The sequence below is a fragment of the Crinia signifera genome, chromosome 9, assembly GCF_055691185.1.
Source record: "Crinia signifera chromosome 9, ASM5569118v1, whole genome shotgun sequence".
In the NCBI taxonomy this organism is placed as follows: domain Eukaryota; kingdom Metazoa; phylum Chordata; class Amphibia; order Anura; family Myobatrachidae; genus Crinia; species Crinia signifera.
In genome coordinates this window covers 166,245,272-166,317,360 of record NC_139225.1, presented here as the reverse complement: position 1 = coordinate 166,317,360, position 72,089 = coordinate 166,245,272, and the positions used below count along the sequence as shown (strand labels likewise).

Below are 72,089 nucleotides of genomic sequence, written 5' to 3'. Positions count from 1 at the left end.
AGCCCGCTCACCGACACCTACTCTGCTGAGAGCGGCTGTTACAGCCGCATCCCATCCTGTCGTCCCCCCCGCGCTTTCAGCAGCGTATTGGACTTACATGGCGGGGGGGCGGCCCGGGGGACGCACAGTGACTCTCAAATTGCAGGGCGCGCGGCTTTAGGGTGCGCAGCGGCAGCAACCTGTAAAATGTACAGTGATTGGCTGCCAGGCGGCCACTGTACAATGATTGGGTCCCGGCGGCCGCTGCAGTGATTGGCTCGCAGCGGCTAACACCGGCGTCTCAGTCACAGGTACAAAATCTGCACAGCGCGTCCTCGGGGACCCCTTTAGTTTTGACAGCTGAGTCCCCGGTGACTGTTTTGGGGTAAAATACGCGCTATAGCGCGTTTTTGCGAACCCTGGATACTTAATATTTGCGGCTAAACCCCGAAAACTGGTGTTTTCGGGGATTTAGCCGCAAATATGGTTTGATAAATGGGCCCCTCAGAGTGATAACCTCTCAGCCCCATTGGGTTACAGTAAGTCCACAGGGAGTTCACAAGAAATGACATATATAACACACACAATAGGAGACGGATCCGATCATGTGATGGATTGTGACAGCGGCGTCATTGTGTGCACCAACTGTGGCATGAGCAACAACCTCTGATTCTTAATGTTCCCTGTTCTACTGATGCTTCAAATAATCAGCACCTATGAAAGCGCTGATCGATACTTGCCTACCCTCCCGGAATGGCGGGGAGGCTCCCGCACCCCACGTCCCCGCAGCATTAAAGTCTGAATTTTACGGGTCTGTGGGGAGGGGTGGGGCTAAAGTGATACTTTTGCATCATTTTAGCCCCTTCCCCAAACTGCGGAGCCACGAATCGCTTCTCCCAGAGAGGAGTGACAAAATGTAGGCAAGTATGCGCTGGTCCCTGTCCCTGAACTCATCCCAGGTCAGCAACTGAGGGAGGAGAGCAGCAAAGGCATCTCTCCGGAGCATACACTGTTGTGCTGAGGAGAGTCCACCTGCAGCCCCCTCTCTCCCTGCATGCTGCTAAACAGATGCCAGCAGTAGCAGACAGGTGAGAACTGTCACTGGGCGATCGCACTCAATCTCTCCCCCCCCCCCCGGATCCGCCACTGCTGATGTTACTGTATCTGATCATTTTCTTCTTATACTGCACGGCGGCTGCTGTTATCCTGACGTCTCTTGTTCCCTCATAGTATGAAAGCTCTGCAGTACAGTCTGAGGAACAACCGCTTGGTGAAACACGGTTCCTGGGCAAATCCAATGGAAGCGGTCTCTCCACCCAAGCCCCTGTCTCTGCTGTTGGCGGAGAAGGCCGGACATTCCCTCACCAGCTAATCTCCTTGTTCTTCTGCTTTGTTATTTGCGTTACTCAATAAATGTTCCTGTCCGGTGTCCCGTTGTCTGTATGTTCATACTGCTCAGGTATACATACCATTACAGGCCATGAGGGCCCAGGCGTTGCAGGTTGTATCTCACACGGCCTGGGAGGTGGCTTGTGGGAAATCTCACTGATTATTTACAGTTTGTTATATAGCGCCGCAGATTCCGTGTCGCTTTACAATTGTACTCTAGCAGAACAGGAGGTTCACTGGCACCCAAACATTCCCTGCCTGGGGCTCCGATACAGGCCAGTCAAAGTGTGTGTGTGTGTGTGTGTGTGTGTGTGTGTGGGGGGGGTAGTTCTCCTAGATGGGGTCAAAGTCCAATGCTCCGGAGGGTATGCTCCACAGAGAGCAGCTTCTGTTAACTAATTAACTGGCTAATATTAATTAGAAGAAAAACAAAACTCTAAGGAATTTGACTTTTTTCATTTGGTCGTAAAAGAGCGCGAACATCGGCTAGATGCGAGCAACAATAAACTATTAGGATGTGGCCTCAGTGGAAAGGGGAGAGAGATAATATCACAGTTTCAGTATAATGGGAAGGAGGGATATTGGAGAGGGAGGAAGTAGAACGGAGAAGGTGAGGGCTGCCCCTCCCCAAGGCGGAACCCATTCTTAAGGAGAGAGCAGGCAGGGGGGGAAGGTCACACAGAAACAGTCAGCAGAACAAGGAGTTATCCCACCCGCCCATCACAATACGAAGAAAGAGTGAACACCAAGCAACATTCAGTATCAATAACATGTTGCAGACAGCAGAACTACTGCAGGCAAGGTAAGGCGCCAGGCCTGGCATCGGGGGCGGAAGTACTGCAGGCCAGCCAAGGTATGGCGCCAGGCCTCGCATCGGGGACGGAAGTACTGCGGGCCAGCCAAGGTATGGCGCCAGGCCTCGCATCGGGGGGCAAAAACGGGATCCCCGGGCATTTACAGGTTTTCAGTTGCGCGAAGGGCTGGTGGACCGCAGTGCTATCTTAGTATAATGGGCGTAAGTTATCCCACCCGCCCATCCCAATACGAATAAAGAGTGAACACCAAGCAGCATGCAGTATCAACAAAACATGTCGCAGAAGGCGTAAGTACTGCGGGCCAGCCAAAATGGCGCCAGGAAGCGGAGGCACCCCCCAGCAAAGGCGGTGAAGAGCTCCACGGTCTGGCGTTGGGGGGGGGGGCAAAAATGGGAACCCCCAGATGTTACAGGTTTTCAGTTGCGAGAAGGGCCCCCCGGCCCCCCAGGAGGTTTACATGATTCCGTTACGATAAGGGCTGGTGGACCGCAGTGCTATCTTAGCCACACAATTAAGTAACATTGAATTTTGTTATCTGATTAATAAATTGTGACCTTTAATTCGCCATAATACATGACTTGGTTACTTCAGGTACAAAGGACAGAGGGAAGAGGAGGAGTGGTGGGGGGGGGGGGGGGAGCAGGGTGTTTGGGTTTTATAGGGTTGTTGAATGGTGGGGGCAACAGACAATCAGAGGTCTAAGCCCCCATCCACTACGCAGACATATCTGAAGCTACAAATCTCTTTAGATCTCCCATAGGGGCGCATTTATCACTGCCATGTTTTATTTTTGCTTTTCCCAAGATACCATCTATCTCAGCCTCTTAGGAAAGCTATGTATTACTCTTTGTTTTACTGTTTCTTTACCATGATCATCATCATATACCTCTGCCCCCACTGTATGCAAAGCCTGTATGCTGTACATTCGCTGGTTGCACACCCCGCCAGCAACAAGCTGGCAGGGTGTGCCAGCTTTGGAAGAAAAGTGCTACATAAATACAAATATTTTTACTGCTGCCTCTGAGCAGCATGATCAAGATGGCGCCGCTGATGGCTGCCTAGGAGCTGTGCAGCTCAGCCAAATATGTTCCCTGTGTGATAACTGTACTGTCTCTGCTTGTATTGTTACCTACCTGGCTGTTTCGGCGACCAGTGGCGCCGCTGATGGCTGCCTAGGCGCTGTGCACCTCGGTGGGTATGTGTTCCCCACATGTAATGTTTTATTGTAATGTATGTAATGCCTTCTCCCCCTGCCCCCCCCCCTTCATCCCTGCTTGATGCTGCACTGTAAATCCACAAAAAATTCCTAGTGTGCGCAAGCATACATGGCCAATAAAGTTGATTCTATTCTATTCTATTATAAAGCGATGCCGGCGTGATGACATCGCCGGGCATCGCATTGCGGTATCATGTGATACCGCCAGGATTTATCAAATTGAGGGCCAGGGCTCCGAAAGGAGCCCGTCCCTGCGAAACCCTAACCCGGAAGCCGGGAGGTCTGCGTATGTGCGGTTATGCGCTGACCTCTCCGCGACCCCGCTGACTGCACTGCCGCTCGGGCAGTGCGATGTGTAGCCATAGGCTACAATGGGCTATCGCCATATCAGAATGGCGATAGTCCAGGGGTGCGAAGCCGGGCTGCCCGATGTTGATACATCGGCAGCTTTGCATCCCCCATAGAAACCTATGGGGGATGCGGCCGGCGGCGCTGCAGGGGGGATCGCGGCAGGTCCCCCTTTAATACATTTGGGGGATACTAAATATTTGCGGTTAACCCCCGAAAACTGATGTTTTCGGGGATTTAACCGCAAATATTGCTTGATAAATGCGGCCCATAAACTCTCCCAGATAGCTGATCTGACTCTGGGCTACTTTTTTACTCTATACACCTCAGATACATCTGATCAGATCCTATATATAGACCCCTGGTGGCTTCAGATCAGACGGATCTTTGGTGCAGCGTTTGGATCGGTCTGTGAGATCCATCTGAATCTGAAGATAACAGGCCAAATCTGACTATTGGATGGGGCCTTATGAGTCTTCCCAATCGTTTTTATTTAAAAAGGTGCCTGTTCCTATCTTCAGCCTCTAGGGGGGGTGCTTTGTTACAGTTCCCCAGAGGCTGCTAATGTCTCCAGCCGTCAGGTGGGGGTTCTGCCGGGGGTCACAAGTGAGGTTTCCTGGACCCTGGGGACTCCAGAGCCCGCTCCCTGCATAGGGGGGGATCATGGGTGACCGGCACCCCGCAATGGCAGCCGCCATCTTGGATGGGTTCTTGGATGAACTCTGAGGAGATTGCAGCCTGTAACAGGAGCTCAGTGCTGCTGTGCGATTCCATGTGGTCCATTGAAGGGGAGAAACAGGATATAGAAGAAACATTCAGTAGGAGCAGCTTACAGGGGGAAAAGGCACCAAAGAGCTTCCCACCCCGCTGTAGCAGGGACTTTGGTCTCTTCCTTCACTCTGCCCTGGCGCCCTTTCATCTCACACTGTGCGGAGCTGGAAGGTGATTTTCCCAGTGACAAGTTTCTTCTGAGGCGACGCCATCCCCGGTAACCACAGAGGGTCAGACAGCAGACAGATAAGTACACTGGTATTTATATTGCCTTAGTACAATCGCCTGACATAGTGCACTGTGATAAAATCATGACAGAAGGGTGTAATGCTGCTGTGTTGGGGGAAGGAGCGCCGGCCATGTTAATTAACTGCAAATTTTGCGGGCTAAAATTAACTCCTGAACAGATGTGTAATGGGGATATTTGCCCTACATGCGAATCTGTGCCCAGTGGGGCGCAAGCCCAGAGGGCTGAGCAACCGGAGCCTGCGTGGGCAGCTGCTCTGGGAAGGTCTGTGTCTGTCTTGGTACAGGCTTTAAATAGACAGATGATTTGGTGAGATCCCCCAGGCCATTGTCATCCCCACAACCTTCTGTTGGCTCCATTCCACCCTCTCAGGGGGACACTGCATTTATACAGGCCATGCAGGACACTGCTCAGAGTGTACACATGATTAATGCTTTTATGGAGCAGTTTACTAAGGAGTCTGAGGTTTCACGCAGACATCCTTTATCCACCCCACCTATCCCTAATATAGACTCCGAGGAGGACGGAGAGTGTGTGGAAGACATGTCATGGGATCAGAGGGATGAGATTGAATCCTCTGTCCCTGGTGTTGATGATTTAATTTTGGCTGTTAAAGCAGGCATTGAATTTATCTGAGGTGGATAAGGCTCCCCAACAGGGAGTGTTCCAGAGACAGCACAGGGACGCAGTCACTTTTCCTCAAGGTGAAGGCATGCAGGAATTGCTAGGAGGGGCGTGGAAAATGCCTGATAAGAGACTTTGTATGCCCAAGAGGTTTTAAGCCTGTACACCATGCCTGAAGAGCATATCAATTGTGGGAAAAAGTCCCACTGGTAGTTGCCCCAGTCGCTAGGCTGTCTAAAACGACAGCTTTGCCTGTGAAAGGGGGTGCTGCATTTAAGGACTCGGTAGATAAAAAGTTAGAGGGTTGTTTAAAAGTAGTGTTTGAAGGTGTTGGGTTTACTCTCAGACCTATTATTGCTTCTGCCTGGGTCTCTAAGGCCATGATGGCTTGAGCTGATACCCTGTGTGCATTGCTCCAGCCGGATTCAGAAGCTTTTGCCTTGGCTGAATACACCTGTGAGGCTGGATAAAAGGGAGTCAAAATGGCTTCTACGGTGTCAGCCATTTCTGTGACGGCCAGGAGGGCCTTATGGCTTAAGGCATGGGATCCAAGAAGTCTCTTGAGGCATGGGCTTTTAAAGGGGAGTTGCTTTTTGGTTCTGAAATGGAATCCCTCATTAAACAGGCAACTGGGGGGAAAGAGTACGTTTCTTCCCATGCCGGCAGCCAAACAGGGAACTTCCAGGTTTGCTGCTTTTCGCTCCTCCTTTCGTCCCTCCTTTAGAGGGGCTGCTTCCTCCAGAGGACAGTCAGGTAGAGGAAGATTTGTGGCTGAAAGGTGTAATGCTGCTGTGTTGGGGGAAGGAGCGTCGGCCATGTTAATTAACTGCAAATTTTTTGGGCTAAAATTAACTCCTGAACAGATGTGTAATGGGGATATTTGCCCTACATGCGAATCTGTGCCCAGTGGGGCGCAAGCCCAGAGGGCTGAGCAGCCGGAGCCTGCATGGGCAGCTGCTCTGGGAAGGTCTGTGTCTGCCTTAGTACAGGCTTTAAACAGGGATGAGTTGGTGAGATCTCCTAGGCCATTGTCATCCTCACAATCTTCAGTTGGTTCAGTTCCTCCTTCTCAGGGGGACCCTGCATTTATATCCTTTAGAGGGGGTGCTTCCTCCAGAGGACAGTCAGGTAGAGGAAGATTTGTGGCTGGAAAAGTTAAAGCTCCCAAGTCCCGTTTTGGTGCCTTCACAAAAAAAAGCAGGCTTCCAAGGGGGAGGAGAAGCCCTCCCCATGACAGGCCGGAGGCTCCCCGGTCTGGAATCAGAGTTGGGGGTCGCCTCTTACTGTACCAGGACGCTTGGGCTCTATCCGCCCAGAATCCTTGGGTTCTCAATGTGGTTTCCCAGGGATACTTGGTCAACCTGAGGGGCGTTCCCCCAAGGAGATTTCTGCCTACACCTTTACCCAGGGAGGCACGCTTAAGAAAGGCTCTTTTAGGGGCGGCAAGCTCTCTCCTGGAGAAGGGCGTTTTGGTTCCGGTACCGCAGGAGGAAAGGAAGAAGGGGTTTTACTCCATTCTTTTTTTGGTGCCCAAATCGGACAACTCATTCAGACCAATTCTGAACTTAAAGTCTCTGAATCTCCACTTGTGGGTGGATCACTACAGAATGGAATCTTTGAGAACAGTTCTCTGGAGCCAGGAGAACTCCTAGCTTCGGTAGATATTCAAGATGCCTATTTGCACATGCCTATATGCGAAGAACATCAGTCTTTGCTGCGTTTTGCGATAGGTGATTTACATCTGCAGTTTTGGGCTCTCATCTTTGGGCTGACGACAGCTCCAAGGGTGTTCACAAAAATTATGGCGGTCATGGCAACAGCACTCAGGCTCCAGGGAATTGTAATCATCCCATATTTGGATGACCTTTTGTTCAAAGCTGAGTCAGCAGAGAAGCGATATTTGTCAGTTAGTTTTGACCATTCTGCAGTCGCCTGGTCCGTCAGTATGGTATTGTCTGAAGCTACTGGGCAAAATGGTGGCGACCTTCGAGACCCTTCAGTACGCCAGATTTCACTCGAGGCCGTTCCAATGGAACATCCTTGCATGTTGGTCGGGGAACCCAAAGTTCATGAAAATGGAGAAAGTTCTCCTAACTCCAGAAACTAAGAATTCCTTACTGTAGTGGACAGATGTGGAATCCCTCCAGTTGGGGCGTTCCCTTCGGTCATGGGATTGGTTGGTGGTCACCACGACGCCAGCCTCAGCTGGGGAGCAGTTACCCTGAATTTGAGGTTGCAATGTCCTGGAGCTGTGGACAGTCTGGAAGATGCTTCTGCAGGCGCAAGAGGTTCTCAGAGAGATCTCCCATTCGAATCCAGTCAGACAATGCCACAGCTGTGGCTTATGTGAACCACCAAGGGGGCTCTCGCAGCAGGATGGCGAGGCAGGAAGTGTCTCGGATCTTCTATTGGGCAGAGGCCAATGTTCCGGCCTTATCTGCTGTTTTCATTCTGGGAATTCGGAATGTGGAAGCGGATTTTCTCAGCAGAGCAGATCTCCTGGAAGGAGAATGGCGTTACACCCAGAGGTGTTCCAGGAAATTGTGGCTCTTTGGGGACTCCTAGAAGTGGACTTAATGGTGTCCAGACACAATTGTCAGGTATCCAAGTTCTGTGCAAAGACCAGGGATCCGTTGGCGTGGGTGGTGGATGCCATGATGGAGTCCTGGAATTTAAACATGGCATATGTCTTCCCATCATTTCCCATGCTGGCCCGGGTCCTCAAGAGAGTGAGGACGCAAGGAGCAACCATCATCCTCATAGCTCCGGATTGGTCAAGGAGATCTTGGCATTCCAACATTCTGAGCTTGTCGACAAAATACAAAGATAAAAAAGTCCCAAGGCGCAAACAAGACCGATCTTCAGCCAAGTCCAAGAAAGCAGGGTCACCACTCAACCCTATGTAGATACGACTGGTTTGGAAGGATGGACCAGGGGCGATGATTGGCTGTCCACACAGTTTATCCAGTGACGTCAAATGGATATGAAATAAAGAAAATACATAAGCGTCAGCTTAGGGTCTGTATGTGGGTAAAAAGTGGGGGTGCACTTAAGGAGCGGGTGACTAAAAGCGTACCCTCACTCACGATTAAAAGAGCAGATATGTGCATATAAAGGTATCTTTACAGATTATTCGGTTTTCACCACTGGTGCAACTTCTAGGAGTGTATGATGCGTACCCCTCACTCACGATTAAATGGTGGGAATAAACATATAAAGGTATCTTTTACAACCGAAAGACAGATTCACCCCAGGTGCAACTTCTGTAGGTATACAATGCGTACCCTACTCACAAATAAATGTGTCGATATACACTTATCAAGGTATCTTTTTGGTGGTGCGGTGAGGAGTTGTCTATTCCTGATGATCAAATCCTCCCGTCCATATCATGGAAACCAAAAAAGGAATAGGCCTCTTTTAGTGTTGATACTTTTATTCAGAAAAATGTATACATGAACTGGGATGCACAAGATGGAATGGTACGGTACCTTGTGACTGGGGTATTGGCCTTATACCCCAATCAGTATCCGTGAACAAGTAGTGGATCCCAGTAATAAACAGCAGACTCCTCTCCTGCCAAGGCGTTTCGACAGGACAACCTGTCTTCCTCAAGGCTTGGAGAGGAGTGGTGAGAAGATCATATTTATACCCAGTCACATTGTCAGAGTGTGCTAACTTCCGCCGGATGTGCCCCGGCCGGAAGCGCAACAAAACATATAAAGATAGCTCTTAGTATGGGAGTAATGTACGCATTCTACTGTTTAAATATAAGTGCGTATGGTGGCCGAAGTTTAGAGGCCCATCTCGTGTTTAAAACGGGTCAGTAGTGACCAGCGCGTTGCCCACAATGTGTGTGGAACGCACCGGCATCGACTCCTGGAACGCATGACACCTTCCGGTGTACGCGTCACTTCCGGCGGTAGCTAGAATTATTAAGGAACGCACGGAAGTAACTACAAGCTGCTGGGGATTCAGTACGATGCGTTCCACGGTGCACAAGGAAGTGCTAGCCGTGGAGCGTATCCATGACAGCTACCAGGGTATAATAAAGTTCAGTGCGTGCCACGGTGCACACGGAAGTGTTAGCCGTGGAGCGCATCCATAGCAGCTTGATAAGCATGATAAACGGGGACTGACTATACATGGATAAAGTGACAATGTGCTGATAATAAATATATCTGTACAGCAGCATTATATAAAACGACAGTGTACCACAAATAGAAGTCTAAAACATTATAATTATAATTAACAGGATAAAAAGTTAGATAAAACACATTCATTTACACAATGTAAAAACGCTTAAAGGAACCATTTTAATTCAAAATCTGAATTTAAACCGTTGGGGGATAGGGAATTAAGGTCGTAGATCCACCGCATTTCTTTCTTAGCTAAAAGGTTTTCCTTATTTTTATGTCGCCAATTGTCCTTAATAAGCTTAATATCAATCCTTTGATCTGATTGGGGGAGCATTGATGGACATTCTTAAAATGTAGAGAGAAGGGATGGTCAGGATTGCCCTTTTTTATGTTTCTCACATGTTCTGACCATCGGATTTTTAAAGTCCGAGTGGTCTTACCTACATATAATTTATCGCAGGTGCACATAATGACATAGATAGCGAATTTGGAATTACATGTCATAAAATTATTCAATTTAAACACCTGTTTGTTAAGGGTTAATTCAACAGTTTTTTTGTCAGTAGTTGAGCAGGATTTACACATGGCGCAATCTCCGCACCTGTGGAAACCTTTGTTTCTAGTAATGCCTCCTAAAGGTTTTTCCATAAAAGCGCTAGACACTAATTTATCTTTAATATTTGGTGCTCTTTTATAAATGAATTTAGGTCTCTCAGGTAAAATCTCAGATAAAACTGGGTCACGTAAAAGTAAATTCCAGTTTTGTTTAAAAATACGTTCAATATGGCGGTGGTGGCTGCTAAAATTAGAGATAAAAGCGGTGTTTGCCCCTGATTCCTTTAAAACCATTGGTTTATCTACTAGTAGAGTTTCTCTAGGGATAACTTCTACCTCTTCGATAGCTCTGGTTAAAATCGAGGGTTTATACCCTTTATGGATGAATTTTGACGACAGGACTTTAACGCTTTTTTGGTATTCCTCGGGTTTAGAACAGTTTCTTTTCATCCTAATAAATTGTCCTTTAGGGACATTAGTTAACCAACGGTCAAGATGATTACTTTTGCTATCGATGTAGGTGTTTGAATATGAAGGTTTTGTGTAAACAGAAGTTTGAATGGTGTCGTTTTCGACATAGATGTTTAAATCTAAAAAATTCACGTTACATTTACTAATAACAAAAGTGAGCTTAATGTTGAGAGTATTGGTATTTAAAAAACTGCAAAAGTCGTTTAACATAGATTCTTCTCCACGCCATATGAATAAAACGTCATCTATGTACCGCCACCATTGGACCAGGTTCGACCCCCAGTCATGGCCAGACCATACCATGGTGTCCTCCCATCTGGCCATGAATAAATTAGCATAACTGGGGGCGAACCTGGTCCCCATGGCGGTACCTACTTGCTGAAGAAAAAACGTGCCATCGAAGTTAAAATAATTATTGGATAAAATAAAGTTAATACCTTCCAATATAAAAGACTTTAAATTGGTTTCCATTTCCGTTCCTTCTAACGTCTCCTTTATTGCACTTATCCCATCAGCATGACTAATAATAGTATATAAAGACGTGACGTCTGCAGTTACCAAGAAGAGGGAGTCATCCCATTTGACATCTTTAATCTTGTTTAAGACGTCTTTAGTGTCTTTGAGATGGGACCTGTTGCTAAAAACCAGTGGTTGAAGGTGGTGATCAATAAAAAAGGAAAGGTTCGAGGTAATGGAATTTGTACCTGCTATGATGGGTCGTCCAGGGGGATTGATTAAACTTTTATGAACTTTAGGTAAAAGATATATGACAGGTACCGAAAATTCATCTATTATCAGGAATTCCGAAATATCCTTATCAATGGTTTTGAGCTCGAAATATTTTTCAATAAGTGCTTTAAATTTTTTAAAAACAGAGATGGATGGGTCCGATCTAAGTTTTTTGTATGTAACCCCATCATATAACTGTCTATTGACCTCCTCAATGTACATTTGTTTATTTAAAATAACAACCCCCCCGCCTTTATCGGCGGGTTTAATTATGATTTCCTCATTGGATTTAAGTGATTTAAGGGCTTCCCTTTCACCTGAACTAAGGTTGTTGGTATAAATGGGCAGGTTATCTTTCAAATTATTGAGTTCTTCATTAACAACTTTGTGGAAACTCTCGATAAAACAGCCCTTTATATGTTTGGGATAAAAATTTGAACCTTTTTTAAAAGGGTTTACTGTGGTGGATGAGGTGACCTCATCACTGTCACTATGAAAAAATTTCTTTAAAGATAATCGTCTAATAAACTTCTGGACGTCAATATATAAATCAAAAAAATTGATTTGGTTGCTTGGACAAAATTTAAGTCCCTTTTGGAGCACCGAATGTTCTTCGGGGCTTAAAATGTGGTCACTTAAATTGAATATTTTAGTTTGACTGTCCTCCGGAATAGAGGTATTTTTAATTCTAATGGATTTTGGTTTCCGTTCTCTTTTTCTCAATCCGCCTCTTTTTCCTCGTTTGGTTTTAATTTTAGTTGAGGACAAATTAACTGTTTGTGGGGGTTCTATGTTGTCCTCCAGCGAGGCACTCTCCTGGATAAAAAATCAGTGCTAATAGTATTTTCAGTATGCTGAAGGGGTTCGAACCTGTTAAAAGTACGGGGTTGGTCTCTTTCAGACCTATATTTATCCGGTGTAGAATACACACGTAAGTTTTTTCTAGATTCCCAATTATAATTAGGCTTCTCATGACGATAATGGTGCTTTGAGGAGTCATTATAGCGGATTGATGTGTCCTGATTATTTAAATCATTATATCTCTGATTGGGTCTCTGGTTGGGTCTCTGGTAGCTCAGATTGGGTCTCTGATGTCGAGGACGGGTTACTGGTTTGTGTTTGGTCAAGGCCTCAGCATACGTTTTTGGAGTTTTTTTAGAAACTGGGACTATATTAAGGGATGGAGTCGCTGGTGGCCCTGGACCGGGTCTACCAGATATCTCCTCCCCCTTATCTTTAGAATCCCTCAGAAATTTCTTCTGTTTTTTTAACATAATCTCCATTTCGTTCTTTTTAATCCTCGATCTAACCCTTTCTTCTAGAGTTTTAAATTCCGGTTGATCTTTAAAGGGGTTTATTAGGGGTTCCATGGATTTGATTTCTTTGTCTAAGATGTCTAATTCCTTCTTTCTTTCAGAAATGATGGTCTCCATCAATGTAAAGGAGCATGCTTGTAAAGCTTGTTCCCATTTTTGCTGGAAAGCCTCGGAAGGGTTAACGTATGACATGGGTTTATGTATTTGTAATCCTTTTGGAATTAACCTAGAGGCTACATACTTTTCCAAAGTAACTACTTCCCACCACACACGATTTTCTTTCAAAAGTGTGTGTTCAAGTTTGTTCATAATTGATTCAAGGGTTTCATCTAGTAGTTCTACTGGATCTAGCCCCTCCGAAGAGAATATATTTGAAAGGAGGTTAATCCTATGGGTACGGTGTGTGAACATGATTGCAGCCTAGGACTAATTGGGTGAACAAAATACACAAAATACAAAGATAAAAAAGTGCCAAGGCGCAAACAAGACCGATCTTCAGCCAAGTCCAAGAAAGCAGGGTCACCATTCAACCCTATGTAGATACGACTGGTTTGGAAGGATGGACCAGGGGCGATGATTGGCTGTCCACACAGTTTATCCAGTGATGTCAAATGGATATGAAATAAAGAAAATACATAAGCGTCAGCTACCGCCGGAAGTGACGCGTACACCGGAAGGTGTCATGCGTTCCAGGAGTCGATGCCGGTGCGTTCCACACACATTGTGGGCAACGCGCTGGTCACTACTGACCCGTTTTAAACACGAGATGGGCCTCTAAACTTCGGCCACCATACGCACTTATATTTAAACAGTAGAATGCGTACATTACTCCCATACTAAGAGCTATCTTTATATGTTTTGTTGCGCTTCCGGCCGGGGCACATCCGGCGGAAGTTAGCACACTCTGACAATGTGACTGGGTATAAATATGATCTTCTCACCACTCCTCTCCAAGCCTTGAGGAAGACAGGTTGTCCTGTCGAAACGCCTTGGCAGGAGAGGAGTCTGCTGTTTATTACTGGGATCCACTACTTGTTCACGGATACTGATTGGGGTATAAGGCCAATACCCCAGTCACAAGGTACCGTACCATTCCATCTTGTGCATCCCAGTTCATGTTTACATTTTTCTGAATAAAAGTATCAACACTAAAAGAGGCCTATTCCTTTTTTGGTTTCCATGATATGGACGGGAGGATTTGATCATCAGGAATAGACAACTCCTCACCGCACCACCAAAAAGATACCTTGATAAGTGTATATCGACACATTTATTTGTGAGTAGGGTACGCATTGTATACCTACAGAAGTTGCACCTGGGGTGAATCTGTCTTTCGGTTGTAAAAGATACCTTTATATGTTTATTCCCACCATTTAATCGTGAGTGAGGGGTACGCATCATACACTCCTAGAAGTTGCACCAGTGGTGAAAACCGAATAATCTGTAAAGATACCTTTATATGCACATATCTGCTCTTTTAATCGTGAGTGAGGGTACGCTTTTAGTCACCCGCTCCTTAAGTGCACCCCCACTTTTTACCCACATACAGACCCTAAGCTGACGCTTATGTATTTTCTTTATTTCATATCCATTTGACATCACTGGATAAACTGTGTGGACAGCAAATCATCGCCCCTGGTCCATCCTTCCAAACCATTCTGAGCTTGTCGACAGCGTTGTGGCATCTTCCTCTTTAGCTGCACCTCCTCAGGCAAGGGCCTTTCCTTCATCAGGACCTAGCTTGGCTCAATTTAATGGCCTGGCTCTTGAAACCTCCATCTTTAAAAAGAAGGGTTTCTGTTTCCAACCTTTAAAAAATTTCCTTTTGCCTATATGCAGGCCAAACACTATGTGGCAACAGTCATCCGAGTTTTCTCGGAAGCTGACTGGAGTAACACGCTCAACACCATGCTCTCCGCAGGTATTGCAGAGAGCAAAGCCATATCTATTCATTATAATTACTTACGTCAAATTCTAGATTATGATCACATACGCTCTGGTATGAAAGCATGGACCTTAGCGATGCCCATATTAACATGCAATCAGCTGGTTAAGACTTTGCAAACATCTAGAAAATTTATACCAACCATGCAATACCAAGAGATGTTTCTGAATATCTTTCATAAAGCCTATTTTTCCCCTCACCGTCAATTCTTAGCTGGGATATCAGGGTCAGAGTCCTGCCCGCGTTGCCGTGACGAAGAAGCGGGCCTCTATCATTATTTTTGGAGCTGCCCTCTGTTAAAAAATTTCTGGCTTAAGGTCAGGAGATTTTCTTTTGACCACCTGGTAATCTACATTCCGTTCTCGGACCACTGGGCCATTTGCCGGAAGGCCAAAGAATAGCTAAGGCAGGGGTGGCCAACCAATCAGAGGCAAAGAGCCAAAAAATATGTTCTGGTAAGACAAAGAGCCGATACCATGCAAAAATGGGCGTAGTCTAGCTCCTTGGAGGCGACGCCCATTTTTAAATGGGATGTGGCCTATATACAGATCAAGCCAGTTTCATCTATCTGGCCGGAGCACCATATCTTTCTGTCTCGGTGCGCTGTTCACTGAGAATGGGATGCGTTTGAAACAATTGCGCATTTTCGTCTCTGCCACCGGCGCACTAAGACAGAAAGATGTGGCGCATCGGCCAGATAGATGAAACTGGCTCCATCTGTATATGTATGTGTAGATAGCTAGCGGGTGGTACCAGGGTACACAGGGCGACACTCAATGGACTTCAATCATCAGAAATCGCAGACCACACCAGCAAGGAGTTCTATTGTTATCAAAGACAATCACAAGCAAAATGACACTTACCTATATAGAAAGAGACCGTGCAGGACAACAGCGCCACCCGGCTCGCTCTACACAGAGTGACGTCATCAGACACTGTGCTCTGCACGTCACTCTCCGATGCCGCTGTGGTAATACCTATTACACGTCACACACACACACCCATTACATATATATAAAAGCACATGCCATAATTACATTACACGTTACGCCAAACACTGGAATGTCCATTACATATAATACCACACGCTGATGCCTATTACATATTTGCATATTATGCCACATAAATTCTGCTTACCTATATGCTCTGCCACACAGCGCCAGCCACAGGGGGGCATACACAGGGCTGACTAAACCCTGGAGCACTGCACAACACTTACTGTAATTACTAGGGGCAGCGGTAGTGGACTAGAACTGGCTGGACAAGTTAGACAGCCTGCAGCAGCCAGCCCCAACCTTATCATTAAAATGACACCAGGTCAGTTGCTACCCAGCCCCAGCATCATTAAAGAGCTTGTGGGCGTGCGCTGGACAGAGCCTGCCTGGGCCGCACCTGCTGTGGATCATGGGTACTGATTACCTTGTGGCACACTGTGTACAGCTACAGTGCACACCTGACCAGGTCTGGCTCCAGATGGCTACACACACACATAGTGCGCGGCGCGTCCTCGTCTTCATCGCTCGACTCCCAGACTGTCTAGTTCACTCAGAGTCAAATGAGACTAGACTAGTCAACAACGGAGTGAGCAGCCAACCAGCAACGCGAGCCCAAGCCCCAGCCGAGCCAGTCCGTCTCCTGCAGCAATGGTATTAATGAGTGTCATTGCCGCCGCCACACTGCACCCAGGGTGAACGGACACTGACACAGAGGTGGACAAACGGCTGCGGCCGCGCACATTTAACACCTGAGCCACCGAGCCGCAGATAAAGGGGAGAAGAGCCGCATGCGTCTCACGAGCTGCGGGTTGGCCACCCCTGAGCTAAGGGATGCAAGAGACTACTATTAATAATTATTAGTGCTGTAGCACGAAAAGCTGTACTGCAGTTATGGATCAACACCACACCCCCTACCCTGAAACTTTTTCAAGAAAAACTGTACCATATATTCAATATGGACTGGATTGAGTGCCTTTTGGAGAAAGATCAGCGAGTAGCAAAATTATTTTAACACATGTGAGCGCTATATTACAACATTATCTCTCGAGATAAGAGTGAAGCTGCACAACTCCTTTAAGGGCACTCAATGGTATATCATGAGATTAATTGCTGGGGATCCACCCATTGATATTATCTCGTAACAGCGCTTCGGGGAGAGGGGGACCCTTTTATTGGCTCCTGACACCTGGGATGTTTTTTGAGACATGGGGGGTATGGCCAAGGAAACCGTCAAACCTATATACAGAACATGAGATGTATGGGATTCGGGACACTTTGCGAGATCTATTTGTTTGAATATAAACAACCACAAGTGGAATCTTTTATATAATATCTTTTATTGAGTTTACATATACTGTTTTTCTCACAAATAAAATTTTTGTATTGTTTGAATATTTGATGTCTGTAATTTCAAAGCATGTTTCGATACAATGATGTATTGAATGGTATTTTAATAAAAACATTACTTTAAAAAAAAAAAGAAGGGTTTCTCAGACGCAGTTATCCAAACCATGATTAGTGCAAGAAAACCGGTTTCTGCAGCTAATTATAGGGTTTGGAAGACGTACATTTGATGGTGTGAGGGACAGAAAGTTCAAACTTCTCGATTTAAAGTCTCTAGACTTCTGGAGTTTCTGCAGGATGGATTTTGATCTGGATTAAGCCTTCAATCATTGAAGGTGCAGTTGTCGGCCTTGTCTATTTTCTTTCAAAAGAAGGTGTCCTTGTTGCTGGAGTTGCAAACGTTCCTCCAAGGCGTTACCCATCTTAAGCCTCCTTATAGACAACCAGTGGCCACTTGGGATTTATCTCTGGTGTTATCTGTTCTACAGAAACCAGCATTTGAACCGTTAAGGTTGGCTGACCTTAAGTTTCTTACTTGGAAACTGACCTTTTTGTTGGCAATAGCATCTGCTAGGCGTGTATCTGAATTAGAGACCTTGTCTTGCAAGTCTCCATTTTTGGTTTTCCATGATGATAGGGCTGTGTTGGGAACAGTTCCTAAGTTTTTGCCTAAGGTTTCCTGCTTTCATTTAAACCTGGAAATCATTATTCCGGTGTTTAGTCCTCCAGAGGAGGTCAGGAATAGGGACAAACTAAAGAAATCGGACGTTGTTCACGCCTTGTGCATTTACAGTAAGTGGACAGAGTGAAGGAGTTTCGTAAAACTGACTTGTTATTGGTTTTGTACGATTACACAAAAGAGGTTGGCCAGCTTCAAAGCTGACCATTGCTCGATGGTTAAGGTTGGTTATTGGCTTTGCCTACACAGAAGTAGGTAGACCAGTGCCCTCCAGAATTAATGCTTATACCACCAGGTCGGTTGCTCCCTCTTGGGCTGTGCGCCACGGGGCTACGGCGGAGCAAGTTTGCAGGGCTGCCACTTGGTCCTCTGTTCACACTTTCAACAAATTCTACAGGTTCCATGAGTTCACGTCGGAGGACGCTTCATGTGGATGAGCAGTGATGAGAACTGTGAGCCTGAGCGTACCCTCCCAAAGGACCGGGTCTTGAACGTCCCATGGTTGAGCTGTGTCACCAGGATGGATGAAAGAGAAAAGGGGATTTTTGTAAGAACTTACCGTTCTTACACCTTTCTTTGAATCCATCCTGGTGACACTGATCCCTCCCTTACGCTCAGTAAGTAGTACCATGTCATGTTATGATGGTTATAATTACTTGATTGTGCATATTAATATGTTCAGGCGTTGTACTAAGTTAATGTATCCTAGTGTTCTCTGGAAGTTGAACTGAGGAATGCTGGGATACAGAAGGGAGGAGCCTGCCTCTCAAAACTTTAAATTAGGTGCCTGGCTCCTTCAAACCCTCCTACATCCCAAGGTTGAGCTGTGTCCCAGGATGGATTCAGAGAAAGGGATTTGAACTGTAAGTTCTTACAAAAATTCCCTTTATTATAAAGAGTTGGTCACTACCAACCAACAGATTCTTAATAGGTTCGATTATACTTTCATGTGAAGCTCGACAGTCTTTTCTTGTTTTTCGAAATGAAGGCTATTCCATGCGAGAAATTTCAAAGAAATTTAACATTTCCTACAACGGTGTGTACTACTCCCTTCAGAGAACAGGCTCTAACCAGAGTAGAAAGAGAAGTGGGAGGTCCTGGTGCACAACTGAGCCAGAAGACAAGTACATTAGAGTCTCTAGATTGAGAAATAGATGCCCCAAAGGTCCTTAACTGGCAGTTTTATTAAATGGTACCTGCAAAACGCCAGTGTCGTCTACAGTGAAGGGGTAGCCTTCTAGGAAGTCCATAACACTTTTTTCCAATCTTCCTCTGTCCAATGTCTGTATTATTTTGCCCATATTAAACTTTGTCTTTTATTGGCCAGTCTCAGATATGGATTTTTCTTTGCCACTCTGCCTAGAAGGCCAGCATACCGGAGTCGCCTCTTTACTGTAGACATTGACACTGGCATTTTGCGGCTACCGAATGTATCTAATGTACTTTTATCTCAGTTGTGCACCAGGGCCTCCCACTTCCCTTTCTACTCTGGTTAGAGCCTGTTTGTGCTATTCTCTGATGGGAGTAGTAAACACCATTGTAGGAAATGTTCAGTTTCTTGGCAATTTCTCACATGATATAGCCTACATCAGGGCCGGCGCCACCACTAGGCAAGGTTAGGCATTTGCCTAGGGCGCCGGCCACTGGAGGGCGGTAGTGAGCTGCAGGAGGAGGAAGAAGCAGCAGCAGCAGCAGGAAGCTACGCTACCGCAGTGGAGAGGAACTTTGAAATAGAAGCTGCAGCCAGCGTAGCAGCTATTAGGTGAGTCTCATCCTCCCCCGTCTGAGTCCGCCCGCCCACCCATGTACCTTGGTCCTTGCTGCCGCCTGCCGCTGACAGTGTCAGTCCCACGCCACTCCTCATCCCTGGCTGCCGCCCGCCGCCCAGTCATCAGCTCCAGCAGCAGGCGGCAAACGTCGGAGGCGGGCGGCGGCCGCCCCAGCCCCCGCCGGCAAGTGTCAGCCTCAATTCGAGCCTGGACACACAATGTTTGGAATGGCTTCCCTAGTTGTAGATCTCCGGAGGGTGGCGGAGCCGCCGCCCGCCCCCCTCCCCCACCCAAGCTCTAACAGTCAGTGCTGGCCAGGGCCGGCGACAGGGGGTTGCTGTTTGTCACTGTGTGCACGGAGCCCTGAGAGGCTCCGATATCCTGCAGCAGCAGCAGAAGAAGTGAATTGGAGACAGGATGTGCACTCTGTATGGGTGGGGGGACTCGGAGTATGTGAGGGGTTTGCTGAGCATGGATAAGTGACCATGTCAGTAATGAAATGTGCAGAGAACTCCTCTGCTGTCGATGCTCAGCAGCCCCTTAGAGGACCCCCTGCTGTGCATCCACATATGTGAGGAAGCTGCCGGCTCCTATTAGCAGCACTGCAGCAGAATGTGTCCCAGTTCAAACACAGGAAAAAAAAAAAAAGTTCAGCAAGTTAGAGGAGCCCCCCTGCACCTGCTTACTGCCCCAACAGGAGTCCAGCACCCTTCACAGGTACTATCCTATTATTTTACATACAGTCTCATACACTTCACCCTGTATGCTGCAGCACTGATAGTGCAGTGTACATATTAAGACCTGCTCCTTATATAATTGGGTGCAGCAGCATACAGGATCATATACAGTGAGTGAGTGAGTGCAGAGTATTGCTGGGTACACACCAGGATGACAAAGGTCCGATCCCATCAATCTAAATCCAATTCCAACCGATTGGATGTAGATTGTGTGGTGATTGGTCCCTTTTCTGTCCTGGTGTGGACCGATACCGATGTGCGGGTCGGTCAGTCGTTAATCAGATCCTACCTGCAGCAGGTAGGATCTGGAAACGACCATACTCCCGGGTGCGGGTTGCCATCGAAACACTGACAAAACACTGACGTCCCGATGCAGGGGGCTCCATAAGGGTTCTAACCCTCTACCCTATTCAAGCAGCGGCCTTACCCTTTCTCCCCTGCAGCCTGATCCTAAAACTTCCTCCCTGCTAGGGCCTAACACTAACCACAGCTCCCAACGGTCCCGATTTTCCCAGGGCAGTACCTAGCCACCTAAACCTAACCCCACACTCTAACTCTAAATTTCCCACCTCCACAGCCTAAATTTAAGTACCCCACTAGTGTCTAAACCTAACCCCCCCCCCCCCCCCTCTCCTGCAGCAAGCTAGCGAATACTCAATGGATGCCAGCTGTCAGTATTCCCGGCATCTTCAGGGCTAGTGGGGGGGGGGGGTGTTAGTATGCTAGTCAGTTATGTCTGTGGTCATAAGGGGGCCCCAGAGATAAAAGTGTATAGGGCCCCAAGATTTCTGTTGCCGGCCCTGGTGCTGGCTGCCTGTAATGAATTAATAATAAATTAAATAATCACTGTCTGTCTGTAGACAGCTGCTGGTGTGGGGGACTAGCTGGGCAGTGGGTACACAGCTAGTCCTCAGGTGGGTGCATGATTATACTGTACTGGGCAGTGGGCACACAGCTAGTCCCCCAGGTGGGTGCATGATTATACTGTATAATCATGCACCTACCTGGGGGACTAGCTGTGTGCCCAATGCCCAGTATAGTATAATCATGCACCCACCCTGCACATAGAAATGAATGGACAGCCAGTGATTGGCTGAGAGCTCTCTGACTGAGAGCTCTCAGCCAATCACTGATTGTCCATACATTTCTATGTGCGCCCGCTGCTACCCGGCTTCCCCTACGCCAGTGGCGTAACTCCCAATGCGGCAGACCCCACGGTGGCTTGGAGGAGCCAGCACCGCGGGATATGCAGGGAGCGAATTATATCATCCTCTCTGTTATTATTACACCCCTTTAGGCTAATTATATCAACCTTTCTGTTATGCGATCCCAGTTTGCTCAGTGGCAGGGGAAGTGTTGTGGTGTAAGTTGTTTTTTTTTTGGGGGGGGGGGGTGGGGGGTATCCTTTAGGTTTGCCTAGGGCGCCTAGGTGCCTTGCACCGGCCCTGGCCTACATTTATAAGAAAAATAATTGACTGTCGAGTTTCACATGCCTCAAAGGGAGGCCAGTTTTAAAGCTTCTCTAATGAGCAAACCCATGTTTCAGCTGTGCTAACATAATTGCACAAGGGTCTTCTAATCATTCATTAGTCTTCTAACGTGATTAGTAACCACAATGTGCACTGGATTGATGATTGCTGGAAATGGGCCTCTATACACCTATGTAGATATTCCTTTAATAACCAGATGTTGCTGCCAATATAGTCATTTACCATATTAACAATGGACCTTATTCTGGTTCGTTTGTAGCAGCTGCTCGTTCACATGGGTAGTGATGTTATGCATATGCGCAGCTGCATTACTGCACATGTGTGTACGCCGTGTGTGTACGGCCATGGCGAACAGACGGTTCGCCAGGTGCATGCACCCAAGATTGCGGGCGTGGGGTGCCGGCAGATAGTTGTGTCCATAGGAACACCCAGTGTTTCGGATATCAGCTGCCCGCCCACTACCTCCCGAATGTCCACGTAGATGTATGATTAGCTAAGAGTAACCTTAGATGTGCGTTGGCAACCATCGAATGATGTGGGTGTTCCCCCAGTGCCTGTGAATGTAAAACAACCATGTGCAGCCCCTGTGAACGTACGTAGCGTGCAATGGGGGAGGAGACGGCGTACCGGAATTTGCAGGGTGGGGTCTGGTGGGCTCGCACGGCTGCGTATTAACCACAATAACCCCTTATGCCAGGGGTGGGGAACCTTTTTTGTGCCAAGGGCCGTTTGTATGGGGGGAAATCCTTCGGGGGCCATATGTAAAAAATTACTCTTACAAATTGGCCTGCTGCAGCCGTCCCACGCTCCGGCGGCTGCTGCTGAATAGGACTGACAGTCTCCGGCTGCAGCCGTCCCACGCTCCGGCGGCTGCTGCTGAATAGGACTGACAGTCTCCGGCTGCTGTTGATTAAGAGGAATCTCGCGAGAACTACCGACCACTTGCGAGAATTCCCCTGTACTTGACTCCCGGCAAAGCCGTGGGCGGGTGGGTGGGCCACTCAGACTGGCTACGGTGGCCGCATACGGCCCCCGGGCCTGAGGTTCCCCACCCCTGCCCTATGCAGTGAATCTTTGGTTCATTGAAAAAAAACACAGCGCTTTTCATTTATGAATAAGGACATTTTTAAGTGACCCCAATCTTCTGAACAGTAGTGTAGGTGTGGTATATACAGTATATATTATATGCACACAGGGAAGTAGGCGTCCCACACAGGTTCGAGTTCGCTCCATGATGCGCTCATGCGAATGCCTTCAGTGAGTTTTTCAGTCACCGGGAATTCGCAAAATGAGTGACAGGCAGGGGGCATGTTCTTGGGTATGCCCATAAAAATGGTGGCGTGGCCCTGCCTGCTCGGGGCCGGCGGATTCCAGCACCCACCCCATGTCATACTTGTCTACTGGTCTACACCCCAGCACTTCCTGGGGTGGGGGCGGAGCTTGCCCATTACAGTAAATGCCGTGATTTGCGGCTCTTCGGGGAGGCTAAAATGGTACCATTTGCATAATTTTAGCCCGCCCCCTCCCTGAATGCTGGTATTTTACTGGGGGTGGGGGTGGCTGATGCGGCTGGCCAGGAAATACAGGGGGGCTGGGAGGGGGACCGGATTTTTTGGAGTCCAGGCTTACTTTTCATACCAAAAAACCATTTGATGGTGAGTAACTATCGAATCTGTGCAGGCGCATGCGAGTGAGTGTGTGAGCGTACATGTCCGCACAAGGACTCGGCTGGCCGGTGCGTTTCACCTGATCGTTAGGCAGCGAATATACACAGTGTAGCCAGCAGGTCTGAATCAGGCCCTATGGATGGTACATAGTTGCCTACTTTTGAAAACTAGTTTCAGGGAGATTATAGTTGGAAATATAATTTTTCACAGCGCCCCATTGAGGGGACGTGTCATGCTCCACCCAAAGGGCGTGTCTAGTTCCATATATGGAGAGATTGTGAACGTGGCACCTAGAAGCGTGGGTGTGTACCGCTACATCTTAGTGGAATCTTTTATAATGACTTATATCCAAATGTAGACGAGGCTGAAGTTAGCATTGTATTAACTTAGGCCCCATACACACCAGAACGACCAGGATCGTCTAACGATCGGCTACCGATTTGGCGTGCACTTTCCTGGTGCGCTCTCCCGCTGCCGGTAAACGACTAGGGAACGATCATGTTCCCTGGTGCACACGATTAGCTAACGATCCGACATCGGTAACGATGGTCGTACGACCGTCGGATGTGCGGATCGTTAGTAAATCTGCGGTGGGAGTGTCTTTATAAACAAGCCGGATTGGAACGACGGTCCGTACGACGGGAGCACACACAATGTGCTTCAGATGTGCATACAATCAGCACCCGACCTGCGGTCGGATTGGAGATTCTGCTGCAGGAGGCAAAATCTCCAATGCGACACACGACGTGACGGGAGCGCGCATCCCGTCGCAAACGATCCTGATTGTGAGTGAAAAACGAACGATTGACCCACAATGCATGCACAACCGTCGTTACAACGGTCGAAATTAGCCCTAATCGTGAGCTAATCTTTCTGGTGTGTATGGGGCCTAACATATGACCCAAGTGTATTTGGCCTCGAGTGTATTTGGCCTGGCCCAATGCAGGTTAGGGCATGAAATATACAGGCAAAATGGGCACATACAGTAGACATCATAAGGTCTCATTTTGAATAAGTAGCTGCAGTTTTACAAGGGTTAACAAGTCTTGGGCCACAAATTTGACATATGAATATCAATATGTGCTTCCCCCATGCAGTGTAGGGTCCCTTTGGTTGCTACTATTTTTACATGAGGAGGGAGTGGCCACGCCCTCCTGCTTTGGCCACTCCACCTCTCATTACCGTGGCCGGCAGAGCTGTCTTCTGCCCTGACTCCACCTCTCATTACCGGGGCCCTGCAGAGCTGTCGGCTGCCCTGACTCCACCTCTCATTTCCGGGGCCCGGGAAAGAGCTGTCGGCTGCCCTGACTCCACCTCATTACCGGGGCCTGGGAGAGCTGTCGGCTGCCCTGACTCCACCTTTCATTTCTGGGGCCCGGCAGAGCTGTCGGCTGCCCTGACTCCACCTCTCATTACCGGGGCCCTGCAGAGCTGTCGGCTGCCCTGACTCCACCTCTCATTTCCGGGGCCCGGCAGAGCTGTCAGCTGCCCTGACTCCACCTCATTACCGGGGCCCGGCAGAGCTGTCGGCTGCCCTGACTCCACCTCTCATTTCTGGGGCCCGGGAAAGAGCTGTCGGCTGCCCTGACTCCACCTCATTACCGGGGCCTGGGAGAGCTGTCGGCTGCCCTGACTCCACCTCTCATTTGCGGGGCCCGGCAGAGCTGTCGGCTGCCCTGACTCCACCTCTCATTACCGGGGCCCTGCAGAGCTGTCGGCTGCCCTGACTCCACCTCTCATTTCCGGGGCCCGGCAGAGCTGTCAGCTGCCCTGACTCCACCTCATTACCGGGGCCCGGCAGAGCTGTCGGCTGCCCTGACTCCACCTCTCATTTCTGGGGCCCGGCAGAGCTGTCGGCTGCCCTGACTCCACCTCTCATTTCTGGGGCCCGGCAGAGCTGTCGGCTGCCCTGACTCCACCTCTCATTACTGGGGCCCTGCAGAGCTGTCGGCTGCCCTGACTCCACCTCTCATTTCCGGGGCCCGGCAGAGCTGTCGGCTGCCCTGACTCCACCTCTCATTACCGGGGCCCGGCAGAGCTGTCGGCTGCCCTGACTCCACCTCTCATTACCGGGGCCCGGCAGAGCTGTCGGCTGCCCTGACTCCACCTCTCATTACCGGGGCCCGGCAGAGCTGTCGGCTGCCCTGGCTCTACCTCATTACCGGGGCCCGGCAGAGCTGTCGGCTGCCCTGACTCCACCTCTCATTACCGGGGCCCGGCAGAGCTGTCGGCTGCCCTGACTCCACCTCTCATTTCCGGGGCCCGGCAGAGCTTTCGGCTGCCCTGACTCCACCTCTCATTACCGGGGCCCGGCAGAGCTGTCGGCTGCCCTGACTCCACCTCTCATTACCGGGGCCCGGCAGAGCTGTCGGCTGCCCTGACTCCACCTCTCATTACCGGGGCCCGGCAGAGCTGTCGGCTGCCCTGACTCCACCTCTCATTTCCGGGGCCCGGCAGAGCTGTCGGCTGCCCTGACTCCACCTCTCATTACCGGGGCCCGGCAGAGCTGTCGGCTGCCCTGACTCCACCTCTCATTACCGGGGCCCGGCAGAGCTGTCGGCTGCCCTGACTCCACCTCTCATTACCGGGGCCCGGCAGAGCTGTCGGCTGCCCTGACTCCACCTCTCATTACCGGGGCCCGGCAGAGCTGTCGGCTGCCCTGGCTCCACCTCTCATTACCGGGACCCGGCAGAGCTGTCGGCTGCCCTGGCTCCCCCTCTCATTTCCGGGTCCCGGCAGAGCTGGCGGCTGCCCTGGCTCCACCTCTCATTTCCGGGGCCCGGCAGAGCTGTCGGCTGCCCTGGCTCCACCTCTCATTTCCGGGGCCCGGCAGAGCTGTCGGCTGCCCTGACTCCACCTCTCATTACCGGGGCCCGGCAGAGCTGTCGGCTGCCCTGACTCCACCTCTCATTACCGGGGCCCGGCAGAGCTGTCGGCTGCCCTGACTCCACCTCTCATTACCGGGGCCCGGCAGAGCTGTCGGCTGCCCTGGCTCCACCTCATTACCGGGGCCCGGCAGAGCTGTCGGCTGCCCTGACTCCACCTCTCATTACCGGGGCCCGGCAGAGCTGTCGGCTGCCCTGACTCCACCTCTCATTTCCGGGGCCCGGCAGAGCTTTCGGCTGCCCTGACTCCACCTCTCATTACCGGGGCCCGGCAGAGCTGTCGGCTGCCCTGACTCCACCTCTCATTACCGGGGCCCGGCAGAGCTGTCGGCTGCCCTGACTCCACCTCTCATTACCGGGGCCCGGCAGAGCTGTCGGCTGCCCTGACTCCACCTCTCATTTCCGGGGCCCGGCAGAGCTGTCGGCTGCCCTGACTCCACCTCTCATTACCGGGGCCCGGCAGAGCTGTCGGCTGCCCTGACTCCACCTCTCATTACCGGGGCCCGGCAGAGCTGTCGGCTGCCCTGACTCCACCTCTCATTACCGGGGCCCGGCAGAGCTGTCGGCTGCCCTGACTCCACCTCTCATTACCGGGGCCCGGCAGAGCTGTCGGCTGCCCTGGCTCCACCTCTCATTACCGGGACCCGGCAGAGCTGTCGGCTGCCCTGGCTCCCCCTCTCATTTCCGGGTCCCGGCAGAGCTGGCGGCTGCCCTGGCTCCACCTCTCATTTCCGGGGCCCGGCAGAGCTGTCGGCTGCCCTGGCTCCACCTCTCATTACCGGGGCCCGGCAGAGCTGGCGGCTGGCCTGACTCCACCTCTCATTACCGGGGCCCGGCAGAGCTGTCGGCTGCCCTGACTCCACCTCTCATTACCGGGGCCCGGCAGAGCTGTCGGCTGCCCTGACTCCACCTCTCATTACCGGGGCCCGGCAGAGCTGTCGGCTGCCCTGACTCCAGCTCTCATTTCCGGGGCCCGGCAGAGCTGTCGGCTGCTTTGACTCCACCTCTCATTTCCAGGGCCCGGCAGAGCTGTCGGCTGCCCTGACTCCACCTCTCATTACCGGGGCCCGGCAGAGCTGTCGGCTGCCCTGACTCCACCTCTCATTACCGGGGCCCGGCAGAGCTGTCGGCTGCCCTGACTCCACCTCTCATTACCATACCCTCCAACTGTACCGTTTTAGCCGTTTTTTTATGGTCTGTACCAGCTAAAACCAATGTACCTTTTTGTACCGATTTTCATTAATTTCCAGCAGGTGACAAATTGTCTGATTATTGCTATGCTTGTCCTGTGATTCGGCAGTCCCTGAGGCAGTGAATCCCTCTGTGTAATTGGCAAGTGCTTTGTCAGTCACCGCGCTGCTGCCTCTGACTGGACAGCAGCACTAACTGCTGTATGATGGTTGGTCAGTGTCACTGCCCCCCCGGTCCCGGTAATAGGAGGACTTCGAGGCGATGGCTGCCCGCATGCTGGCCGGGCTGTATACATCCACCGCGCACCGCTGGACATGGAAGCGCAGGATCTGGATGCTGCAGGGAGGGAGGTAGGTGAGAGGAGACTGAAGGAGGGGGGCTGCGGGCTGTGGTGAGCTGGGTAGGGCCTTGTGATAACGCAAAGATTTGATTGATTCGTTGATTTTCTGTATTAGCAGTTCCATCCTCAGAACTTTTTTCATATCTCCGAAGAAAGTTCATATTTCTCGTACTGTGCATCATTTGTTTCTCTCTTAATACATCGGAAAACCTTCTTGAAGCATTTCACTAGTATACAGAAAAATCAATAATATTATCTTGGCAAAAACATTAAACTTCTTAAAGCATATTTAACATTGACTTATGCGAACCAGTTATTGGGGTTCAACCAAATAAACCAACTGTAGGGAATCACATCACTCACACCTGTTTAATAAACTAATTTTTAACCCAAATAATTTCATTCAACTTTCCTTTTAACGTCACCATCAGTTTAGTATTTGTGATGCTTGTACCATATTTTAATTATATTCACAAATTCAAATACAATTTTATAAACTTGGGATAATGTAAATAAGTGTGTTTCTTTAATATACCATGTGTTACTTTCAAATCTTCATGTTGAATCACCACTGTATTAATTAGTAAAAGTTAAATTTATTACAATAGATCTTATCTGTAACCATTTAGAAACCTTAAGTTTGTAAATATAATATAATCCTTGTGGTAATGTCCATATCTTAAGAGACAGTATGTTTGAGAAAACATCATAAGAAACAATTCAATGAGTACCCTTTTTATCTAGATTTTATACTAGCTCACCCAACTCTGTCACATAACTACATGTTTTGTTGTGCTCCAAAATATCTCCTGTTATTACACTCTTTACCAATTTTAAACCTAGGGAGAGTCAGTAACCTTATAAGATTCACTTGTGTAAATCCTACATAGAAAATGAAGTGTTGTTTGATTTGACTGCAAATATAAGTAGCCATTAACCCAATATTACCGGAGTGATACCGTAGATAACAGTATAACCAACAATCAGTTTACCTTATTGTTCTTTCTATCAGCTCATGATGAGCGTCTAAAGAAGAAATGTTAGTTTGCATATAGATATTATGTTTGCACCATTGTTACCATCCTTATTTAGAATGCCTCTTCTTTACTGATACCTCAACTAGATGTATTTTTTTCAATGGTTCTGGTGTGGGAGTTCTCAGTTACTTTTATGTTATTACTCATATATTTATTTTACACCTTCTAATTAGTTTAACATATTGGCTATCAGTATTTTTTTACCATCCTCTGATGCATACCAAAACCTGGGAGCATCAGTAGTATGATGTATATGTGTGTCTGTTATGATTATTACTATACTTGTGTGATTAAAATTAAAATCAGAAGTAGAATACACCACCATGACTCTAGTAATACCTCTTTGATAACTATACACACTGTCCTTGCCAGCAACCAATCCCTGGTAACCCTCATTCACTATAAAAATATGAAAACTTAAAAAAACAAAAATGACTTCTTCAGTTAGTGAGCGTATGGGAAACTTGGTCACTCATGGGAATCCTTGTTTTACACCTTGCCCACAACCCGCAGGGACACCACTAAGGGTATCCCCCGATTCCGTGAACCTCTTCTTGCCCACAACCCGCAGGGACACCACTAAGGATGCCCCCGATTATCTGGACCTTGTCTTGGTCTGTGTGGGGGCCCTGGACAGGCCCATCATCCAATAAGTTTATTAAATTAAAATCAAAGAGTATTTATCTGCATCAGTATCTTTTTCCTTCAACTGATATCACCACCGGGTCGGAAACCTTCTTGCAGTGAGACGCATTAATTCAATTGGTTTGTTTCACAGGGACGGGTCTTGCCTTTGATCTACGAGACATTTAACTGTAAGAATTTTCTCACCATTGCATAGTCTCCAGGCTGGACTTTATAACAACATCCCTTCATAAGCTTGTTTGCTTTTCTGGTAAAGTCTTTAGATGATGTGAGAATTAGAGTGACAAGTCTGATGCTGGATGCTGAATAGGGTTTGCTGGTCTCCCAAAAAAAAATTTATATATCAATTAAAATAATGATCTTATAAGGGGACAGGTTCAGTGGCTGCTGAGGAGTAGTGTGCATGTTACACAAAACCGAAGACAAAACTTCCAGTCAACTCATGGTAATTTCCACACCCACCCTAAATAATGTGTTCTCAATGTGCATTTGTTAACATGTTCAATTTTGACTAAAACCTTTTAGTGTGTGGTGAGTGCAACCAAATTTTCATACCCATATATTGACTTATTCCTTAGAATACCTTTCCGGTCAAATATGTACCTCTATGATTTTTTTTTTAATACCATATACCTTATGGGATAACATATCTGAACACAAATTTCTCAATAAGTTTCTTTGCTGTAAAGGATGCCGTACACGGGACAGCTGGGATGTTCCTTATAATCAAGATAACATATCAGATACCATTTAAATATAATGACAATTTTGTATGCATGTAAATTCAATAAATTTATTTTTAACCTTAGGAATGGACCAGTGGTAGGAGAAATGTTAGATGGTTCTATAGGAATAATTTTCCTGAGTTCATTCTCTTGCAGATGAGTTTGGGACTCCTTTTCTGCATAAGATGAAATCAAAATACATGCCCTCTCTCTCCTTACATGGGTCATCCCGTGGGCTGCTTCTGTATATGCCAGGAGGAGGGGTTTGGGGATCTACTGGTCTGCCCCCACCATCTTTACATAGGCCATTAGCCTTTTGACTGCATCCATTCATCATCCATTGGCACATTCCTTTTAAATACACAACTCTTGATGCTTTATGAGCTTCTGCCAAAAAAACATTAAATTGTATAGTGGTGTGATTCACAACAGTGGCCATCCTGTTTTTGTTACCAAGTGAAACAAGATCACTTTATAACATGTGAGTTTGACACTTAACAACTACTGCCTTTGCAGGGAGTTGCACAGCCTCAATTAGCTCCTTTACTTGCTGTGATATTAGCGTATTATATCATAGCAAAATCACGATGGAAAATGAGGATCTCTAAATCCAATACTACCGCATATCCCGTATATGGCCATCCTGAGTCTCCTTGGTGACAACTACAATCTTTGTAGATGGCGTGTCAGAGATATCAGGTCTAATTGGAGAAATTTTGCTTTAAATATTCCTCACAATCATGTTCTAAATCCTGCCTCTCATCCATCCTCTGGGACTCCCGGGTCCCACCAGGTAGCAGAGTAGCAGGATTTAGCGTACCACACCTGACAATGGTCAGGTCATGTGGCGCTGGGAGCAAAAGTTCCCAATGAGAGAACCATGCATTGGAAATGTGTCTTGTCCGTGAGGAGTTCATTAGAAAAAATGTAGCATTAGAGACACATAGTGTGCGGTGTTCTGTAATTTCTATACAAGGGCTGCAGCAGCCGCCACAGTCCGTAAACATGTTGGTAAAGCAGATGCCACTTGGTCAAGTGTGCAACTGTAGCACCTGATGGGTCTATGTGAACCCCCATGTATATGTGTTCAAACTCCCAAGGCCGCTGCTTGTTGTTCATTACAGTAAAGACGTATATGATAAATCTGATATATCCAGTGCTGTGGCTTCTGTCAGTGCGTGTATCAGAGCCTCAAATGAAGCAATTATGTCAGTATATTGTACTTTGTCAGCTCTGTGTCAGTTAGATTTAGTAGTAGTAATAGAAAAGGTGTCAGTAAGAGAATCCTGTAAAGAATTTAAACACATCATTAGATCATAAACATATTGAATCAGCATTGTGGTAGGAATCATGCAACTCATTGTGGGACATAGAGGGGCTGTCCATAAAACTTTGGTTTAATTGAGTCCACGTATATTGGACTGTGCTGTAAATAAATGTAGTAAGTCCTGACTATCTGCTATTTGATAGTAAGAAATATGCAGATCATAAACCAATGATTAGATGACTGTAATACTTCCATATCTGTAAAGTGAATTGATTTACACTAAAAAAAATAAGAAGAATAATCGCATTTGGGTAGATAACCTGCAATAACAGAGTGTTGCAAATACTATGGGTGTTAAATAATATACCTTGTTGTCAAATCTGGAAAAAAAACTATTTCTGCCTCAGATTTTAGAGGGCATTGTGGAATGCAAGGAAGTTTTGGGCATCTCACTTCGGTTCAATATATATTTAACCTGTGGTTCATAGATGTTCAGAAACTTGTGACATGATTAGTAATGAAAAACTCATCAAAATACTAATTGCTTAATGCCCTATGAGCATCACTCGTATCCTCTAACCCCGTGAGGGTCCTCATATCGGTTAGTGCCTTCTGACAGCAGTCTCTCATGGATTCCTGTTAATAATACACAATTTCATCCAAACCACTCTGAGAAAAAACAATCATTAAATCATTACAAATATTTGAGAGAATATCATGATTAGTTGTGCAGCAAATGCGATTACTAGTAGCAGTACCCAGTAGTGCTGCACCTAATTGTGACCCCCATTCCTTATTTGTGGGCTCATATGCATGACCAATGGTTCTAGTAAAGTGGCAACATGCAATCAGATAAATCAGTAAGCATAAAAATGCAACTCAATATGCATCTTATAATAATCACTATAAAATCTATATTTTTCAATAAGGGCTTTGATAAGGATTCTGCAGAGGTACCTGCAGACTCAATATTATTTTCTAAAGAATTTCTAGTGGCTCAGTAATAATAATAATAATAATTTTTAAAAAACACTTGCTTTTTCTTTGCAGAATTGAATGCATAAATTTGTAAATTAATCTCTTCTCTGGAATGGTCACACCTCTATTGGCTGGGATTTAATTTAAATAAAACAAGCAAAAGCAATAGCATTATTAAGCTCAGACATCATATTAGCATTTGTCATTTTGAAAAAAAAAATGGCAGTTTTTAAACAGATGTTGATAAAACAACATTATCACTTGAGGGAAGCAAAAGGGAGGGGGCTGGAGGTCATCCTTGGGTATGGCTGATCACTGTCCCATACAAAACATTACAATATCTTAAATCTATTCATTGTGCTTTATCAAAAGGGAAAAAAAATATCTTTAATTCTAAGATCTTTCAACACATAATTGTTTAAATGTCCTTGTTATGGAAAACAGTTCTGTAACACTCCTTGGATATTTCACATCATTTAGGAATAAAACTTTACTCTCTTATCAATCTCATTAACCATTTCCTGCCTTTAATCTCCTACAGAGTTATTTCTGATGTTACTCTCACCTCATCACTGAAAAAAACTTCTTCCCTTCTGCTTTTTCAAAAATTTCTAAATTATTCTTTTTTCCCCCCATTTTTCTTTTTCTTCCCTAGGGCTCTAAAAGAGATATCACCTCTCCTCACTTCTCACTGAACAGAATTAACCCCTCAGTGGGACAGTACAATCTTTCCAAACATATGTGGGTTAGTGGGATACAGGGGCGGATCCAGGATAAAATGACAGGGGGGGCACCATGATAAAAGAGGGTTTAGGTGGGGGAGGGGCGGTGTTAGTAATGCCAGTGTACATGCTAAGAGAGTGGCAGAGAGAGGGTGGGAATGGGATTAAAAATAGGCCCTGGCATTTAAAGTACGCAGGCTCACCATGGCGACAAAAGTGAAGGATGCAGTTGTGCGCGCCAAAGGCGTGCTCCGGAAAAAGGGGTGTGGCCACTCAACAAGGGGCATGTCCTTGAGTGTAGTATACAACACTATATACAACTTCTACGCATTGTGCAACAAAATACTAGACCCCACTATACTTGCCCCTACACATGATGCCAAATAGAATGAGCCAAAATTCACATAATGTCACATGGATTGAGCCAAAATTCACATAATAACACATGGATTAAGCCAAAATTCACATAATGCCAAATGGATTGAGCCAAAATTCACATAATGCCACATGGATTGTGTCAAAATTCACATAATGCCACACAGATTGAGCCAAATTCAAAAAATGCCACACGCATTGAGCCAGAATTCACATAATGCCACACAGATTAAGCCAAAATTCCCAATACGCTTCATAAACAGGGACATTGTCCACCAAAGGCGCGCATTAAACATTTACACCATAATGTCCATTACACGTTAAGTTACACGCCATTATGTCCATTATGTATTATGCCAAACACCATAATGCCTATTAAAAATTATGCTACATAAGTGCTGCTTATCTACATGCTCATTGCCAAGGGTTCCATGCTCATTGCCAGAGGTTCCATGCTCGTTGCCATGTGGGATTACATTCTCATTGCCAAGGGAGAATACATGCTCGTGGTAAATGGGGGACAGCCGCCACCAGGCAGAAGTGATAGCCACTGATAGTGGCAGAGCCTGGCTGTATTCAGAGCACTGCAGGTCCCGGCTATTTGAAATAATACCCCTTTCACACCAGAAAATGCATTCCCAGGTTGGCCCCCTTTACACCAGCCTAGTCCCTGCATTTTCTGGTGTGAGGGGGAGAGAAAACCACCCCTCCCCCTCTTTAACCAGTTATCTCATTTAACCGGCTATATCTTATGAACCAACTGACCCATTTACATGAGACAAGTATCATATTGATTTGAGTGGGCTTTGAATGATTTTGGTTCAGTGAAACTGAAACGTTTGGTTCCAGAGTAATCTGCCATCAAAGAACATGAACAGCCATGAAATTACATTTCAAAAATTAAAAAATCGGTTTACATGCAATATCTCTGGAACAGATTGACCGATATGGACCAGCCTGGTATCACATTGAAGGCCCAGCGATTTGGAATTGAATGAGATCAACCACAAGCTTCTGTGATGCCAGGGAGGGAACTGGCAGCTGTCGGAACTAGGTGGGGGTCGGAATTGCCGGGTCCCATATTATCCTATGGGGAAAAAACGTTACAGCTTTGCCAGGCGATATCTTTGGTTCCCGGGGGGCTAGAGACACGGGGCTGGGCTCGTTGGAAAGCCATGGTCCTCAGCTACAAAATAAAATGACAGGGGGGGGCATGTGCCCAGGTGCCCCCCCCTGAATCCGCCACTGGTGGGATATACTATCTCAATTCTTGAAGCTTTCACCACCTGTCACCAGACCATTGCGCGTTCACTCTCATCAAATAATCATTACCTCACAGGTGCATCATCATCGCCAATTCCAACTGACTATGACCAGCATAGTATTTTCTATACCTTCTCACTTGCTCACACCAGTCACATACTCAGAGTACTTTCTGTGATCCCATACAAATGCTTAAAACGGTGTTACCTCTTTCAAAGACAAAAATGTAAATAAAATAAATGAAAAATTTCCCCAAAAAACCTAACCTAGCGTTATGTGTCGCCCAATGTTATCACACCTACGCTGCGTTATGTGTCGACCAATGTTATCACACCTATGCTTTCCACGCTGCGTTATGTGTCACCCAATGTTATCACACCTACGCTTTCACATGTCCCACCCCCACCCTTTCTTCTCTTATTTTTTTCCCCCCATATATTCTACCTTGTACGTAGGTGGCAGATACCCCCTGTGAATCTTGCTACCGGTCAGCACTTTCACAGGAAAAATCAACTCATCAAATCAAAAAAATGATATGCAATATGTCAGTCTTTGTTACCATATCTGCACATTGTCTAAGCGATCATTACATGTTTAGATCACTATCTCCCCTGGTTATCTAGCTAACTGTGGCCACAGTATTAACCCCTTAAGATACTCTATCAATTTAGTACCCTCCCCCTTTCAAAACAAACAAAATTAAATGAACACAAATAAACAAAAAATGGCTTAAAAAAACAACCTAGGACTTATCTGCGCATTACTCAAGGTATATCTGATTCAATATATGTATCCAGATCAAGCAAATAAGCAATAGAAATTGCCAACAGAAAACACGATCTAATATGTCAATATGAACCTTTAAGAATAGATGTTATATTGGACTTATATCTCATCGATATACAGTATATTACTTTTCTTATCCAAAATGTATTACTCATTAAATGAAAAAAAAAAAAAACATTGAATTCACATGATCATTTCCTGTTTCTTCACCTAACATGGACAACTCCTCATCTCGCATTACATCAATTGAATCCATCACTTTAGAGTTTCCAACTCACAGCTGCTTTGTTTAATAAACCAAAAAAAATTAAATAAAAAAACCATAGCAGAAAAACATCAGTCCTTCATTACGTACTTCATCTCCGCAAGACAAGAGACCAAAAAAAAACTTTACAATGAGATAAACTCGATCTTACTTTCTTTGTTATAAACAATATTCCAATTAACTTTATTTATTCTGGTGGTAAAAATGAACTGTTACTTGGCTTACAATATTAGCATCTACTCCTTTAAACTCTGTATTTTAACGGACCTCTTTCTATGGATATAAAGAAATTAGCTCAAACTGTTCCATTGTAATCAGACTACTTGCTGGATCTAACACTGCAAAGTACAGTGCAAGTGCATATACAGTAGACATGTTTAACTGGTCCTTTCCGATCCCCCTTCAATCCAGGGGTTTCCAAACAATACAGGGTATGGATAAATCATGCATTCCATTTCTTCCACATGTTGCTGGCCAGTCAACCAGAAAGAAATGTAAATGCACAACCTCCTATCTCTAATCACCAAATTATAAGCACGGGAAAACCTACAACAAATATATGCAACTTCTTTAAAATTTATAGATTAGACAAACAAAGAAACTCTAATTATCAAAACAACCGCTACAGATTAGTTACTTCAGCAATATCCTCAGCAGACAATATACACCAAACAATCCAACCGCGGTCAAAAAATAAAAACAAACAAAAAATACTGTCATTTAAAGAAATTTAAAAAAGTAGAAAATCATTGCCAGCATAACCTTTAAATCAATATGCTTGTTATAGTCTGCACGCTTTGCAAATAAACGAAAGAAATATTCTTCCTAATTCAAGCAAGGTTGTTTAAAACTTCTTGCCAAGTTTCTCGCACTCCTTATCTATTCTCTGACACAGAGAAGAAATGGGCGATGCGGGGGGGTTTTGCAAGCTGACAGTCTGCAAAATGCAGCGTTGTCTTTCCATATGTTAAATTACGATCTATTTGTTTTATAATTAAAGAGCAAAGTTGCTTCAAGTAATCTGGATTACCACACTTTAACAGAGATTTGAAAGAAAGATAAGGGGGGAAAAACTGCACCGACTTTTTTTTTTTTTAAATAGCTAATTTTTTTTTTCCCTCAAACTTTGATTTTCTCAATTACTGATAAAATGTGGACACCAATATTATTGATCTCGCTGGGGCCTCCAATTGATAACGCAAAGATTTGATTGATTCGTTGATTTTCTGTATTAACACTTGGTAATGCTAAACTTGGAGAGGGTTCTCTGCACAGTCCCTGTTGGTGGCTTCCCCTCTCTCCCCCGACGCCTGGAGACAGCACGGCACTACCACTGCCTCCTGCCTTTGGGACGCCAGGGGTTAACAGTCCTTCTTGCTGCAGTTGCCGAAGCTGACCCGGGGCTGCAGCACACCAATGCCCGTGGCCGGCTCCCCGTCTCCCCCCGGCGGCCGGAGGTACACAGCACTGCCTCCCGCCTTTGGTGTGCCAGGGGTTAAGTGTGCCTCTGCTCCCCCCCACTGGTGCCACACGCCGGGAGCAGGAGGATCGGGACTCCCAGCTGCTGCACCCAACCAGCCCAGCCCCCTGTCCTGCTGCAGCTCCCTGTTGGCGGAGCTGTGGTGCATTGGGATGCCAGGCAGCACCTGTCGGAACCTGGCTTACCCGCTGCGGCTTCCAGCGCCCTGCAGCCTCCAGCCTAGGGGCACTGGTGATGAGTACATAGGGCGGCCACGGCCTCGTAGGAAGTTGGGTTTACTCCCTGATATTTGGACTTTCCTTCAGGGGTTTATTCATATACAACCACCATTTGCCCCTCCGGTAGCTCCATAGGATTTGTCTTTGGTTCTATGGGCTTTGGAAGCTTCTCCTTTCGAGCTTTTGCATTCTGTTGATCTGCCTTGGAGGAGATGGTGAAAGGGAGGGAGAGAGGTAGAAAGACAAAGCGAGAGGGTAAGAGGAAGAGAGGAAAAGAGTGGTAGAGGGAGGGTGAAAGAAGAGAATGGGTTTGAGAGAGAGAAAGGGTGAGAGGAGAGGGGATAAGGCGGAGAGCTAGAGAATAAATAAATGTTGGACAAGGAAGGCTCCTCTCTTCTGAGTTTCATGCCAAGGTCAGTCACCTAGATTGTGATGTTGGGCATGGGCAACAACAGTTTAACCCTAAATCCCCCCCCCCACACGCAAACACACAGTCAGCCTAACCCCTGTACCCTGTTGCCCTAACCCCTAGTCATTCCCTGCAGCTTTGCCCTAACCACCCCTTCTAAGTGCCTAACCTTCCACCCCCCACAGCATATACACATTATGCCAAAATTGATATTACGCCACCCGGATTGAGCCAACATTTACATTATGCTACCTGGATTGAGCCAATTTTAACATTATACCACATGGAATAAGCCAAAATTCACATTATGCCACATGGCAGGGACAGAGATGGTGGGGTGATGCAGGGACAGAGACTGTGGGGTGATGCAAGGACAGTGATGGAGGGGACACAGGGACAGTGATGGAGGGGACACAGGGACAGTGAAGCATTATAGCAGGCTATTTACTATGAAAACCTACCAGGAGTCCAGCAGGGAGTTCAGTGGTGGTGCCCGGTGGGTCACCAGTGGCAGCGGCACCCAAGAGCAGCATCCTGTAAGTGCAGCAGTACACTGCACAACTTTTCAATGAAAATCTGGTACGAAACGCATTGGGCGTGGCCTTTACGGTGGATGTGGTGACGTCATCTTGGTGAAGTGAGCGGAGACGGGCAGCGGCGACTTGTGTGAGTGCAGCGTGAGAGGCTGCTGAGACGGAAGATCCCCTGAGCCGCGTTGGAATCCCATCCGTTCCTGTTTCACTTTGGCCGGGCAAGCTGATATATTTTAACCCCGATGTATGTGAGCATATGTTACCAGTAAAAGATCTGTGTTTTTCTTTGCTTTTGGTGCGCTTCTCTTTTCTTCATTTGCAAGTACACCATTAGACTGTGGTAAAGTCCAGGAGGAAGCAACACACTACGGGGACCTGTATTCACATCTCTTGTATAGAGAGGTTTTGCGCAGTGGTATTGTGTTTGTATATGTGTATATATATATATATATATATATATATCGTTCTGTGTGGCCTGGCACTCCTGCCCTTATAGAGGATGTAGCTTTACCCGGTGCCCTCTCTTAGAAAAAGTATATCGTCGCTGGATGAGCCGCACTCTCAGGATTTCAAATAAAGACGCGACACTTGTATTAAGTGCAGATTTCTACGTTTCGGTTTATTTCAATAAACCTTCATCAGGAATACAGATATACAGTGTACAACTTGTGGATGGGGGGGGGGTGTCCCGGGGGGGTGTCCCGCCAAGTGATGACATCATCGCCAGTGAGCCGCCTCACAGCCGATACATTATCATTCCTAGCCACCACAAAGTGTTAAAAAAATTGACCTGTGCAGAGGGTCAAAATACAAAAAAAATAATATATACCTGTGCCGTTCAAATGGAGTGAAAAAGATACAATATATAATGCATATTGACATATCGGGTGAGATTTAATGGGATGAGAGATTCAGAAAATGAGAGATTTGGTGAGAAATCTCCATTTTTTTTTTAAAGCAGCAATCATTTACACTGCAAAATCAAACTGGTTTTGCAGTGTAAATGATTGCTGCTTTAAAAAAACTGGAGATTTCTCACCAAATATCTCACTTTCTGAATCTCTCATCCTATTAAATCTCACCCATCAAGTGTAATTTCTACAAAAACAAAACAATACATGTATTAGCAAGGCACGATGGGCACCTCATATCCCACAGAGTGAGCACAGGGTGGGCACCTCATATCCCTCACAGTGAGCACAGGGTGGGAACCTCATATCCCTCACAGTGAGCACAGAGCGGGCACCTCATATCCCTCACAGTGAGCACAGGGTGGGCACCTCATATGCCTCACAGTGAGCACAGAGTGGGCACCTCATATCCCTCACAGTGAGCACAGGGTGGGCACCTCATATCCCTCACAGTGAGCACAGAGTGGGCACCTCATATGCCTCACAGTGAGCACAGGGTGGGCACCTCATATCCCTCACAGTGAGCACAGAGTGGGCACCTCATATCCCTCACAGTGAGCACAGAGCGGGCACCTCATATGCCTCACAGTGAGCACAGAGTGGGCACCTCATATGCCTCACAGTGAGCACAGAGTGGGCACCTCATATCCCTCACAGTGAGGACAGAGTGGGCACCTCATATGCCTCACAGTGAGCACAGAGTGGGCACCTCATATCCCTCACAGTGAGCACAGGGCGGGAACCTCATATCCCTCACAGTGAGCACAGAGTGGGCACCTCATATGCCTCACAGTGGGCACCTCATATGCCTCACAGTGAGCACAGGGTGGGCACCTCATATCCCTCACAGTGAGCACAGAGTGGGCACCTCATATGCCTCACAGTGAGCACAGAGTGGGCACCTCATATCCATCACAGCGAGCACAGAGTGGGCACCTCATATGCCTCACAGTGAGCACAGAGTGGGCACCTCATATCCCTCACAGTGAGCACAGAGTGGGCACCTCATATGCCTCACAGTGAGCACAGAGTGGGCACCTCATATCCCTCACAGTGAGCACAGAGTGGGCACCTCATATCCCTCACAGTGAGCACAGGGTGGGCACCTCATATGCCTCACAGTGAGCACAGAGCGGGCACCTCATATCCCTCACAGTGAGCACAGAGCGGGCACCTCATATCCCTCACAGCGAGCACAGGGTGGGCACCTCATATCCCTCACAGCGAGCACAGGGTGGGCACCTCATATCCCTCACAGTGAGCACAGGGCGGGCACCTCTTATCCCTTACAGTGAGCACAGAGTGGGCACCTCATATCCCTCACAGTGAGCACAGGGCGGGCACCTCTTATCCCTGACAGTGAGCACAGAGTGGGCACCTCATATCCCTCACAGTGACCACAGGGTGGGCACCTCATATCCCTCACAGTGAGCACAGGGTGGGAACCTCATATCCCTCACAGTGAGCACAGAGTGGGCACCCCATACCCCTCACAGTGAGCACAGAGTGGGCGTCTTATATCACAGTGAGCACAGAGTGGGCACCATATATCCCTCACAGTGAGCACAGAGTGGGCACCTCATATCCCTCACAGTGAGCACAGGGTGGGCACCTCATATCCCTCACAGTGAGCACAGAGCGGGCACCTCATATCCCTCACAGTGAGCACAGGGCGGGCACCTCATATCCCTCACAGTGAGCACAGGGTGGGAACCTCATATCCCTCACAGTGAGCACAGGGCGGGCACCTCATATCCCTCACAGTGAGCCCTCACAGTGAGCACAGGGCGGGCACCTCATATCCCTCACAGTGAGCACAGGGCGGGCACCTCATATTCCTTTACAGTGAGCACAGGGTGGGAACCTCATATCCCTCACAGTGAGCACAGGGTGGGCACCTCATATGCCTCACAGTGACCACAGGGTGGGAACCTCATATCCCTCACAGTGAGCACAGAGTGGGCACCTCATATCCCTCACAGTGAGCACAGGGCGGGCACCTCATATCCCTCACAGTGAGCACAGAGCGGGCACCTCATATCCCTCACAGTGAGCACAGGGCGGGCACCTCATATCCCTCACAGCGAGCACAGGGTGGGCACCTCATATCCCTCACAGCGAGCACAGAGCGGGCACCTCATATCCCTCACAGCGAGCACAGGGTGGGCACCTCATATCCCTCACAGTGAGCACAGGGTGGGCACCTCTTATCCCTTACAGTGAGCACAGAGTGGGCACCTCATATTCCTTTACAGTGAGCACAAGGTGGGAACCTCATATCCCTCACAGTGAGCACAGGGTGGGCACCTCATATGCCTCACAGTGACCACAGGGTGGGCACCTCATATCCCTCACAGTGAGCACAGAGTGGGCACCTCATATCCCTCACAGTGAGCACAGGGTGGGCACCTCATATCCCTCACAGTGAGCACAGGGCGGGCACCTCATATCCCTCACAGTGAGCACAGGGTGGGAACCTCATATCCCTCACAGTGAGCACAGGGCGGGCACCTCATATCCCTCACAGTGAGCCCTCACAGTGAGCACAGGGCGGGCACCTCATATCCCTCACAGTGAGCACAGGGCGGGCACCTCATATTCCTTTACAGTGAGCACAGGGTGGGAACCTCATATCCCTCACAGTGAGCACAGGGTGGGCACCTCATATGCCTCACAGTGACCACAGGGTGGGAACCTCATATCCCTCACAGTGAGCACAGGGTGGGCACCTCATATCCCTCACAGTGAGCACAGGGCGGGCACCTCATATCCCTCACAGTGAGCACAGAGCGGGCACCTCATATCCCTCACAGTGAGCACAGAGTGGGCACCTCATATCCCTCACAGCGAGCACAGAGTGGGCACCTCATATCCCTCACAGTGAGCACAGAGTGGGCACCTCATATCCCTCACAGTGAGCACAGAGTGGGCACCTCAATTCCCTCATATTGTTAACCCTTCTAAAACTGCAGCTACTTATTCATAATGTAACCTTATGATGTCTATGTGCCCATTTTGCTTGTGTATTTCATGCCCAAATCAGCGTTGGGCCAGGCTAAATACACTTGGGTCATATGTAAGTGACTCCCCTCTGTTGCTTTCAGGGGTACATTTTGTGTCCCAAAACTCATTAACCCAGTGGTTCCCAAACATTTTTGAATCATGGCGCCCTAGAGCATCAAAATATTTTCATGGCACCCCTAGGCCAAATGCTTCTTATCGAGAAATTCAGAAAAAAATAAATTGAATGAAGTGCATTGTGTGTATATGTCACAGTTATCTGGTGAGGGACAGGAATTGCTCCTGTTTGTCCATATATATTATGATTGGCAGCCACCAGCACTGGTTTTGCCTGGTACATTGACCATAAATAATAAGAATTGTTCCTGGTCCACCAACTCAAGGCACCCCTGCAAGTGTCCTGATGCACCCCAGGGAGCCTAGGCACACAGTTTGGGAACCACTGCATTAACCCTTGCAAAGTGAATTTTCTGAGTAAGCAGTTAATAAGAAACTAACTTCAGCCATATGTAGATGGCCCCAAGCAGTGAGTAAGAGCGACTACACTTGGGGCCTTATTCTAGTTCACTCTTTCTGACAAGTTCCTTCTTAGATGGACAAAACCATGTGCACTGCAGGTGGGGCAGATGTAACTTGTGCAGAGAGTTAGATTTGGGTGGTGTTTTACTTCAAAGTGAGATCTATATTGCAGTGTAAAAATAAAGCAGTCAGTATTTACCCGGAAACAAAATAACTCACCCACATCTAATTCTCTCTGCACAAGTTACATCTGCCCCCCTGCAGTGCACATGGTTTTGTCCATCTAAGAAGGATTTTGTCAGAAAGAGTGAACTAGAATAAGGCCCTTGGTAACTAAAGGCCACTGATACGTGTCAGGGAGTCTCCTGGGTGCAGAATGCAGGAGGGCAGGTTACTATGGGATGGCAGCAGCTTGCGTATGACAGCTGTCCCCATAGTTACCAAACTGCCATCCGCAACATGGCGGACAGCCGCCTTCCGTCTCCTCCAGCCACAAGAGGGCGGCTGCGTCACGTGTCTCCGGCGCTGCTGCCATTCGCAATGTGGCCGCCGGATGTCGCTCTCTCGGTGACGCAGTGACGGTGACCGGCAGCGGGAAGATGGCCGAGGGAGAGCGGGCGGCCGAGACCGGGGGGTCAGAGACCGGGAGCGGCGGGGACAGAACGGCGGAGGAGTTGAAAGAGAGGGCCAACGAGTACTTCCGGGGTAACCGCACTACAGCGCCCAGCGTGTCCTGCCGGCCGCCCTGCTGCTGCACTACTGCTCCCAGCGTGTCCTGCCGCACCCCCCTGCTACTGCTCCCAGCGTGTCCTGCCGCCCCCCCCCCCCCCTGCTGCACTACTGCTCCCAGCGTGTCCTGCCGGCCTCCATGCTGCTGCACTACTGCTCCCAGCGTGTCCTGCCGCACCCCCCTGCTGCTGCACTACTGCTCCCAGCGTGTCCTGCCGCCCCCCCCCTGCTGCTGCACTACTGCTCCCACCGTGTCCTACCGCCCAACTTCTGCTGCACTGCTACTCCCAGCATGTCCTGCCGGCCTCCCTGCTGCTGCACTACTGCTCCCAACGTGTCCTACCGCCCCCTGCTGCCGCACTACTACTCCCAGCATGTCCTGCTGACCTCCCCTGCTGCACTACTGCTCCCAGCGTGTCCTGCTGAATTCCCCTGCTGCACTACTGCTCCCAGCGTGTCCTGCTGACCTCCCCTGCTGCACTACTGCTCCCAGCGTGTCCTACCGCCCCCCTTCTGCTGCACTACTGCTCCCAGTGTGTCCTACCGCCCCCCTTCTGCACTACTGCTCCCAGCGTGTCCTGCCGGCCTCCCTGCTGCTGCACTGCTACTCCCAGCGTGTCCTGCCGACCTCCCCTGCTGCTGCTCCCAGCGTGTCCTTCCGGCCTCCCTGCTGCTGCACTACTGCTCCCAACGTGTCCTACCGCCCCCTGCTGCCGCACTACTACTCCCATCATGTCCTGCTGACTTCCCCTGCTGCACTACTGCTCCCAGCGTGTCCTGCTGACCTCCCCTGCTGCACTACTGCTCCCAGCGTGTCCTACTGCCCCCCTTCTGCTGCACTACTGCTCCCAGCGTGTCCTGCCGGCCTCCCTGCTGCTGCACTACTACTCCCAGCGTGTCCTGCCGACCTCCCCTGCTACTGCTCCCAGCGTGTCCTGCCGGCCTCCCTGCTGCTGCACTACTGCTCCCAGCGTGTCCTGCCGCCCCCCCCCCCCGCTGCTGCACTACTGCTCCCAACGTGTCCTACCGCCCAACTTCTGCTGCACTGCTACTCCCAGCATGTCCTGCCGGCCTCCCTGCTGCACTACTGCTCCCAACGTGTCCTACCGCCCCCTGCTGCCGCACTACTACTCCCAGCATGTCCTGCTGACCTCCCCTGCTGCACTACTGCTCCCAGCGTGTCCTGCTGAATTCCCCTGCTGCACTACTGCTCCCAGCGTGTCCTGCTGACCTCTCCTGCTGCACTACTGCTCCCAGCGTGTCCTACCACCCCCCTTCTGCTGCACTACTGCTCCCAGTGTGTCCTACCGCCCCCCTTCTGCCCTACTGCTCCCAGCGTGTCCTGCCAGCCTCCCTGCTGCTGCACTACTACTCCCAGTGTGTCCTGCCGACCTCCCCTGCTACTGCACCCAGCTTGTCCTGCCGGCCTCCCTGCTGCTGCACTACTGCTCCCAGCGTGTCCTGCCGCCCCCCCCCCCCTGCTGCTGCACTACTGCTCCCAACGTGTCCTACCGCCCAACTTCTGCTGCACTGCTACTCCCAGCATGTCCTGTCGGCCTCCCTGCTGCTGCACTACTGCTCCCAACGTGTCCTACCGCCCCCTGCTGCCGCACTACTACTCCCAGCATGTCCTGCTGACCTCCCCTGCTGCACTACTGCTCCCAGCGTGTCCTGCTGAATTACCCTGCTGCACTACTGCTCCCAGCGTGTCCTGCTGACCCCCTTCTGCTGCACTACTGCTCCCAGTGTGTCCTTCCGCCCCCCTTCTGCTGCACTACTGCTCCCAGTGTGTCCTACCGCCCCCCTTCTGCACTACTGCTCCCAGTGTGTCCTGCTTCCTCACTACTACTCCCAGCATGTCCTGCCGGCCTCCCTGCTGCTGCACTACTGCTCCCAGCGTGTCCTGCCGACCTCCCCTGCTACTGCTCCCAGCGTGTCCTGCCGGCCTCCCTGCTGCTGCACTACTGCTCCCAGCGTGTCCTGCCGCCCCCCCTGCTGCTGCACTACTGCTCCCAACGTGTCCTACCGCCCAACTTCTGCTGCACTGCTACTCCCAGCATGTCCTGCCGGCCTCCCTGCTGCACTACTGCTCCCAACGTGTCCTACCGCCCCCTGCTGCCGCACTACTACTCCCAGCATGTCCTGCTGACCTCCCCTGCTGCACTACTGCTCCCAGCGTGTCCTGCTGAATTCCCCTGCTGCACTACTGCTCCCAGTGTGTCCTGCTGACCTCCCCTGCTGCACTACTGCTCCCAGCGTGTCCTACCACCCCCCTTCTGCTGCACTACTGCTCTGTGTGTCCTACCGCCCCCCTTCTGCACTACTGCTCCCAGCGTGTCCTGTCGGCCTCCCTGCTGCTGCACTACTACTCCCAGCGTGTCCTGCCGACCTCCCTGCTGCTGCACTACTGCTCCCAGCATGTCCTGCCGCCCCCCCCCCCTGCTGCTGCACTACTGCTCCTAACGTGTCCTACCGCCCAACTTCTGCTGCACTGCTACTCCCAGCATGTCCTGCCGGCCTCCCTGCTGCTGCACTACTGCTCCCAACGTGTCCTACCGCCCCCTGCTGCCGCACTACTACTCCCAGCATGTCCTGCTGACCTCCCCTGCTGCACTACTGCTCCCAGCGTGTCCTGCTGAATTACCCTGCTGCACTACTGCTCCCAGCGTGTCCTGCTGACCTCCCCTGCTGCACTACTGCTCCCAGTGTGTCCTACCGCCCCCCTTCTGCTGCACTACTGCTCCCAGTGTGTCCTTCCGCCCCCCTTCTGCACTACTGCTCCCAGTGTGTCCTGCCGGCCTCCCTGCTTCTGCACTACTACTCCCAGCATGTCCTGCCGGCCTCCCTCCTGCTGCACTACTACTCCCAGCGTGTCCTGCCGGCCTACCTGCTACTGCTCTACTACTCCCAGCGTGCCCTACCGACCCCTGCTGCTGCACTACTACTCCCGGCATGCCCTACCGCCCCCTGCTGCTGCTGCACTACTACTCCCAGTGTGCCCTACCGCCCCGCTGCTGCTGCACTACTGCTCCCAGCGTGTCCTGCCAACCTCCCCTGCTGCACTACTGCCCCCAGCGTGTCCTGCCGACCTCCCCTGCTGCACTACTGCCCCCAGCGTGTCCTGCCGACATCCCCTGCTGCACTACTGCCCCCAGCGTGTCCTGCCGACCTCCCCTGCTGCACTACTGCTCCCAGCGTGTCCTGCCAACCTCCCCACCTCCCCTGATGCACCACTGCTCCCAACATGTCCTGCCGACCTCCCCTGCTGCAATACTGCTCCCAGTATGTCCTGCCGCCCCCCCTGCTGTACTACTACTCCCAGCGTATCCTGCTGACCTCCCTTGCTGTTGCATTAATGCTCCCTGTGTGTCCTACTGGCCTCCCCTGCTGCACTACAGCTCCAAGCATGTCTTGCCGACCTCCCCTGCTGCACTACTGCTCCCAGCGTGTCCTACTGCCCCCCCCTGCTGCACTACAGCTCCAAGCGTGTCCTACTGCCCCCTTCTGCTGCACTACTGCTCCCAGCATGTCCTACTGCCCCCCTGCTGCTGCACTACAGCTCCCAGCGTGTCCTGCTGGTCCAACCTGCTGCACTACAGCTCCCAGTGTGTCCTGCCGCCTTCCCCCCTGCTGCTGCACTACTGCTCCCAGCCTGTCCTGCTGGCCTCCCCCCTGCTTTTGCACTACTGCTCTCAGCATGTCCTGCCGGCCTCCCCTGCTGCTGCACTACTGCTCCCAGCGTGTCCAGCCACACCTCCATCCATGTCGGCGGTTCGCTGCGTCGGTGCTGTGCTGACGTCTGCAGGAATATTAGACTGTAACCTCTTATCTTTGCCTCCTAGTGAAGGATTATGACCACGCCGTGCAGTATTACACAGAAGCCATCGCTCTCAGCCCCAATACTGCCATCTACTATGGGAACCGCAGCTTGGCGTATCTGCGCACTGAATGTTATGGTTACGCTCTGGCTGATGCGTCTCGCGCCATACAGCTCGATTCCAAATACATTAAGGGCTACTACCGGCGGGCGGCCAGTAACATGGCCCTGGGGAAGCTGAAGGCTGCTCTGAAAGACTATGAGACGGTCAGAGCACTTGCCGTCTATATCTCTCCCCGCCCCCCACATGCTCCCCTTTCCTGACCCATTGCTCTGTTCTCTCCAGGTGGTGAAGGTTCGCCCCCAGGACAAAGATGCTCAGATGAAGTTTCAGGAGTGCAGCAAACTAGTGCGGCAGAAGGCATTTGAGAGAGCGATTGCCTGCGATCAGCATAACCGCTCCGTGGTTGACTCCCTGGACATCGAGGGGGATGAGTACGTAAATATCGGGGCTATAACTGTACTTGGAGGTTGTCTGGTAAAATGGGTCATTATCGCTGCATTTGATCTACCTTCAGAACAGGGGTGTCAGTGTCCCGGTGTGTAGGGGGTGCGCGTCCTCCCGTCCTGTCCCTAGGAGAATATTTCTTCATTCACAGATGTCTTAGCCGTTTATTCTGTTACTGCAAAAAGGTGGTGTGTGATTTATCTAGTGCGCCTCTATACCAGCAGCCCAAGAAAGGGTTCCCAGTCAGTTCAATCAGCCGACACAGTGTGTGTATAGAAGGATAGGGGGTTAGGGAACCATATAACTCAGGCGCTTGGAGTAAGATGTTGCAAAAGCCACTATCTCAATGGTAGAAATTTATTAAAAAATACATGTATAAAAAGATTGAAAAAATAAGAAAATTTTTTTTCACTCACATAAAAATTCACATAAAATTTTTTTCCCTGCATACACACGGGACGATTCTGACTTGGTACAATCTACTTGAATTTTTATGTGAGTGAAAAATTTTTTTCTTATTTTTTCAATCTTTTTATACATGTATTTTTTAATAAATTTCTACCATTGAGATAGTGGCTTTTGCAACATCTTACTCCAAGCGCCTGAGTTATATGGTTCCCTAACCCCCTATCCGTTTATTCTGTTACCACTGCCCTAAAGGCGAGGTACAGTAGGTACCTGTATTGCAGCTCTTCTCTGGTGCAGTGAGTATGTGTGCACCACAGCTCCTCTCTAGATGTGGGGCAGTAGGTAGGTGTACCCACGAGGTGTGGGGCAGTAGGTAGGTGTACCCGCTAGGTGTGAGGCAGTAGGTAGGTGTACCCGCGAGGTGTGGGGGCAGTAGGGTAGGTGTACCCGCGAGGTGTGGGGCAGTAGGTAGGTGTACCCGCTAGGTGTGGGGCAGTAGGTAGGTGTACCCGCTAGGTGTGGGGCAGTAGGTAGGTGTACCCGCGAGGTGTGGGACAGTAGGCAGGTGTACCCGCGAGGTGTGGGACAGTAGGCAGGTGTACCCGCGAGGTGTTGGGCAGTAGGCAGGTGTACCCGCGAGGTGTTGGGCAGTAGGCAGGTGTACCCGCTAGGTGTGAAGCAGTAGGTAGGTGTACCCGCGAGGTGTGGGGCAGTAGGCAGGTGTACCCGCTAGGTGTGGGGCAGTAGGTAGGTGTACCCGCGAGGTGTTGGGCAGTAGGCAGGTGTACCCGCTAGGTGTGAAGCAGTAGGTAGGTGTACCCGCTAGGTGTGGGGCAGTAGGTAGGTGTTGGGCAGTAGGTAGGTGTACCCGCTAGGTGTGGGGCAGTAGGTAGGTGTTGGGCAGTAGGTAGGTGTACCCGCGAGGTGTGAGGCAGTAGGTAGGTGTACCCGCTAGGTGTGAGGCAGTAGGTAGGTGTACCCGCTAGGTGTGGGGCAGTAGGTAGGTGTTGGGCAGTAGGTAGGTGTACCCGCTAGGTGTGAGGCAGTAGGTAGGTGTACCCGCGAGGTGTGAGGCAGTAGGTAGGTGTACCCGCGAGGTGTTGGGCAGTAGGCAGGTGTACTCGCTAGATGTGGGGCAGTAGGTAGGTGTACCCGCTAGGTGTGGGGCAGTAGGCAGGTGTACCCGCTAGGTGTGGGGCAGTAGGTAGGTGTACCCGCTAGGTGTGGGGCAGTAGGTAGGTGTACCCGCTAGGTGTGGGGCAGTAGGTAGGTGTACCCGCTAGATGTGGGGCAGTAGGCAGGTGTACCCGCTAGGTGTGGGGCAGTAGGTAGGTGTACCCGCTAGGTGTGGGGCAGTAGGTAGGTGTACCCGCTAGGTGTGGGGCAGTAGGTAGGTGTACCCGCGAGGTGTGGGGCAGTAGGCAGGTGTACCCGCGAGGTGTGGGGCAGTAGGCAGGTGTACCCGCGAGGTGTGGGGCAGTAGGTAGGTGTACCCGCGAGGTGTGGGTCAGTAGGTAGGTGTACCCGCGAGGTGTGGGGCAGTAGGTAGGTGTACCCGCGAGGTGTGGGGCAGTAGGTAGGTGTACCCGCGAGGTGTGGGGCAGTAGGTAGGTGTACCCGCGAGGTGTGGGGCAGTAGGTAGGTGTACCCGCGAGGTGTGGGGCAGTAGGCAAGTGTACCCGCGAGGTGTGGGGCAGTAGGCAGGTGTACCCGCGAGGTGTGGGGCAGTAGGTAGGTGTGCCCGCTAGGTGTGGGGCAGTAGGTAGGTGTACCCGCGAGGTGTTGGGCAGTAGGCAGGTGTACCCGCGAGGTGTGGGGCAGTAGGTAGGTGTACCCGCTAGGTGTGGGGCAGTAGGTAGGTGTACCCGCGAGGTGTGGGGCAGTAGGCAGGTGTACCCGCGAGGTGTGGGGCAGTAGGCAGGTGTACCCGCGAGGTGTGGGGCAGTAGGCAGGTGTACCCGCGAGGTGTGGGGCAGTAGGTAGGTGTACCCGCTAGGTGTGGGGCAGTAGTTAGGTGTTGGGCAGTAGGTAGGTGTACCCGCTAGGTGTGAGGCAGTAGGTAGGTGTACCCGCGAGGTGTGGGGCAGTAGGCAAGTGTACCCGCGAGGTGTGGGGCAGTAGGTAGGTGTACCCGCTAGGTGTGAGGCAGTAGGTAGGTGTACCCGCTAGGTGTGAGGCAGTAGGCAGGTGTACCCGCGAGGTGTGGGACAGTAGGCAGGTGTACCCGCGAGGTGTTGGGCAGTAGGCAGGTGTACCCGCGAGGTGTTGGGCAGTAGGCAGGTGTACCCGCGAGGTGTGGGACAGTAGGCAGGTGTACCCGCGAGGTGTTGGGCAGTAGGTAGGTGTACCCGCTAGGTGTGGGGCAGTAGGTAGGTGTACCCGCGAGGTGTTGGGCAGTAGGCAGGTGTACCCGCTAGATGTGGGGCAGTAGGCAGGTGTACCCGCTAGGTGTGGGGCAGTAGGTAGGTGTACCCGCTAGGTGTGGGGCAGTAGGTAGGTGTACCCGCGAGGTGTGAAGCAGTAGGTAGGTGTACCCGCTAGGTGTGGGGCAGTAGGTAGGTGTTGGGCAGTAGGTAGGTGTACCCGCTAGGTGTGAGGCAGTAGGTAGGTGTACCCGCTAGGTGTGGGGCAGTAGGTAGGTGTTGGGCAGTAGGTAGGTGTACCCGCTAGGTGTGAGGCAGTAGGTAGGTGTACCCGCTAGGTGTGAGGCAGTAGGTAGGTGTACCCGCTAGGTGTGAGGCAGTAGGTAGGTGTACCCGCTAGGTGTGAGGCAGTAGGTAGGTGTACCCGCTAGGTGTGAGGCAGTAGGTAGGTGTACCCGCTAGGTGTGAGGCAGTAGGTAGGTGTACCCGCTAGGTGTGAGGCAGTAGGTAGGTGTACCCGCTAGGTGAGGGGCAGTAGGTAGGTGTTGGGCAGTAGGTAGGTGTACCCGCTAGGTGTGAGGCAGTAGGTAGGTGTACCCGCTAGGTGTGGGGCAGTAGGTAGGTTGTTGGGCAGTAGGTAGGTGTACCCGCTAGGTGTGAGGCAGTAGGTAGGTGTACCCGCTAGGTGTGGGGCAGTAGGTAGGTTGTTGGGCAGTAGGTAGGTGTACCCGCTAGGTGTGAGGCAGTAGGTAGGTGTACCCGCTAGGTGTGAGGCAGTAGGTAGGTGTACCCGCTAGGTGTGAGGCAGTAGGTAGGTGTACCCGCTAGGTGTGGGGCAGTAGGTAGGTGTTGGGCAGTAGGTAGGTGTACCCGCTAGGTGTGAGGCAGTAGGTAGGTGTACCCGCGAGGTGTTGGGCAGTAGGCAGGTGTACCCGCTAGATGTGGGGCAGTAGGCAGGTGTACCCGCTAGGTGTGGGGCAGTAGGCAGGTGTACCCGCTAGGTGTGGGGCAGTAGGCAGGTGTACCCGCTAGGTGTGGGGCAGTAGGTAGGTGTACCCGCGAGGTGTGGGGCAGTAGGTAGGTGTACCCGCGAGGTGTGGGGCAGTAGGTAGGTGTACCCGCGAGGTGTGGGGCAGTAGGTAGGTGTACCCGCGAGGTGTGGGGCAGTAGGTAGGTGTACCCGCGAGGTGTGGGGCAGTAGGTAGGTGTTGGGCAGTAGGTAGGTGTACCCGCTAGGTGTGAGGCAGTAGGTAGGTGTACCCGCGAGGTGTGGGGCAGTAGGTAGGTGTGCCCGCTAGGTGTGGGGCAGTAGGTAGGTGTTGGGCAGTAGGCAGGTGTACCCGCGAGGTGTTGGGTAGTAGGCAGCTGTACCCGCGAGGTGTTGGGCAGTAGGTAGGTGTTGTGCAGTTAGGCAGGTGTACCCGCTAGGTGTGGGGCAGTAGGTAGGTGTTGTGCAGTTAGGCAGGTGTACCCGCTAGGTGTGGGGCAGTAGGTAGGTGTTGGGCAGTAGGCAGGTGTACCCGCGAGGTGTTGGGCAGTTAGGCAGGTGTACCCGCGAGGTGTTGGGCAGTAGGCAGGTGTACCCGCTAGGTGTGAGGCAGTAGGTAGGAATTAGGCAGGTGTACCCGCGAGGTGTTGGGCAGTAGGCAGGTGTACCCGCGAGGTGTTGGGCAGTAGGTAGGTGTACCCTCTGTTGCAGGTCAGTGGTGTGCGTTTCACAGTGCGCTCTTTCCCTGTCTCCAGCCATAGAAGATGAGTACACAGGTCCCCAGTTACAGGATGGGAAGGTCACCTTGGACTTCATGCTGGAACTAATGAAATTTTATAAAGATCAGAAGAAGCTTCATCGGAAATGTGTCTATCAGGTAAATCTGTGTGTGTGTATCGCAGTATATACAGCTCGAGCCAGATGGCGCCTAGTCCCAGCTGCTGTGTACACTGCCCTTACTCCCCTCGCATCCGCTGTGTACACCGCCCTTACTCCCCTCGCATCCGCTGTGTACACTGCCCTTACTCCCCTCCCATCCGCTGCGTACACTGCCCTTACTCCCCTCGCATCCGCTGTGTACACTGCCCTTACTCCGCTCGCATCCGCTGTGTACACCGCCCTTACTCCGCTCGCATCCGCTGTGTACACCGCCCTTACTCCCCTCGCATCCGCTGTGTACACCGCCCTTACTCCCCTCGCATCCGCTGTGTACACCGCCCTTACTCCCCTCGCATCCGCTGTGTACACCGCCCTTACTCCCCTCGCATCCGCTGTGTACACCGCCCTTACTCCCCTCGCATCCGCTGTGTACACCGCCCTTACTCCCCTCGCATCCGCTGTGTACACCGCCCTTACTCCCCTCGCATCCGCTGTGTACACCGCCCTTACTCCCCTCGCATCCGCTGTGTACACCGCCCTTACTCCCCTCGCATCCGCTGTGTACACCGCCCTTACTCCCCTCGCATCCGCTGTGTACACCGCCCTTACTCCCCTCGCATCCGCTGTGTACACCGCCCTCGCATCCGCTGTGTAGTGTTCCTTCTAGGAACCAAATGAGGCAGGGCGCTGGAGGGGCGGACCGGGTACGCCGACGTCACTACAGGTGGCGTGCCCGGGCCGCCGCGTCGCTACAGGGGGCGTGCCCGGGCCGCCGCGTCGCTACAGGGGGCGTGCCCGGGCCGCCGCGTCGCCACAGGGGGCGTGCCCGGGCCGCCGCGTCGCCACAGGGGGCGTGCCCGGGCCGCCGCGTCGCCACAGGGGGCGTGCCCGGGCCGCCGCGTCGCCACAGGGGGCGTGCCCGGGCCGCCGCGTCGCCACAGGGGGCGTGCCCGGGCCGCCGCGTCGCCACAGGGGGCGTGCCCGGGCCGCCGCGTCGCCACAGGGGGCGTGCCCGGGCCGCCGCGGCGCCACAGGGGGCGTGCCCGGGCCGCCGCGTCGCCACAGGGGGCGTGCCCGGGCCGCCGCGTCGCCACAGGGGGCGTGCCCGGGCCGCCGCGTCGCCACAGGGGGCGTGCCCGGGCCGCCGCGTCGCCACAGGGGGCGTGCCCGGGCCGCCGCGTCGCCACAGGGGGCGTGCCCGGGCCGCCGCGTCGCCACAGGGGGCGTGCCCGGGCCGCCGCGTCGCCAAAGGAGGCGTGCCCGGGCCGCGTCACCAAAGGAGGCGTACCCGGGCCGCCGCATCGCACATGGGGGCGTGCCCGGGCTGCCGCATCGCTGAAGGGGGCTTGCCCGGCCATGACTACGTCACTGAGCTGCCGGGACGTAGCCATGGCCGGGCAAGCCCCCTTCAGCGATGCGACGGCCCGGGCACTCCGGCGGGACAGACTGCAGGCTGATTTAGCGGGGCGCTGCTAGAGGGGCAGGGTGCATTTTGCCCCAATAAAAATCGGGCAGGGCGCAGCGCCCCGCTAAAACAGCCTAGCGGGAACACTAGCTGTGTAAACCGCCCTTACTCCCCTCGCATCCGCTGTGTAAACCGCCCTTACTCCCCTCGCATCCGCTGTGTACACCGCCCTTACTCCCCTCGCATCCGCTGTGTACACCGCCCTTACTCCCGTCTCTCGCATGTGTAGACCGCTGGGACTAGGCATCCGCTGTGTACACCGCCCTTTCTCCCATCCCTCGCATCCGCTGTGTACACCGCCCTTTCTCCCATCCCTCGCATCCGCTGTGTACACCGCCCTTACTCCCCTCGCATCCGCTGTGTACACCGCCCTTACTCCCCTTGCATCCGCTGTGTACACCGCCCTTACTCCCCTTGCATCCGCTGTGTACACCGCCCTTTCTCCCATCCCTCGCATCCGCTGTGTACACCGCCCTTTTTCCCATCCCTCGCATCCGCTGTGTACACCGCCCTTTCTCCCACCCCTCGCATCCGCTGTGTACACCGCCTTTACTCTGTGGGATGTGCAAAGGCAACATATCTCCTATCCTGGAAACGCCTAGGAGGTCCCTGTTAGACCTGATGCCTGTTGGTAGTTGTTGTATGGTGACAATGACTTGTACTTGTACATGGTTGGACCAGATGTACTGCGCACATCACCCAGAAGAGGAGGGGAGGCTTTAATGCAAGAGGTTTCCTAGTATAAGTACTAACATTGCTGGGCTGCCCTATGGCCCCTACACGTTGCTGGGCTGCCCTATGGCCCCTACACGTTGCTGGGCTGCCCTATGGCCCCTACACGTTGCTGGGCTGCCCTATGGCCCCTACACGCTGCTGGGCTGCCCTATGGCCCCTACACGCTGCTGGGCTGCCCTATGGCCCCTACACGCTGCTGGGCTGCCCTATGGCCCCTACACGCTGCTGGGCTGCCCTATGGCCCCTACACGCTGCTGGGCTGCCCTATTATACACACTGTAAGCACATTTGGTTAGCGCAGCAGGTGAAGGCGTGTTCTTGTGTGTACGTTGTATACCGCAGAGCAATGATACCAATCCTGTCTCCCCCTCAGATGCTTGTACAGCTGAAGGAGATTCTGTCTCAGCTCCCGAGCCTGGTGGAGATCTCGCTGGACAAGGTTTGTTCTGTGCCACTGCCTGATCCCTACGATCCCTGTCTGTTTATCGCTGTCACAGTGTGTCCTCTCTCCCTGTTAGTCTCAGCAGGTGACAGTCTGCGGTGACACACATGGACAGTTCTACGACCTCATGAACATTTTCCATCTCAACGGAGTACCATCGGAGAGTAATCCCTACGTATCCTTTCTGAGCGGTGAGCGGCCATCTTGTTATGTCAGCTCGTTAGGTTTGCTTCATTCTTGTCTGGTTGTGGAGGTTAGATCCCACCATCCACCTATAAACTATATCATGTCATATGTTACTCTCCATATTGTAACCGGTATATACTGTATGTGTCCTGTGCTCCGTGTGTGTGTTGGATCAGATATGTACACAAAGGTTTGGGTACAATCGCACAAGATGGTGTATCCTTAAATTGTGTAGGTTGGATATACAGGTGACCCCCTGTTTGTAATTGTGACAATCTTGTGTCTAATATAATTCAGGGGTGTGCTACCACTGACAAATAAGATAATTCACAAAAGCAGAGAGGAAAAAAGATTTGTCTTGGTGTGGTGCACCAATGGAAGAAATGGAGTCCTAAAATCTAACTTTTAATTGGTTTTATAATAAAACAAGCGAAATATAAAAAAACACATATAACACGTACAGATGGGGAAAAGGTATTTATAAAATTGCACGTGTGAGCGTGCCGCGTGTGTCAAATTTTATTAGTATAGTGTTTTACACATTCATAAACCCGCCGTCTCTGTACAAAATAAGCCCGTCAGAGGGTATGGTCATATTTCTGCAGTAATTCACTGCTTGGTATTGTATCAATTGGTTACAGAGGAGAACATGTTGCCACTCGTATAAGTTGTTACTTTGTATTATTGCGAGGAGACTGAAAGTGTATGTATTAACAAGCCTTTCTCCAAGTCTCCAGCCCTCCTGGCTGAGATAGCGTACACAGGAGGCAGGGACCTAGGTGTGTGTTATTATTATTCACACTGGTGTTCACCAATTCACATTTAGCTGGTTCACAAAAATACTGAGGTCTCTGTTCAATGCTGAGTACATTAGCTGTAAAGGCATATGGGTTAGAGCCTGGACTCCAGGAGTGTCAGGGAACGCTGATTTAGCATAGCGTTACACTTAATTGGCATATAAACTCAATTCGATCACAGTGCTATTTTTTATTTAGGCATCTTGCTCAAATGCTGGTTATCTTGCTGTATTAACTTATATTATCTCGCAGTATGCGACTGGATAATATAGAATATGTCAGCAGTGATGCTGTTATTCTCTCAGAGTATAGATATATATATTACTCATACAGTGGAGTCTAAGCTCTAGAGATACCAGTGAGCGCTGATTTATATTCTCTGTCGCTGGCAGATTATGCTGATATATAATGCCAGATATATCTCTTGATCAGCGTTTATGTCACTTATTGTATTAGCTATGCAATATACATTCATATAACAGGCTGCGAGTTTATCAGGCTGATCGCACAGTAGCTGACATGACAGATTATACTGATATATGATCCCAGATATATCTCCCAATCAGCGTTCCTGACTACTGTCACTTATTGTATTAGCTATGCAATATACATTCATATAACAGGCTGATCGCACAGTAGCTGACATGGCAGATTGTACTGATATATGATCCCAGATATATCTCCCAATCAGCGTTCCTGACTACTGTCACTTATTGTATTAGCTATGCAATATACATTCATATAACAGGCTGATCGCACAGTAGCTGACATGGCAGATTATACTGATATATGATGCTGGATATATCTCCCAATCAGCGTTTGTAACTACTGTCACTTATTGGTATTAGCTATACAATATACATTCATATAACAGGCTGCGAGTTTATCAGGCTGATCGCACAGTAGCTGACATGACAGATTATGCTGATATATAATGCCAGATATATCTCTTGATCAGCGTTTATGTCACTTATTGTATTAGCTATGCAATATACATTCATATAACAGGCTGATCGCACAGTAGCTGACATGGCAGATTATACTGATATATGATCCCAGATATATCTCCCAATCAGCGTTCCTGACTACTGTCACTTATTGTATTAGCTATGCAATATACATTCATATATCAGGCTGATCGCACAGTAGCTGACATGGCAGATTATACTGATATATGATGTCAGATATATCTCCCAATCAGCGTCCCTGACTACTGTCACTTATTGTATTAGCTATGCAATATACATTCATATAACAGGCTGATCGCACAGTAGCTGACATGGCAGATTATACTGATATATGATGTCAGATATATCTCTTGATCAGCGTCCCTGAATACTGTCACTTGTTGTATTAGCTATGCAATATACATTCATATAACAGGCTGCGAGTTTATCAGGCTGATCGCACAGTAGCTGACATACTCCTCTATGACTGATAAGGTACGAGTGGTTAGCCCTAAAACGGGCTGAGTCTGGCCGGGTTAGGTAGGTGTGTGGTCACATAGTATATGCGGCAACACGCGGTAAGTAGACGCTCGCACGGCTAGAGGTGCCGATCGCGCGTTTTCGCTTATCCGCTTCTTCAGGGCAAGCCGCCCTGCAGTATCTGGAAGGTTTAAAAAGGTTTTCATGTTGTGGGCATCAGCTAATCAGGTTCAATGAGCGGTAAGTCCCGCCCTCCTGCTGCCCGATGATTGGTCTTTTGCTCCCATCCTTCTCCTTTGAGGATTCGTATTGGGTGATTATGTTATCTTCATATTTTAACGTAAGCTTGATACTGACATCCAGCAGATATTTTCTTGCCAATCCGTTAAGTAAATTCATATAGATATGTTATAATCATTGGCTGATTGTCTCTTATTCGTATTGATATTCATATTAGCTGGTAGTCGGGTCAGAAGCACCTATTTTGACATCGTGATGTTCCGTAAGAGGAATATATAGTACATCGCCCTGTCATTCATTGCCAATTCTTAATCGATCTGAATTTAATTGTTGTGTAGTAATACTCATCTTATCAGCTGCAGGATCATGTTGCCAAATGATCCACAAAATATTGCTGAGATCTTGTCATTTGCTGATGTTTGAGACTAAATCTCAAGGTAACGGGGTAATGCCCAAAGGAATCCTAGTTTAAATTAGTCACTTGTGTAGTGTGGAGGTTATGTCCACGGTTTGGTACAGTTACATCTGCGTGGTGTCGACAGGAAGGTTGATTTCTATGTGCTCATCCCTATGTTGTGGGTTATGATTTCTAAATGGGTCTATGCGTTAACCCCATCAGAGTTGTGTATGGGAGGTGGATCCTCTATATGTGTCGACATCTTGGATGATGGTGTCGACACTGAGAAGTTAATCTCAATTCCCTCCATATATTGCCAGTGAGTGTTATCATAAGTAGACTATTAATCAGATCTACTGGAAGATGGAGTTCACTAGTAGTAACTCCTAAACTGCACATTGCTCCATATACAGTGAAATAGGGTCTATGACCTGTGCATCCATCTGTGTACTGTGTATATAACGTGAGGAATGTCCTGTGTGCCCATTGGTGAACGTGAGTGTGTGTAATAGTGCCAGATGATAAGTTGGTTGCTAGAAAGTAATAATGATATTATCATTTAGAGGTGGGGAAGAAAAACGGGACAGTGGAGAAACCTTACTCTCCTTTTTAGGGACAATTATGTCGTGAATTCTCAAAAGGTGCCTGTATCTATGCTTCCATATAACTGGGTATACATATCCGTAGGACGCACAGGTCATAGACCCCATTTCACTGTATATGGAGCAATGTGCAGTTTAGGAGTTACTATTAGTGAACTCCATCTTCCAGTAGATCTGATTAATAGTCTACTTATGATAACACTCACTGGCAATATATGGAGGGAATTGAGATTAACCTCTCAGTGTCGACACCATCATCCAAGATGTCGACACATATAGAGGATCCACCTCCCATACACAACTCTGATGGGGTTAACGCATAGACCCATTTAGAAATCATAACCCACAACACAGGGATGAGCACATAGAAATGAACCTTCCTGTTGACACCACGCAGATGTAACTGTACCAAACTGTGGACATAACCTCCACACTACACAAGCGACTATTTTAAACTAGGATTTCTTTGGGCATTACCCCCGTTACCTCTCAAACATCAGCAAATGACAAGATCTCAGTAATACTTTGTGGATCCCTTAGCTGATAAGATGAGTATTACTACATAACAATTAAATTCAGACCGATTAAGAATTGGCAATGAATGACAGGGCGATGTACTATATATTCCTCATACGTAACATCACGATGTAATAATAGGTGCTGCTGACCCGACTACCAGCTGATATGAATATCAATACGAATAAGAGACAATCAGCCAATGAGCATAATATACTGATAAGAGTTTATCTAACGGATTGGCAAGAAAATATTTGCTGGATGTCAGTATCAAGTTTATGTTAAAATATGAAGAAAACATAATCACCCAATACGAATCCTCAAAGGAGAAGGATGGGAGAAATAGACCAATTATCGGGCAGCAGGAGGGTTGGACTTACCGCTCATTGAACCTGATTGGCTGATGCCCACAACATGAAAATCTTTTTAAACCTTCCGGATACTGCAGAGCGGCTTGCCCTGAAGAAGCGGATAAGCGAAAACGCGCGATCGGCACCTCTAGCCGTGCGAGCGTCTGCTTACCGCGTGTTGCCACATATACTATGTGACCACACACCTACCTAACCCGGCCAGACTCAGCCCGTTTTAGGGCTAACCACTCGTACCTTATCAGTCATAGAGGAGCATGTCAGTTACTGTGCGATCAGCCTGACAAACTCGCAGCCTGTTATGTGAATGTATATTGCATAGCTAATACAACAAGTGACAGTAGTCAGGGACGCTGATTGGGAGATATTATATCTGGCATCATATATCAGTATAATCTGCCATGTCAGCTACTGTGCGATCAGCCTGATATATGAATGTATATTGCATAGCTAATACAATAAGTGACATAAACGCTGATCAAGAGATATATCTGGCATTATATATCAGCATAATCTGCCAGTGACAGAGAATATAAATCAGCGCTCACTGGTATCTCTAGAGCTTAGACTCCACTGTATGAGTAATATATATTTCCTTGTCAGGGTCCATGGGTCCCACAGGGGACATCGGGGTTGTAGGCGGATCCAGGGGGTCCGAGGCACCAATCAGCGAAGCTCTTAAAGGTTTTACCCAGCATGCCCGGGCCCTCTCCCCTACAGCCCCGCCTCCAGGCTACTGCCGCCAGTTTTTAGTTGGTGCCTGCAGGAAGCAGACGCACCTGTAATCAGCAGGAATCACCTCTTTGAGGTGATTCCAAAAGAAGCTTTTTTATTTTTAAAACAGCTGCTACGGCGGCAGAAGCCGCCTTGCGGCAGAGTCGCTCCCCGCCGTCAGTGATTGACAGCGGAGTGAGCGTCTCCTTCACTCCTCCCGGCGCCGACCTCCTCAGAACAGCTTGAGGCAGACGGCGGAGGCGACGTCAGCGCCTAGCACCGCCGGACGTCGCTCTCCTGACAGCGTGGCCGGACCAGGAGCAGGTAAGGCTTCCTAAGGAAGCACTAATCGCTGTCCTGCCGCGGCGCGCTGGGAGACGCCCGCGGTGGCTGGCGTGGGCACTCGCTTCGGCCAGGGATCCCACTAGACCACCGGGGACAGAGCAGCAGGCTGGGCCTGGGGGGGACCCATTTTTAAGTAGCTCTTATGCTCCGGTGGGGGAAGTCCAGCAAGGGGAGGTGGCGTTTGGCCTGCAGCCCCTCCCCCAGCTTTGGCGCCAATCTCCTCGAGGTCTGCCGTCCATTAGCTGAAACTGTTTGTGCCCGCCCCCCCTCTCTTGGACCAGCGCCATTGCAGCAGCACGCAGGTCTCCAGAGCTCGGGCACATCTCTCTCCCCTGTGAAACCGGCTACAGGCTAAGTAGTGCTTTTCACAGCCACCCTCATTCCCACTTTGCTCTATAGAGTACTGTGGTTGATATAGGGTGTGTTAGCTTATCTATATTGCCTAATATAGTGTGTATGTGACTTTGTGCTAGTACTTTCTTTTCCTCTGTCAGTTTTTTTTTTTTTCTCAAACTGTCCACTTTATTCTAAGTGATGTTTTTACCTCAGAGGTCACATACTGTCAGTGGATCACTCTAGGTCCTCTTCTACTGAGTTACCTACTGTGCACTGTATCCCCCCTATTGGGAGTGTTCACACTATGTCCAAACGGGGGCGCAGCCAGACAGAATCTCCCTTGCTCTTGTCTTGCAAGAGCTGCGCTGCAGGTCTGTCTGACATGGATGTCATCCAGGATGGGCTATGTGTCAATTGCTTTACTCCTCCTGACCATCCCCAGCCCTCAGGGGCACCCCAGCCACCATGGGCAGCCTTTCAACAGCTGTTGGGCACCCTGGTGGACCGTCTCCCTAATGCTATAGCACCCCCTGTAGTACAGCCCCCCCCTCCATGGGTGGATGCTTTGTCGACCACGGTGCAGACCCTGCAGCAGACTACGGCAGCTATGCAGAAGCTACTGCCACTCGCTGCACAACCCAGTAGATCAACGATAAATCCGTTGCTACCGGTAACCAGGGATGGGTCTGATGACACAGACGGACCCTTCCGCTTCTCAGGCTGAAACTCCTGACATAGCAGGACTTATTTATGCTATCCGGGAGGTTCTTCTGTCAGATGCAGACGAACCTGAACCCACTGCTAAGACCAGGGACGTCTTCAAAAAGCAGAAGGTAGTCAAAGCCCAGTTCCCTCATTCTGATCATTTATCAGAAATCAGGAGAGATCAATGGGAGGCCTTAGGGAAGAGAGCCAACATATCTAAAAAGATGTTGGCTAGATACCCGCTACCTCCAGAGGATTGTACCCCTTGGGAAATCCCTCCCACAGTGGACGCGCACGTGTCCAGGCTGGTTAAACCATCCGTGCTCCCGGTAGCCTCAGGGTCAGCCCTGAAGGACCAGACAGACAGGCGTCTGGAAAACGCTCTCAAGGCAGCCTTTTCTTATGCAGGGGCAGTGCAGAGGCCTACTATTGCAGCTACTTGGGTGGCAAAGGCCATTTCTCCTTGGTTGCAAGTGATAGAGGATGAGTTGGCCCCAGTCGCATCTGAGGATGCTAGGCTGTGTATGCAACACATCAAACATGCAGCAACATATATTATGGATGCTATGTCGGACGCCGGCACTCTAGCTGCCAGAGCCTCCGCCAGTTCAGTGCTGGCACGCCGAATTATCTGGCTTCGGTCATGGAAAGCGGACCTAGAATCCAAAAGGACTCTGGAACTCTTACCCTTTAAAGGGGAAAACCTGTTTGGGGAGGAGTTAAATAAAATTGTGGCCTCCTTGGCGTCAGCTAAGACAGCCTGCCTCCCTACGGCTCTACCTCAAAGGCCTAGAACCCAGTCCTTTCGGCCCTTTCGCCCTCAAGGCAAGGCCAGAGGACAGTCTTATACCAGACCCTCGCCCGCTCATAAAACTGGCAAACCCAAACCCAAGCAGCCTTGGGCCGCCAGACAGGCTCCCGCCAAGGCCGACAAGCCTTCAGCATGACGGGGCCAGCCTCCCACAGACGGACCCCCAAGTGGGAGGCAGACTCCTGTACTTCGCTCACCAGTGGCTGTCCACCACAAAGGATGCCTGGGTGAGGGAGGTAGTGTCGCAGGGGTACGCCATATCTTTCTCAAAGCCTCCCCCAAGAAGGTTCTTTTGCACAGGTCTCCCAAGAGACCCATGCAAGGCAGAACACTTGAGGATCATCCTACAGACCTTACTTCGGTCGCGGGTCATTGTTCCAGTGCCAGGGCACCAGAGAGGCCTCGGCTTCTACTCAACCCTGTTCCTGGTGCCAAAACCAAATGGAACATTCCGTCCCATTTTAAACCTCAAAGCTCTGAACAAGGTGGTAAAAGTCACAAAGTTCAGGATGGAGACCTTGAGGACCATTATCCTGGCCCTAGAGGAGGGGGACTTCATGGTCTCTCTAGATATCAGAGACGCATACCTCCACATCCCCATCCTACCGGCCCACCAGAAGTATTTGCGCTTCGCTATTCTGAAGAGTCACTACCAGTTTCAGGCCCTCCCATTCGGCCTTGCAACAGCGCCAAGGATATTTACAAAAGTGATGGCTATAATGGCAGAAATCCTGCACAAGCAGGGGATCAGGGTCTTCCCCTACTTGGACGACCTGTTGATTGTAGCCAAGTCACCAGAGGTCCTAACATCCCACTTGCAGATAACAGTCTCCACATTACAGGATCACGGGTGGCTCCTCAACTGGGAGAAATCTTCCACGATCCCCTCCCAGAGAATGTTGCATCTGGGAGCTTTACTGGACACCAGAGCCCTGCGTCTGTTTCTCCCAAACGACAAGGCCAGGGACTTAATACAGAGAATCCAGATCTTTGCTCAGAAACCAAGAGTCTCGGTTCACTGGGCCATGAAAATATTGGGGAGGATGGTGTCCACATTCGACATGGTCGAGTGGGCCCAGTTCCACTCCCGTCCGCTCCAGGGCCTGGTCCTGGCGAAATGGGATGGCCTACCACAACACGTCAAGTCGACGTTTCTCACTCTAACACAGGAGGTCAAAGACTCGCTCCTGTGGTGGGAACAGATGGACCACCTAAACCAGGGGAGACTATTCTGGTTCAGAGAATGGATAGTACTAACCTCAGACGCCAGCCTGCGAGGCTGGGGGGCAGTAGTAGGATCCCGGTCCTTGCAAGGCGTCTGGACCGAACCAGAATCTCGATTATCCATCAATGTCTTAGAGATTCGAGCAGCCTACAATGCCCTTCTTCAGTCTCAGGATCTGTTGCAGGGAAAACCTGTTCAGATCAGGTCGGACAACGCCACGGCGGTGGCATACATAAACCGCCAGGGAGGAACACGAAGTGTTGCCGCCCTCCGGGAGGTCTCCAGGATTCTCACCTGGGGGGAAGAACATCTCCTAGCCCTGTCGGCAGTCTTCATCCCAGGAGTCCTGAACTGGGAGGCGGACTTTCTGAGCCGACAGGATATCCACCCGGGGGAGTGGTCTCTACACCCGGAAGTGTTTGTCAGTCTGACGCAAGTCTGGGGCACTCCAGATATAGACCTCATGGCGTCCAGACACAATTTCAAAGTCCCATGCTTCGGAGCAAGGACCAGGGATCCGCAGGCCTACTTCACGGATGCCCTGTCCGTACCGTGGAAGTTTCATCTCCCATACGCGTTCCCTCCGATAAACATGATCCCCAGGGTGATCAGAAAGTTCAGGCAGGAAGGAGGAACCCTTCTTCTCATCGCGCCAGACTGGCCACGCCGACACTGGTACGTGGACCTACAACAATTGTCACACCAGTCCCCCTGGCCATTGCCTCTTCGTCAAGATCTGTTGAGCCAGGGACCGTGTCTTCATCCAGACCCTCAGCGCCTGTCTTTGACGGCGTGGCTCTTGAAATTGCCTTATTAAAGGGCAAGGGTTTTTCTGACAAGGTGGCTAGGACGATGATCCAGGCTCGCAAGCCAGCATCTTCAAAGATATACTACCGGACTTGGCATTCCTATTTTTCTTGGTGCAATTCTAATAAATATGATCCCAAGATTTTCAAAACAGCCAGGATATTGGCCTTCCTTCAAAATGGATTGGATTTAGGACTAAGATTGGCTTCTCTGAAGGTCCAAATCTCAGCCCTTTCAGTATGGTTTCAGAGAAAGATTGCATTCTTACCTGACATTCGCACATTTCTACAGGGAGTAGTACACATACAGCCTCCCTTTGTCCCTCCCACGAATCCTTGGGACTTATCTTTAGTGCTTCAAGCTTTAACCAAACCACCGTTTGAACCACTATCATCAGTGGAGCTTAAATGGCTGACAGTCAAAACTGTCTTCCTCCTGGCCATTGCCTCCGCACGCAGGGTGTCGGATCTTTCCGCACTGTCGTGTAAATCACCCTTCCTGGTGTTCCACAGTGACAGGGCAGTGTTACGGACAAGGTCTTCTCATCTGCCCAAGGTGGTGACAAAATTCCATGTCAACCAGGAAATCGTGGTACCTGCATTCACCTCAGATGACCTTTCATCTGATGAAAAATTGCTTGATGTGGTCAGAGCTTTGACCGTCTATATCGACCGCACTAAATCGGTCAGGAAATCAGATTCCCTCTTTGTGTTATATGGCTTTCACAAGAAGGGTTGGCCAGCGGGTAAACAAACTATTGCCCGCTGGATCCGCATGGCTATACAACAGGCATATCTTCTGTCTAACAGGCCCATTCCGGTTGCTATCAGAGCACACTCTACTAGAGCGGTTGGGCCTTCATGGGCAGCGAGCAGGGGTGCTTCTGCCGAACAGCTGTGCAAGGCTGCAACGTGGTCATCCGTCCAGACATTCATTAAGTTCTACGCCTTTGACACGTTCGCCTCCCAGGATGCCTCCTTCGGTCGTCGGGTTCTGCTGACACCTCAGACAAATTCCCTCCCTTAATTACGGCTTGTGACATCCCCGATGTCCCCTGTGGGACCCATGGACCCTGACAAGGAAAAGGAGAGTTATGGTAGACCTACCTTTGTTAACTCCCTTTCCTTGAAGTCCATGGGAACCACAGGGCGCCCACCCTTTAAATTTGCCACTGAGGTTCACCTTTATGTGATGTTCTGATACTGTGACCTGTTCTGACCAGTCCAGAAGTATGTATGAGTTCTGGGCATATGTGTTCTCTGTCCTCTTCTCTTCTCCGCTTCCTGCTCTCGGCTTGTTACCAAAAACTGGCGGCAGTAGCCTGGAGGCGGGGCTGTAGGGGAGAGGGCCCGGGCATGCTGGGTAAAACCTTTAAGAGCTTCGCTGATTGGTGCCTCGGACCCCCTGGATCCGCCTACAACCCCGATGTCCCCTGTGGTTCCCATGGACTTCAAGGAAAGGGAGTTAACAAAGGTAGGTCTACCATAACTCTCCTTATATCTATATTCGATCTATACTGTGATCGAATTTAGTTTATATGCCAATTAAGTGTAACGCTATGCTAAATCAGCGTTCCCTGACACTCCTGGAGTCCAGGCTCTAACCTATGTGCCTTTACAGCTAATGTACTCAGCATTGAACAGAGACCTCAGTATTTTTGTGAACCAGCTAAATGTGAATTGGTGAACACCAGTGTGAATAATAATAACACACACCTAGGTCCCTGCCTCCTGTGTACGCTACCTCAGCCAGGAGGGCTGGAGACTTGGAGAGAGGCTTGTTAATACATACACTTTCAGTCTCCTCTCGCAATAATACAAAGTAACAACTTATACGAGTGGCAACATATTTCCCTCTGTAACAAATTGATACAAATACCCAGCAGTGAATTACTGCAGGAATATGACCATACCCTGACGGGCTTATTTTGTACAGAGACGGCGGGTTTATGAATGTGTAAAACACTATACTAATAAAATTTGACACACGCGGCACGCTCATACTTGCAATTTTATAAATACCTTTTCCCCATCTGTATGTATTATATGTTATTTATATTTCGCTTGTTTTATTATAAAACCAATTAAAAGTTAGATTTTAGGACTCCATTTCTTTCATTAGTGCACCACACTAATGTGACCCGCCATGTTGTTATACTGTGGGCACCATAGCTGGCACTTGCTTATTTACACAGGTACTTTCCGGGCACTTTTCCTGAGCCCCTGCAGATATTTAATGGCGATTTTGTGGATCGTGGTTCATTTTCCGTGGAAGTGATAGTGACACTTTGTGGCTTCAAGTTGCTGTTTCCTGCGCACTTCCACCTGCTGCGAGGTAGGTAGTGCCCCCTGGTGTCTGCCCTGTGTTACTACAGTCACTACTGCTGTATACTGCGCACTTCCACCTGCTGCGAGGTAGGTAGTGCCCCCTGGTGTCTGCCCTGTGTTACTACAGTCACTACTGCTGTATCCTGCACACTTCCACCTGCTGCGAGGTAGGTAGTGCCCCCTGGTGTCTGCCCTGTGTTACTACAGTCACTACTGCTGTATCCTGCACACTTCCACCTGCTGCGAGGTAGGTAGTGCCCCCTGGTGTCTGCCCTGTGTTACTACAGTCACTACTGTTGTATCCTGCGCACTTCCACCTGCTGCGAGGTAGGTAGTGCCCCCTGGTGTCTGCCCTGTGTTACTACAGTCACTACTGCTGTATCCTGCGCACTTCCGCCTGCTGCGAGGTAGGTAGTGCCCCCTGGTGTCTGCCCTGTGTTACTACAGTCACTACTGCTGTATACTGCACACTCCCACCGTCTGCGAGGTAGGTAGTGCCCCCTAGTGTCTGCCCTGTGTTACTACAGTCACTACTGCTGTATCCTGCCGCACTTCCACCTGCTGCGAGGTAGGTAGTGCCCCCTGGTGTCTGCCCTGTGTTACTCCAGTCACTACTGCTGTATCCTGTGCAATTCCATCTGCTGCGAGGTAGGTAGTGCCCCCTGGTGTCTGCCCTGTGTTACTACAGTCACTACTGCTGTATCCTGCGCACTTCCACCTGCTGCGAGGTAGGTAGTGCCCCCTGGTGTCTGCCCTGTGTTACTACAGTCACTACTGCTGTATCCTGCACACTTCCACCTGCTGCGAGGTAGGTAGTGACCCCTGGTGTCTGCCCTGTGTTACCACAGTCACTACTGCTGTATCCTGCGCACTTCCACCTGCTGCGAGGTAGGTAGTGCCCCCTGGTGTCTGCCCTGTGTTACTACAGTCACTACTGCTGTATCCTGCGCACTTCCACCTGCTGCGAGGTAGGTAGTGCCCCCTGGTGTCTGCCCTGTGTTACTACAGTCACTACTGCTGTATACTGCGCACTTCCGCCTGCTGCGAGGTAGGTAGTGCCCCCTGGTGTCTGCCCTGTGTTACTACAGTCACTACTGCTGTATCCTGCGCACTTCCACCTGCTGCGAGGTAGGTAGTGCCCCCTGGTGTCTGCCCTGTGTTACTACAGTCACTACTGCTGTATCCTGCGCACTTCCACCTGCTGCGAGGTAGGTAGTGCCCCCTGGTGTCTGCCCTGTGTTACCACAGTCGCTTCTGCTATATCTTCTTTCCATCCCGCTGATCCCCTGTACTACTGTGGTGTTTCTCGGGCTCACACCCTCTTGTGTTCTCCTAGGTAACCATGAGACGGACACTATGAACCAGATGTACGGGTTTGAGGGAGAAGTAAAAGCCAAATATTCCACCCAGATGTTCCAGTTGTTCAGTGAGGTGTTCCAGTGGCTGCCGCTGGCCATGTGCATTAATCAGCGAGTTCTGGTGAGATGTGTGGCCATGCACCTGCGGGCTCGGGTACATCATAGGATGGGGCCACTACTGTGTATTCAGCCTGTAATGGGCAAGGTCAGCTTAGGGTCACAGCTGATATTTCTGCCGTTGGCATACACTGAATGATCATGGCCGTCACAGGGACCCGGGGACGCCTGGTGTGGTCAGGGTGGGGTTCCTCTCTCACTGAGGGTGTGACCTGGGAGCTCCCTGGGCCCCATACAATGACTGTTACTAGGAGAACATGATATAACACTATAGTCTATAGGGGCCCATTAGCTGGTTCCTGGTGTGTGTATATAGCATATGGGCCCCGTGCAGTGCAGTCTCCGGATCCTTGGGCCCCATACAATGACTGTTACTAGGAGAACATGATATAACACTATAGGGGCCCATTAGCTGGTTCCTGGTGTGTGTATAGCATATGGGCCCCGTGCAGTGCAGTCTCCGGATCCCTGGGCCCCATACAATGACTGTTACTAGGAGAACATGATATAACACTATAAGGGCCCATTAGCTGGTTCCTGGTGTGTGTATATAGCATATGGGCCCCGTACAGTGCAGTCTCCGGATCCCTGGGCCCCATACAATGACTGTTACTAGGAGAACATGATATGACACAATAGTCTATAAGGGCCCATTAGCTGGTTCCTGGTGTGTGTATAGCATATGGGCCCCGTGCAGTGCAGTCTCCGGATCCCTGGGCCCCATACAATGACTGTTACTAGGAGAACATGATATGACACAATAGTCTATAGGGGCCCATTAGCTGGTTCCTGGTGTGTATATAGCATATGGGCCCCGTACAGTGCAGTCTCCGGATCCCTGGGCCCCATACAATGACTGTTACTAGGAGAACATGATATAACACTATAGTCTATAGGGGCCCATTAGCTGGTTCCTGGTGTGTATATAGCATATGGGCCCCGTACAGTGCAGTCTCCGGATCCCTGGGCCCCATACAATGACTGTTACTAGGAGAACATGATATAACACTATAGGGGCCCATTAGCTGGTTCCTGGTGTGTATATAGCATATGGGCCCCGTACAGTGCAGTCTCCGGATCCCTGGGCCCCATACAATGACTGTTACTAGGAGAACATGATATAACACTATAAGGGCCCATTAGCTGGTTCCTGGTGTGTGTATATAGCATATGGGCCCCGTGCAGTGCAGTCTCCGGATCCCTGTGTTCTCCCTGGGCCCCATACAATGACTGCTAATCTCACCCTATAGACTACTGTGTTATAACATGGGCCCCGTACCATGTAGTATGTACTCTGTGGATATCCGCGTTCCGGCAAATGACAGCATCACGCATGTAACACAGCTACGTGTCCTTTCCCTCTAGATCATGCATGGGGGTCTCTTCTCAGAGGATGGCGTAACCTTGGATCAGATCCGTGATATAGAGAGGAACCGTCAGCCGCCAGACTCAGGTAATCTGTACAGAATGTATTTATATACCGGGTCTGTCTGCTCCTGAGCGCCCCCTAACAGTCTCCTCTCCTCCTACAGGACCAATGTGCGACCTTCTGTGGTCTGACCCACAGCCGCAGGTAACGTTACCCGTCTGTAATCTGTACCCACCTCCCCTCCCAGCTGCCCACCCTGCCATCCACAGCTTTATCTGTCTCTGCAGGACGGGCGCTCTGCCAGTAAGCGAGGTGTGAGCTGTCAGTTTGGACCTGATGTCACTCGGAAGTTCCTAGAAGAGAACGGACTGGATTACATTATCCGCAGTCACGAGGTGAAGGCGGAAGGCTACGAGGTGACGCACAATGGTCACTGTGTAACGGTCTTCTCAGCTCCGAACTACTGGTGAGTACAGGCGGAATCCTCGCATGATCTCCCCCAGTCCTCAGACTGTCACTGACTCCTCTCTCTCCTCTCCTAGTGACCAGATGGGCAATAAAGGGGCCTATATACATCTCAGCGGCTCCGACCTCAAACCCAAATTCCACCAGTTTGATGCTGTGGTAAGTTTATGCAAACTCTGATCCTGGTGGGGCCCCCTTCTCATGGATCTCTTTACCCCCAGCTTGTGGTGCCCCCTGCATGTGGCTCTGCCCCTCTATCCCCCCCCCCCCCCCCCCCCCCCCCACGCACATACTTGTTTGTGGCTCTGTGACGTTGTGGCCCCCTCCTTGTTGAGCAGAGATCCTCCCCCCATGGTGTATAACGGTGCCTCCTGCCTCTCCCGCAGCCGCACCCCAATGTGAAGCCGATGCTCTACGCCAACTCTCTGCTCCAGATGGGGATGATGTGAGGCCGCGCTCGCTGCTGGGTCCCTACGAGCAGTTGCCCCCCAGGCGGACAGTAAATGGGGCACTCACAGTATTTGCCCAGGTTCCTCTGGCGTCAGACGGGCAGCAATGTAACGAGGATTATGTCTAATACTGTAAAAGAGGAATAGAGATGAGGGGGTGAGTGTGTGACATGCGTGTAACCTGGGATGTCTGTGTGACGTGTGACTGCGAGCGTGTGTGTGTCGGGGATGTTTCAGCTAGATACGCACAATAGTCATACATTCCCCCCCCAATAACCTGTGTGCCCCTCCCCCAGCGCTGTCTATTATTACTTCTAATAAAGAGAGTGATCACATGACGGCGAGTGGCGGTTTTTTTATATATGCACTGACCGGTCTCCTCCTCCTCCCGCTCTGTCTGCTTATTCCTAATGGCAGCGTAAGGGTCCAGAGACTCCTCGGACTCTCTACCATTTCAGGTTTCCCTGTCTGCCTCTTGGGGTAGACCTATTTGACTGTTTAGTTAATAATCCACAACTGGAAGCGACCATGACTAGCTGCTTTGTCCTGCTGTCGGCGATCCCCCCCGGGCCCAGTGCTGTCGGCGATTCCCCCCCGGGCCCAGTGCTGTCGGCGATCCTCCAGGCCACACTAGAAGCATCTACTGATATTTCCATCCTGGGTTCTAGGTCGTTAGTCTCCTTCTGGGTGACCCCACATTGCACTAGTGTATATGGTACCAGTGTAATAATCGGGTATCGTGCCAGTGGGGCAGGACCGGGAGCTCCTTTCTGATTGGTCCTCTGTGGGTATTGAGTGAGAGAGACCTCTGTCCTGAGTAATGGGTGGGTATATGTAATCGCACCCCAGACAATGTCGCCAACCCCACTTCATGGCTCAGACGATAAGAGAAAGGAAGGTGAGGGGGGGGGGGGGGGGGGGGGCCTCACCTTCCTTTCTCTTATCGTCTGAGCCATGAAGTGCGTCTCCCTTTAGAAGCCGTGGGAGGCTGACCGCCTATAGCGAAGGATCTCGTGCAACCAGCGCACAGCAGAATCGTCCAGTGTCCGTAACGAGGAACCACATGCTGGCAATGGCTGCCTCCAGGAATCCGTGTATGACGCTCACCAGATCACAAGAAAAGAGGGTAGGTGGTGTATCTTGTTGCGCAAGCGGCTAGTATAAGGTGGAAATGAGCAAGAAAAGGGATCACCGGCCCTTTAAAAATGGGTAATACAGAAAAGAAAAGATGCCCTTCACCTAGTACATAGCGCTTCCCTGGTTACGGTGGGGTCTTGATAACTTTCTTCTGTTGTTTCTCTTTGTTTAGAATATATGAAACAATAAGAGCGAGAAAGGAAGGCCTCCAACCTTGTGTAATATGGTTATTTTTGTGGGTGGTATATCACCGTATGACTGGTGT

The 72,089-nt window shown here is 50.2% G+C and overlaps 2 protein-coding genes across 4 annotated transcripts in view; both read left to right on the top strand.

The window, feature by feature from the left end:
• Positions 1-1,408, top strand: part of MEIOSIN (meiosis initiator) — a 104,380-nt gene extending 102,972 nt beyond the window's left edge. For all 3 annotated transcript variants that reach the window (XM_083160405.1, XM_083160403.1, XM_083160404.1), the window contains one exon: positions 1,210-1,408. In XM_083160405.1, coding sequence (XP_083016531.1) covers positions 1,210-1,392 — 183 coding nt within the window. In that variant the 3' untranslated portion in view covers positions 1,393-1,408. The remainder of the gene's footprint in view (positions 1-1,209) is intronic.
• Positions 1,409-43,313: 41,905 nt separating this feature from the next.
• On the top strand, positions 43,314-71,025 carry PPP5C (protein phosphatase 5 catalytic subunit). The gene is made up of 13 exons (XM_083160402.1): positions 43,314-43,497; positions 47,364-47,605; positions 47,685-47,829; positions 52,358-52,482; positions 55,058-55,123; positions 55,203-55,301; positions 66,831-66,936; positions 68,266-68,408; positions 69,770-69,857; positions 69,937-69,977; positions 70,061-70,239; positions 70,316-70,397; positions 70,625-71,025. Exons 1-13 carry the CDS (start codon positions 43,392-43,394, stop codon positions 70,685-70,687), a joined length of 1,485 nt encoding a protein of 494 aa, XP_083016528.1. The 5' UTR covers positions 43,314-43,391; the 3' UTR covers positions 70,688-71,025.
• Positions 71,026-72,089: the final 1,064 nt, after the last annotated feature.

Bases quoted from the DNA above. Each gene is read 5' to 3' on its own strand.
- PPP5C (XM_083160402.1), top strand. From the start codon at position 43,392: ATGGCCGAGGGAGAGCGGGCGGCCGAGACCGGGGGGTCAGAGACCGGG. The intron at 68,409-69,769 runs GTGAGATGTGTG...CTTTCCCTCTAG, and splicing joins GCATTAATCAGCGAGTTCTG to ATCATGCATGGGGGTCTCTT. The intron at 69,858-69,936 runs GTAATCTGTACA...CTCCTCCTACAG, and splicing joins CCGTCAGCCGCCAGACTCAG to GACCAATGTGCGACCTTCTG.